A 72089-nucleotide genomic window follows, 5' to 3' on the forward strand; every position below is an offset into this window, starting at 1 on the left:
TTTATTCACTTGTCTTCCTTCCTCCTCTTCTTTTTTCTCCGCTCCTTTTTTCTTTCTTTCCCTTTTTTGGTTCATAAACTCCAACCCGGGGGATCGATCGCTGGCGCGCAGAGATGTAGGTCAAATGTCATCCAACCCTAACAAACGACGGCGGCATATGCACGTGCGCGTGCGTGCATGCACGTACGCGACGCTGCCGACGCCATAGAGTTAACTCTATGGCCGACGCATATATGCGCATATAGCGCGCGACGACGGCCGGCTGGCACGGCGCGGCCAAGCGCAAGCGCATACTTACGCGACGCGACCGGAATTAGTCGTTCCAAAGTTCGACGTCGCTCGAAAAAACGAGTCATTTTTTGCGCTTCTGCACTCTCAGTATTTTCGCAAGAACATTGTTTTTCATTGAAATGTCTTCTCCATGGAAGCAGTTAGAGCGTCGTCTACCTCCATTGCCCGGCAACTCATCACAGTCTGTCTTTGTATTGAATCGAAGTGAAGAAACGTTTGATTCCATTTCCACACGACCACAAACGCAGCCAGGCCCAGGAAGACCTCATTCGACACGGGATCGCTGGGAGACTGATCGCGGAAGGAAGGGTATGGCGTATCAAACCGGTAACAACATTCATAAATTTATCTGATTAAATAAATTAGCTCGTTTGCCAGGCATTGACTCACTAATTTTAGAATACAATACGGTAGGATGGGGGGGGGGGGGTCGAGTGTCCGGACACTTTATCTTTTTGAAGTCTTCTTTTTTTTTTGTCTGGATTACACTAAAAATATGAATTCATTTCTTGTAATACAACTTTGTATTTTGTTCTTTATCATATTTCTTAACATTTTGTACTAAAAATTGATGAAACTTCGCTGGTAAATTTTTCCAAATGAGATTCTAAAATTGATCGTCCGGACACACAACATGTCCGGATACACAACAACTGGGTATAGTCTAGGTAGGCCTAATATTACGTATGATGGGGGACCTAGTAAAGCTACGCACTTTGTTTTCAAACAATAAAAACTGTCCCAATTTTAATATTTCAACAAATTATATTTCACTAATTTGTGGCAAACATTCTAAAGTGAGTAAAGATCATTAACCAAGTAGAAAATATCACAAAACTCACTAATACGAAAATCCCGTCGTGTTTTTCGAACACCTCTTGATTTTGCCGCCCGATGTAGAAGGGGTCCTAGACTCCTAAACTAAGCTACGCACTCGATTTATCATGCAAAAAAATAGTATTTCCTGTGCCTCAATTTCTAAAATATATTCAAATTATTATAGGATAAAATGAAATTAAAGCGAATATAACTCCAAAGTTCCTAACAGTTGTTGGTTTTCTCTGCATTTAGAGATTTACTGCAGCCTCTCTAGAAAAAATTTAATAGGAATTGTTCATCACTCTGCAGTCACAGTTCGACACACAGAGTGCGCATTTGCCATTGAAAAATGCATGCGCGCGCGATGAGTGGTGCGTACGTAGCTTTAGGACCCGCGCAGTTTAGGACCCCCTACCATACCAAGTTGTTGTGTGTCCGGACGATCAATTTTTGAAAGTCACTTGGAAAAATTTCAAGCAAAGTTTCAAACTTTTATTAATTTCATAACAAACAAAATAGAATTATTTTTACAACTATTCATTAAATTCATATTTTTTTAGGGTAATCCAAAGACAAAAAAGAAGGCTTCAAAATATAGTGTCCAGACACCCGACCCCTCATCATATCTACAGTTGGGTAAAACTTTTCAAATTGAAATAGATCTAGATCTATAGGCCTACTATATCTGGATCTAGTCCTAGTAGACTAGATCTAGGCCTAATGTTAGGCCTACGTAGACAGGAATAACCATCGTTTCTGGGGATTTATTAACAATTCCTGGACTGGTTTCCGCTGAATGTTAGATCTCACGAACGTTACTGTTAACATTGATACATTGTATTTACGCAACGTCCCGGGGCTAGAGCCCAGGGGTCCGTTGCAGAAAGAGTTGCGTTTAAACGCAAGTCAAAAATCAAACGCAAGTCCCAAATGCGCGCTGTTGATTGGTTGAAAATCAAGTTGCGCATGATTTTTAGAGTTAAAATTGATTGCAACTCTTTCTGCAACGGGACACTGATCTATTAATTTCTAGTCAGAGCTAGGCCTTGATGATAGATTTACATTAGACTGTGTAGACTAGATCTAGATCTAAGTAAGTGTGGAGCGTTGTGGCCCAGTGTAGTGGATTAGTCTCCGGACTTTGAAACAGTGGGTCGTGGGTTCAGATCCCAGCCATGGCGTAATTTCCTTCAGCAAGAAACTGATCCACAATGTGCTGCACTCAACCCAGATGAGGTAAATTGGTACCGGTTGGAAGTAATTCCTCAAGAAGCCGTGTGCGCTGTGAACACCTAGCGTAGCCGGGTAATATAGGAGCACCTTGAGCACCTAACAAGGTGGATATGTGAACAATATATATACCCCATATTAAATAGGCACAAAGACCAAGTTAGATTCTAGATATACACCTAGATCAAATTCAGAAAGAGTGTCTTCATTGACTAATTTGTTCGAGACTAGAAATAGAATCTAGATATAAGAGCATTTATATTTTGAAAAATGTCTTAGAAATATTCACAGAAAACTGAAGGAACAATAATTTGAGACAACTGGTATACTTTTACTATAGTCTAAATCTAGTCTAGATCCAAATCAAACTCCATGGATGAAATCAAATATTAAGTCTCACTTTTATAATTTATAAGTATTGTATTCTTTCAGGGATTCTTACCACACCCAGAGAAGTAAAACGTTACCTGTCTGAAAACCCCTGGCTTGTTGAAGAGTTTGTAAAGGATAACTACAATCAGGAGGATGTACAGAGATGGTTCCTGAAAGAGGATAGGCCTAAAAATAAAGGTGGGTGATATACATGTAGTCCACTCAAATGAAAACTGATCCCAATTTTTTCCCCAAATGTGGGCAAATAACTAATGGATCTCATAAACATGATCATAAAATTCATTGTGTTGTCCTTATTTTGATACTTAATATGTTATACGGAATTCATGCCTCGAATGAGAATGAAGAGTTTGAAATTTTGATGTCAAAACTAAGTTGCACCACAAATTGGATCAAGATCTGTTAAGGGTACAATGGCCTTGGGTATAAGAGAGAGAGAGAGAGAGACAGACAGACAAAAGGAACACTGAAAGTAGTGAGGAGGGTTCAAGATGTGGAAAAGAAAAATTAAAAAGGATGAATATCTTGATGGGGTCAGAATAATAATGATAAGGATATAATATATTCTTCAATTCCATCCAAATGGTCTTTTCAATTATATCAGAATAAATCTGAAAGATTCATTAATGATGGATAAGGAATGTAATGTAAATATGTATGTGCTGTATTGATGGGTTATACTGCTTATATTCAGACAGATCATGCTTACGTCATGTGTGTCAACACAATACTGCAATCATTCATGGGGCACAGAATGTTATTACCTAGGCCTAAAGCCTTTTCCTATCCTTTCATTTTTTTACCAAAAGGGGAGAAAGAGAGACCGTCCTCAGTGAAAGAAGGAAACTTGCTGGTGAGTAAAGTGTTGATTCTGTAATAAAGTTGAATTTGAGTTGAATGTTAAGGATGAGTTCATATCTAATGAAGATAGGGTCCCTGTTTCATTAATCTTGTTATCAATGTCACAGTGCAGGTTACAGATATAAGCCACTGAATCGGCATTGTTTGATTAGCCAGTTGAGTAAATTGTAGATTATCATTATTTGTTGTGAAATCTCTGCCTTCAGCTTGCTATCTACTGTAGATATCGATTTCTTATTAAGTGATTTAATTTGAAAATTGGGTGTTTTGTTGTTGAGTCACTTAGTGACAGATCTAACCAGGTTCAATAGATATTCCATTTCAAGGGCCATATTGTTTGTGCCCAATGGTGTGACTGCCCTATTAAAGTATAATCTTCAATCTGTTATCAGACCCTGTTGCGTGTCATTACCATGATTACTGATATGCTGGGTTCCTGTTACATGCTAAAGCAATATTTTTTTTGTATCTTAGGTGAAATCGAATTATATGAACTCCTTTAGTTTAATACATTGTGGTTAGCCCAACCAATCTGGATGATGAAATATGAATAGAAGACAAGATGAATCAGAATAATGGGTGATTTTTAAACAATGTGGCGTTTCTGTTTTGGTAATGCTGTAAAGGTTTACAGTAGCCCTTGCATTATTTCATGGATCAGGGAAGCAAGGTATTAAATGACCTTTTCAAATTGTCATTTGGGGAACATCGAGGGCAGCATGGCAGTTGACATCAGACCCATCACCCATAAATGTACATCAGTCGCCTTCATCCCCTTTGTCAACTTGCCAACGCAAGCCAAATACAGAAAAACTAATCATCAAAGTAATTATATTGACAACATTGAAATCTCAGAAGCTGGAAACCATCATGCTCTCTTACTTCTAGAGGCTTTATAAAAAGTTAGTAATGAATAAAAAATGTTAATATTGTAAAATTCATTATCTTGAATCCTTGTAGTGTCCTAGCTCAGGAGATGATATCAAGACATTTCTGGTTGACATTGTTGAGAGAATAGAGGAACAAGATGGCATACCTGATGTTCTATATCAACTGTGCTCAAACATCTCAACGGGTGAATGAAGATCCAGCTTAGCGCAATCAGTTAATCTCATCTATGGAAGGCCAGCAATATAATTGTCTAGTTAGGGGGTTAGAAGGCGTTTCACAAAGAATTAAATCTGATTGAACATGACACTTAGATTCCCTATTGTGTTAATAAATAATGGATCAGTGCATTGGTTAGCTGTATTTAAATGTAACTTGTTTTGCAAAAGGCACTTGAACTAGTAGATAAAGCTAGGGAGTGTTTCATGACATGATTTGTCATCAGTTTTTCATGGAAACTGCTGCTGGATATATTGTTTCTAATAGATATTTCACTATCTACATGTAACTTATTTTTTGGACTGAAATGAAAAAGACAATAGAGCAAGTCTTTGAAAATCAAGGCCCTGTTAATAAAGCATAGTAATATGGCTTATTATTTTATAATAATGTGTATGTACATTCAACAGTAAGTAAAGGGCCTACATGTATAATGTATTGTACTGTTTATTCAACGTACACTGTTTTTAAAAGTATTTTCTTTATTTGTATATTTATAGCTGTGAAAGCTGATGAATTCTTTCTCTTCATGGTTGGTGCACAGGAGAATGTAAGTATATCATACTTTTGGTGGATAAAATGTGTCTTCATTATAATTGTTTGATCTTTTATTTATTTATATAAATTGTTTAAGTATTTATGAATTCATTTATTAAGCTCTTACATATTAATCAATTTGCATTTTATTTCAGTCATTTGGTGGATACTTCATATTGGTACAAAAAACATTGCCTTTGTTTTGATGATTGAAAACCTTCATAATTGAATCTAATCATTTACATATACATTGTGATGATCTTTCTATTTTGTAGAGCCTATATTTGTGCAGTGAGGGGGAAGACTGGTATGTATGAAGCTAACTAAAATTTGTCAGTAAACCCAATGGCCTGTATTCTGAACTCAGGTTTAAATCAAACCCTGGTTTAAAGTTGTGGTTTAACTATGGAAAGCCAATTAGGGCAAAAATCCCTAACAGGACACATCCAATTTATTAACTCATATGACACCCAAATTGTTCATAAATGTCTAGGAATGGTATTTTAAGTATCTTTCCTCATGATAGCAAAAGGAAACAAAATAGAAAACATAAGAAATATACAATATGAACAGATTTTTTTGGGCTTCCCATAATTTAAGCACAGACTTAGACCATGGTCTAAGTAAAAACCTGGCTTCAGAATACGGGCAAATAAAAATTGTGATGCTACTAGTATCATAGGCAGTATTACAAGAGAATATTTGATGTCAATTCAAAGTTCAGCTGCAAATTTACAAGTGATGAGATCAGTGCCAACTTAAGTTGCTTCAAGGAACTGACCAGCAGTCAATGTATTGTAAATTTGCAATTGATTACAAGACTTGTGATTGATTTTAGGACCTAACATTGACTGGCAATCAATTACAAGTTACTTGCAACACCCTATCAGTGTACGATAGACTTGTGCTGAAATGCAGTATCGTAGCAAAAATCATCCAGCAAATTACTATTAAGTAAGAAACAGACAAGTTGATTGATTGAAGCAAGAAAATCGAGATACCCTGCTCATTAACCATTTTATTTCCATAGTCCTATATGGATGGTTAAATGTTTGAAATTTAATATCATGTGAAAGTTTTAATATTTATGCTCAATGAAGTACACAACTTAAAATGCATAATATTCATTCTTTGGTGACACTGAAATTATTGTGCATTTCTTTATTTTAACAGTCAACTGGTCACTGCCAGCAGGCAACATTATTTTTAAAAAATTGTTATGAATCAGCCTCTACGACCTTGCAAAAGTTAGCATGACTTCTCCATAGACTTAATACTTCTGTTGTTTCAGGTTCTGTGATTGTGGGAATTCATTTGAAAGTTCAATCACATAGATTTGGTTAAAACCAACATGAACGTAACCATTGGTTGATTCTTTGTAGCATCCAGTTAATCCCTTTTGCTCCGATTGATCCGGGTACAAACATCGTTGCTCATGTAGCCTACAGCAGACAACCTGTATTTACAGAAGACATCTTAGGGGTGAGTCCTTGTATCTCTCAGCAGTGCATATTTCAATTCTTCATGGGCGTCCGGTAAATATGTAAAAAACGGGAAATATGATTTATAATTATTTTTTTTCAATAATTTTAGTTGTTTTTAACCTCAACAAGTGAAAATAAGTGCTCTGAAATAATTACAATCACAAAACTCATAGTAGAAACAAACAGATAAAATCCATACTGCATACATGTACATACCCAAACACATAGGATCTACATGTAAGTCCACACATAGGTACACAAACTCAAATTAGGTTCCTGGAAACTGAATAATCATATTAAAACATAAACAAATATTTCTCCCGGGGTTTACCTTTTCCCTTTAACCTTAAATCTCCCGGGGTATTTTGATTCTTGTCATTCCCAGGGGGGGCATAAGATCTCAGTCGCGGATTGCGCGATCACAACAAAAATTTGTATGATGGTAGAGAATGACGTAATCTACGCAGTTGCATTGGTAAATTTCACTGAATTCATATATTTTGTTTTTAATTTATTCATGAAATCATACTTTTTGCTCTGATTCACTAAATAAAGCTCCTAGAATGCTATTTTTTGGTGAAAATATTCTTTATAGCATTCCTAACAATTGTGAATGAAGAAAATTCTGGTACCAAGACCGATTTCTTATGTATTTTATTGTTTTTTAAATTTCTTATGTATTTCTTTGTTTTTTGTTTTTTCAATGGAAATCGTTCCAGACTTAATTCTGATCATAAACAAGGCCAAATTAAGTTTAATTATTAAAAAAGTAGAAATAATGATACATTTATGAATTTTGGCTAAATACACAATTTGCATTGGATTTGTACATGAATTCACGTTTTAGCAATTTAGGTCTGACATGCACTTACATAATTTTGCGTAATGAATAAAATGAATATAATAACAACATAATTGGCATACTTTAGCTACTGCATGTTTCATGGGAACAGTTTGTCATTCAAATTGATCAATCTTGGAGCACGCTCCATTGTTTCCCTTTACAATAGCTTCTCTTTTTAATCTGTCACAGTGAGATCAAGAAAATTTCAAAAGAACGTCTGGTGCACATTGAGATAAGGATATCCTCGATATACATGTATGACCTAGGAGATAGCAGAGATAGTGACATCAATGATGACAGAGAAATTGAAGAATCTAAATTAGATGTAGGCCTATATTTGGGATCTTTTAGTATTTTATTGTATTTTTTCCAGCATTTCATTATAACAGACATAGATAACACCCAAACACAAACATAAACACCCAAACAAACAAACACACACACACACACACTCACACACATGGTACACACCAGAGCAACCATGCTCGCCACCTTTCTTTTTATATTCAAAATTTGACAATCCCTATAGAAAACTTAGTGGAAAATTATATTTCCCGGTGAAAAGTGGTAAATACCGCTTATTTCCCGGCGTCCGGGAAATTAGCCTCCGAAGCGGGAAATATGCCAACCCTGGTATAAAATCTCAAATTTGGTATATGCATTTAATATGAATTTACAATTCCTACATGTTTACATCGGCCTTTATCATAGAGTAGAATAAGTCTGGGACAGGTTTTTGAAATTCTTTTCCATGGGCTGTTACTGTACCAGTACAGACATATCCAAACATGCTGCAGACCTAAAGAACATACAATGAAGAAATTGTATCTTTGAAAACATTTATGTATAATGAATGTAGAATGTAGTATTTTTCATGTGATTACATGTAGATGCTCAAGGCATTTCAGAGCAAATTTGAGGAAGAAAACAGGCATAACAGGACTTGTGAACTTAAAAAATTAATACATATCGGATTTCCATCAAAAAAGCAATGTACAGGTATGTTTTCAGTTTTCTCCTTAAGGTGGTCGCTGATGTTTGGGTTGACAAAGTCTGTGGAAAAGAATTCCACAAACTGCTTGTGTAAAGGCTAGTTAACCTATTAATTCCTTTAAAGCCAGAACTTGTAAAACATTAGAGGTTGAGAATCTTAAGGTTTGAAAGGATTGGTAGTTACATGTAGGTCTTCTGTAGGTATCTAGGGGAAAGTTTGAGCTTGAATTTCATGTATGACATTTGAATCTTTGATACATAATTTTTCAGCTTTTTCAAACGCAGATTGAATGAACATTATTCTTTATCACGTCTTATAATTCTTTCTGCCTTAACAAACATTTTAGGATGAGCGTTTTCCGTTGGGTACTGGCAGGGATGGTAGTCTTGCCAAGTCTGTCCTGAGTCTACCTCTAATACAACCTAATGGGGAAACTGTGGGTAAGTCAACCAGGAGCTTATCTTCATTTATTGATTTTATTTTGTTTTGAGATTACATTGTTTCATTTCTATTCAATCTTTATCATACAATTCAATAATAATAGAAATACAATCAGTCAGCAATGACAATAAGCATACAAATTTAGGTGAATCGATAGAAGAAAAGTCACAATAGAAAATTACCAGTTTAGAGACTTCAAAATTTGAATATTATAATTAATCTAGCCTAATAATATCAGGGCCCACTGGGAGAACAGTTTTCGGAACTGAAGTGGCTTCCCTCGGTAAATATACCTATGTTTTTTTTTTAATTAAAATATTAGAACCAGTAAGATTTTGACTAGAGAAATTTCAATGTGTGTAGGCCAGTTTAATATCAATCAATATGAATAACTTGTTCTACTTTCATACAGCTGTGATAGAATTGAGTCGTTATGTAGGTAGCACTCCATTTACACAAGAAGAAAAACAGGTATTTTATATTTTTTCTACATGTGTTTGCTATTTGTGATTGTCCAACCCAATACACCCCAAAATTATCCAAAATGAATTGTGAGATTTTCCTTGGCCTGTATTCTGAAGTCGGTTTAAATTAAACTCAGGTTTAAGGTTGTGGTTTAAGTATGGAAAGCTGATTGTTACATAAATCACTAACAGTAGATATATCATATATCAGCTCATTTGGTTCTCAAATCATTCATAATTGTCTAGGAAGTATAAATAGATGATTGTCTTCACCATTGATGAATCAAGAAAGAGCACAGTAAACGTAAGAAACATACAACGTAACAAAAAATTTGACACTTTTGGCTTCCCATAATTTTAGCACAGAGTTACACCATGGTCTAAGTTAAACCTGACTTCAGAATACGGGCCCATATGTATTGAAAAAGCAATTCCTAGGCTTTAAAATGACAGCTTGTCAAATCGATCAACAATAACACATACAATAACCCTACTAATAATTGAATGTGCAATAATTTCAGGGAGAGTTTCAGAGAATAAAAGTTTAAGGCTTGGAGTTCAGTCAAGCATGACATGCTGTGAATACTGCGCAATCATGGTGAAACTTCCAAAAATTGTTGTCAAAATAGTTGTATAGAAGAAAATTTTATACTCTTGCAAATAATGACGATAGATAGAACCTTGCCTGGCAACTTAATGTTGGTAATTTGAGGCAGAGGATCAGGGATGTATTGTACAATTTTGCCTCAAGGTTTCAATTGAGAGCACTTTTGTTTTTAATACTTGATCTGTGTCATGTTTGTGAGAAAGTGAGCATTTTGATGGCTGTTGAGTCACAATATGCGAAAGTGAATTCAATAAAAATGATAATAGTGATATGCCACATTCATATTGCTGGGATGTTTCTAATCACTGCATATAATAGATAATTTACTTAAGTTATCAATCAATCTATCAAATTGATTTTCTCACCATTAACACCTATGCAGATTGCAGGTACATACTTCACTTGGCTAGGCATAGCTTTGGACAAAGTTCAGGTATGTTTTGATTCTTTGAGTGTTTGCATGCAGCTAAAAAATAAATTCAATCTAGCATTGATAGGTCAACCTTCTTTTTGATATTAAAATGATTCAAAGTAATTCTTCATCCCAGATTATGCACATTGTGGTATATTTATGTCTTCTAGATGTGTTTCATCCCAAGAAGTTTGGCTGCTTCAAATTCACCTGTGTAACATCTAATGAAAATATTAGACAGTCTCTGAAGTTAAGTTTTGTTGAACCATAATTATGAGTGATTATAAGATGTACTACTTTTTTAAACACAGGAGTCAATTCTTACATTTTTACTTTTCAGTCTAGATAAATTTTCTACTTTAAACAAATTTGATTTTTCTCTGAATTTCAAATAGACAATTTCATTGTCTGAAACTGTTGTTAGAAAGTAGGTCCAATAACCTACCTTTCATTAAATAATGATAAAAAATGCACAAAATAACTAGGTAAAATTACACAAATTCATGTATTTTTATAAATACATGGATATTCTTACAATTCAGTTCTTTAAAAAATTAAACTTATCGTTGGTTATTAAATTTAATTGGCAATTTGAATATTGTACAGGTTTGCAATGGCCTCATGAAACAGAGGGAGTTTAATGACTTTCTTCTTGAAGTATCTAGGTAATAGGATGGGAGTTAAACAATCAGTTCAACGAGTTAAAACATTGTTAGTTTTATTTGAACTAGTTAATATTTGAAATTCAAGATGTTTTTATACATATTTTTGCCGTTCAATGTTTTTTTTCGCTTATACCCTTATTGTTCCTTATTTGTTAAGAGTTTGAACTTGTTAACACCATCTTTGTTCAACTTGTTCACTTTTTGATAGGGGAGCATTTCATGAAAGGTCTTGTCGGAATTTTATTTGACAAGCCCTGTTTTATCCAACAGTTACCATGGTAACAATGCCTCCCAGCCAATCAGAGTCAAGGAAAGGTGTCAGATCTGACAACTTATCGGGCAAAAATGTTTATGAAACGCTCCCCTGGTGGTGTTTCATAAAGCTGTTCTTAAGTTATGAATGAACTTACTAACAACTGGTGAACCTTTCTTGAGGTAAATGAGATACACCAGACTTTCAATGGTGTTGAATTAGTTTCTAAGTAAAAAGGATCACCAGTCCTTTGTAAAGTCACTTGTGACTTACAAACAACTTTATGGAACACTCGTCAATTGTGTGTACAAATATTGAAGTATGAACGTCCATTATTTACAGTGTAAGTTATAGTTATATCCTTTATAAAACTGCTGTAAACAAAGAACTAAACTAATGTAGTGTCTGGGTTCATATCCTAGATGCAACATGTTCATTCTGTTTTCTTATAAGTCCATTATTATCATAGATATAATTTTCAGTTATACTGCATTCTTAACACAATTTGTCAAGAAGCATAATATTTACACTATGCTTCAACACATTCTTAAAAGTTTAAGATTTCAGTGGCCATCACATTTTTCAAGACCTACAAATAACATTTTCTGATTTTTCTATGTACATAAAGACAAGCAGGACATTCATTGTGTAAAAGGGAATGCATTAGATTTTGGTTTTAATATTTCATCAACCTCATCAAAAGTCCTCAGTAAAAGTCTTCTTTATATTTTGATGAATTATGTAAATATTACCACAATGGAAATATAAAAAATTAATACTAGTAGGAGTGGGCTATAAATGGGTGATTTTTAGTTTTACTGTGGGAACAGTTTTTCTGTGTTCCTTTTACCTTATCTCAACATGAAATGACAATATTTTTTGTCTCGGGTCCGAGAAAAAAGTGTGCAGGACCAAAATCCAAATTGGCCGCCCAAACCCCCCAAAATCACAGTTTTGGCCACAACTTCTTTATTTGGTGGTCTTTTTCTCTGGTTTTGGTGTCTATTCATATTATTTAGGGGGCAGGCAATTTGTTTTTCCTATAATTAGCACTTTTAAACCATTATTTGTAGAGTTAAATGGCAATTATACCTAAATTTTTCAATTCTTATAGCCTTTTTTCAGCCAAATGTAGGTTTTATCATCCTGGAGTTCTTGGATATTAGATGGTATGAGGTCAACAATAGCAAGCAGCTTCATAGGGCTATATTGCTTTTATTCCTCAACTATGGGTTTTACGGATATTTGTGAAATATATCTTATTTTAAAAAAATGTTAATTATCCATAGGGGCAATACAGTATACAATGTACTGTTACTGTACATGTACATACTACACTGCATATTCCATGCATTGACCACCATGACATATGAAAAGCCTGTACATACATCTAAACTATAGTGTCATAGAAATAAGCTCTTAATGTTTAAAATTAGACTGTGAATTGTGAATTTGATTGCTTGTCAGCTGATGTACATGATGAAACCAGCAACGTTAATTGCACATAAAATATCACATATCATATAACGTACGTACATCACATATCTACATGTAGCCATATCTTCTTCATTTGGAGGCTTTTTTTACTTGGTTGTGGTGTCTAAATGGCCTATGCTTATGGGGTCAGGTAACTATATAATCAGGGTAACATTGATCAACAGCCAATCAGAACCAATGATTCCATGTATTAAAGTTACCATTAAGTTAACATAAAGGTAAATTTTTATGCAACGGGGCCCAGAATATCTACAGTGTAAATACCATGATGTGGGGTTAATGACCTTTCTCCGCCCCCTGAATTAGCATATTTGACATAACTTGTTCTCAGTTTGAGACAAAACATATCTTCAATTTCTGAGGCATCTAATTATAAACCTATGAGCTCATTTCTACATGTATAACACTATAGTTTATTCATGCCTTGTCATGGTGGCCAATGCATTTATGCAGTGCAGTATGTACAATACAATACATTGTATACTGTATAGCCCCTATGGATAATTAACATTTTTTTTTTTATTTAAGATATATTTTACAAATATCCGTAAAATCCATAGTAGAGGAATAAAAGCGATGTAGCTCTATGAAGCAGCTTGCTATTGTTGACCTCATACCATCTAATATCCAAGAACCCCAAGACGATAAAATCTAATTTTTGGCTGAAAAAGGGCTATAAAAGTTGAAAAATTTAGTTATAATTACCTTTTAACTCTACAAATAATGGTTTAAAAGTACTAATTATAGGAAAAACAAATTGCCTGCCCCCAAATACATATGAATAGACACTAAAACCAAAGAAAAAGACCACCAAATAAAGAAGTTGTGGCCAAAACTGTGATTTTGGGTGGTTTTGGCGGCCATTTTGGATTTTGGCTCAGCACACTTTTTTCTCGGACCCAAGAGAAAAATATTGTCATTTCATGCTGAGATACATTACAAGGAATAAAAAAAAACTGTTCCCATATTGAAATTACAAAAAAAGTATTTTTGACCCATGTATAGCCCACTCCTAATTACTAGTGTACTACAGTCTTCTATTTTGTGCATAAATCAGGGTATTATATAACAATAAATCATGAAAGCATTTGAAACATATATTCACATTAATATCTTTTGTTTATACATTTGTTTGCATGCTTGTGTTAGATTGATTTTTGTTAAATTAAGCAATCTTGATTACATACTCCATCTGAGGTGATATTGTGTTCCTACAAGCTTATTGGATTTTTTTTTTTTTTTTACTGTTGTTGGTGATAGTTCTGACCAAGCTAAAAGATTTGATTGCTTGCATGGTATTTCAAGGCACCATGCTTTTTGTTTTTTTCATTGATTTTTTTTCTTCTGCTGTCAAAATGTTGCAGGGTAATCTTTGATGACATTGTAGCAATTGATGACCTCAGCAAGCACATTATGGTGAGTTGGACCTGTTTTACAATTCAAATTATTAAATTAATTACAAATGCACATGTTCAGTTTCTATATTTTATTCTTTGTTGGAACATATTTATCAAAGTTTAAAAACAATACATGATAAAGCAGAACACAAAATTGAATCTTAGATTATATATGAAAAAGTAGAGATCAAAGTTGATGAAAAGAAAACAAAGAAAAACAAAATGATATAAATATTGTTCTATATAAAAAATAGTTAAAAAAAGACGTTATGAAGAATTTATGCATCTTTAATATTCTTTTCTGTTTACATTGTATGAATGACCAATGGCCTCTTGAATATAGGAGCACCTATACAAGGTGGATATGTGCGCAATATAAATACCCTATATTATTAAATTATGTTGTCTGCCCATTTACTATTTGATGTCAGCCCTTAACACGCCAGACAAAACTGAACTCTATGAACTTTTACAATATGTGTGATTATCAAGATTGCAAAGGAGATTCTAAATAGACTTTATCAAGTGGCTCATTGATTCAGGACATTTAACGTGCTGTTACCAAAACCCAGAGGGGGCACACATGCTCCATCTCTTTTTTGACAACTTTCAGAATTGTTTGTTATCCTTTTGTTTCTCAGATTTTTGACAGGAAAGTGCCTTTGATGGTTGTGACATTTCCCACCTTTTTTGCTTGTTAGCAAATTTTGCCCCTCCCCTGCCGATTTTGGTAATTATGGGATCCGTCCCTGCACTCACCTCCATACAGTTTTTGTGGCTTTTTCACTGACGTACAGTGTATTCTACAGGAAATTTTCAGCAGTAAATGACCATTCTTTCCTTGAATTGCTCTTTGTAACAGATGTTTGCTAAGAGTTTGGTGAGTGCAGACAGGTGTGCCCTCTTCTTGGTTGATAACAAGGCAGAAGAGCTGTATGCTGATCTATTTGATGATGGAATTGATAAGGATGGGAAACCAGTCTTCGTCAAGAGGAGCCAGATAAGGTCAGTTTGATATCTAGATCCCATATTTTCTACAATGTCTACTAGGTGATGGTCTAATTCTCAGATCATCTAACACCATTATGTATAAACCCACAGTTCAGCCTCCATTATGTGGTAATCATTTGTCTTGACTCCATTAACATATTGAAGTCTGTAATTCCCATAGGCTTTGTACAGGGATCACCTGGTTTCAGTAGGCAAGTGGTTAACCAGTCATATTTGGTAGTAGTAGTAGTAGTAAAATGGTATTTATTGGCAAAAACAACATATCGCAGCCCAAAGGCTGAATTACATGAAGTTTACAATTGTAATGTTAAAAAATTTGATTACACATCATTTTCACAATTCAATTACATAATATTACATAATTCTGAGCCTTGTGTCTATCTGTTTGTCTACATCACTTGTTTGGTTTTATTTTCATCTTGTTCCTACAAAAGGACTATGCCAGTCATGACCCAACAAGATAAGTGAGATAAGAATTTTTTTTAAAAATCAATTCCTGACATAGAAAGCTCTGCATCTGAGCAATAAAAGATTATGTAGCCTGTCATGCTTATTTACATATATTCATTTCAATTGCTTAGACACTTTTATTGCATTACACTTGGCCAAGGTAAAAAGTTGAATAATATAAAAGCCCAAGCATTTTTCAGACCAGAATAAATGAAAAGTGTTATTTATATTTTCTAAGTCAAATTTTTGCTCGAGTAAAACATATTTCTGTGTGTGTGTATTTGAGTTTTGTCAGATGTCTATCAATCAGATATGCGTCTGGGACTGACCTTTAATGTCACCATCCAAAAGACGTGACCAAGGCTCGAACCTCTGCATTAATCTGTAACTTCCCCACATAGCTTGCATTGCAGGCGTACGCCACAACGCCCAGTTTTCTGTGGCCCTAATGATTCAATGTAAGCAGTTTTACATGTACCTGTATCATTATGTACTTATATTTACAGTTACTATGCACTTTTCTCATGCTAGATTCCCAATAAGCCGAGGCATAGCAGGACATGTTGCTAAGACTGGCGATGTGGTCAATATTGTAGATGCGTACCAAGATCCGAGATTCAACAGGTTAATTACCATAAAATGGGCGATATGTGGCTTGGTGTTTATGAATACGGTTTGGTCAAAACTATCACCAACTACAACAGTAAAACCTGCAGTATTACTGGTGCGAGGTTGCTTTTTAGTTGAGGGTTTGATTGTGTCGTTAGGTAGCTTGTCAAAAGTCCATGCACCGTTCTTCATCGTTCTTCCCGCATCCGGGATTTCGCTTCGGCTTTCCCGCCCAACGTTCCCTTGTCTTCAAAGGAACGGCCGCCATCAAAGGCCCTTTAATGCCACCGTTCTTTTGTTCGTCTTTCCTGCAAGTCTTAATTTCTGTCGAAAGGCCGAAGAATCTATTCTAAATAGCTCCCTCTACGACCAAAACAAATGTGTGCCTTCATCATGTTCATATTGACTGTCGGATCGAGAGTTCGGGTCACTGTTCTGAACTGTGGTTCGCATCTATCGGGTGCATTCATAAAGCCACGGTAGCTTAAAAAAAAATCACGCATGTGTCAAAAATCGTTACTGATCTTTCGAATTTGCTGCAATAACCATGAAAACCTCTTTGTTTGCAATTGGAAGACAGTCAATTCATGTTTTAGGTGGGAAAATAAGATTCCACATATTTTCGTTTCGTAGGCCCAAGCCATTCGTAGAATTCACGTCGACTTGGAATATTAATTATTACTCGCATCTCAAACAGGTGTTGAGAACGCCCCCCCCCCAAAAAAAAACAGAAGGAAATAGAATGATAAAATAAATATGACCGGAACAGCTAGCTTAGCGCTATTAGGCATAGAAATATAAAAGATTTACAAAGATTTATTAGAAACTGTTTTAAATAGTTTTTTTCATATTTTTGACGGGCAACCATTTCCCCAGGATAACATATTGTCTCTTAATTTTCTTTATCTCCATGTTTTAAAGAAACGGGACCAAAAGGGATTGTGAAAAGAGGAAAAAGAAACTAAGAGGTCAAAGGGAGAGAAAAGGAAGGGGAAACAGAGAGAAATAAGAAAATAATATTGGGATGGAATAAGCATGATAAGAGGAAGGGTGAAAAAAATGGAGGAAATACAGTTGAAAGAGTGGACAAAACTCGGAAATTTGAGAGGGGTTCTCCCGATTTCTGCCTCTGCATCGAAATCAATATTCATGAGAAAGCAGAGTTGTGTCCTCGCAGAAACCGTGATCAAGTGGGGGTGAAATTATTTTATGACTTGCGTCTTCGGAATTAGAGTACGCATGCGCGTGGACTGGATATTTACAAAATTGTGGTCGTCTATTTCGAAAATAGTATGCCATGAATGAATCAGCATCCTCAAACTTCCTGTCACCCTTCTATCACTGGGGGATTTAGGGGGGGGGAGCCGCCCTTGCCCCCTTCCATTATGAGAGGCACAATTAGAATTTGTAATGCAAAATGCAGCCAAAACAGAAGAGTGCCCCCCCCTAAAAGCGGAACCTTTTTTCCCCCTGTCATGGATCCTCCCCTGACCTTTAGATATCATGTTGTATAGATCCGATTCTTGGTTGGATTTACATTTACAAAGGGCCCCCCCCCCCATTGGCGGAGCAAAAAAAAAGGAAAGAAAGAAAAAAGAGAGGAGAAAAAAAGAAGAGGAGGAAGGCGAGTGAATAAGATGATGCGAAGACTTATTAAATAACTTTAATAATCATTACGCCACTGGGACAACCAATTCAAAGAAATAATTAAATATCAACCTTGGGCGGCCGATCGGGAAAATATGGGTGAAAAAAAATCCCCCCCCCCTATTGGCGGAGGCTGGATCCGCCCCTGATTTAGATTTACATTTTATTCACCCTATCGATCCCCTCTCGGGGTATGAGAGTACAACATAAAAACAACATATTACAGACTAAAGTATAACTTCATTTAATTGGTTTAACGTATTAAACGTAATGTTCGGAATTGAAGATAAATACCAACTGTGGTAACGATCTGAAAATTTGTTCGATCAGAATCCAATGAAATTTACCAAAGAAGTGTTTGTATAAATGAAAAATATTTGCCAAATAGCCCTGTGAAAGAAAGTCGTAAAAGTGCTGAGAAATGAGCGATATAAGCACAGAATTCCATCAAATGTCAGGTATTTTCGAGGCAATGTTATAATACACTGTCCCACGTATGCTTTTCTGTTTTAGTGATCATCAGAATTATCGATATTGAGCGGCGATTTCATTATTCTACAAAGATAAGTGTATATTAATGTACTAGGTCTAGATTTATGATGAATATTTCGTATCGAAATCGTCATGTAATCATATTTGAAATTACGCCTGATACGTTGTGCTGTACATGGTCTATATCCTCCCATAGTTATCGATATCGTCATCACCGCTGTTACTATCGCAATCATCTTCATTTCTCTATTATAAGTATTATCTTCGTTAACATTTCTATTAATTCATTATAATTTTATCATCATAAATCGATAGGGTGGGAGAAGGAGGAGGAGAAGAATTACCAAGGAGAAGCAGACGTACATGTAGAATGGAGGAGCAGTAAAAAGGGATGAGATTAATAATGAGAGATGAGGAAGGATACGGAGAGGAAAAGGAAGATATAGAAAAAAGGAGACGCAAGAAGAAAAAGAAGAAGGACGAAGGAAAAGCAGTAGGAGACGTATAAGAAGGGCAGGTGGGCAGAAGAACAACAAGAAGAGAGGAGACGTAGAAAAAGGGGAGGAAGGAAAAGAAAGAAGCAGAAAAAAAGGATGAGGTGGAGAAAAAAAAGGATGAGATGGAGAAAAAAGAATAATGAAAGACGACAAAGGATATGAAGAAGAAAAAAGGATTTAAAAAAGGAGGAGTAAGAAGAGTAGATGAAGAAGGGAGTGAAGGATGAGAACAAGAAGAATGATAAGGTGGAAAAGAAGAATAACGACGGAGAAACAGAAGAAGTAGAAGAGGGGGGTGAGTTTGTTCTAAAGTAAAATCAATGTGAGTAGAATTAAATTAATGTTTTTATTCATATTGCACTTGCAGTGATTACATCATTACAATACTAGGATGCCATTATGTTCAATAATTTAAGCTTCAAAATTCGGTAATTCACGGGTGAAGATAAATTATGGGGCCGTAAGCTGCAGGGAGATATGTAGAGTGATATTAGCATTAGGTCTTTGCTCTAAAATAGATGGAATGTGATTATTTATTATTAATATTAGTTAGTACACTTACTGGCCTAAAAGCAAAAGCAAATAGGGCCATGATATAAGCTTCTCCATCAAGAGAATTGAACATTATTGACCTTTCAGGATTGCTTGGCATTGATACTCATCGAACTGTTCTTAGTCATTGCCCTGGCCTATGATCATGAAAAAGCAAGATCAGTCACCCGTATAGTAGAGAATCATTGACAATAGCATGCTCAGCGGGTCGCCACAGAAAACAATGGGAGAGCTAGAAGCTCACAGTCTTGAATTCCCCATATCCGCTGCCGTGATTATTGTCGTAATTTCAATAGATAAACCTACTTCAAAAGACCGTTGGCCCGCCCGATGGGGAATCTTTTGTAATAATGTAGTGTATTAAAGTATGTGTTTGCAGTAACTACCGCCCCGACTTCTGTTGTGCTATTTAAAAGATTTCTTTCACCATCATCGAGTAGCGATTAGCGTGTAAAATCGCATAAATTATCTCACAAAACGGATCTATTGTTCCTGATTACCAACATCACCATAATCATTACCATTATCTTTCATTTTTTTTAATAATAATAATAATAATAGCGGCATATTTACCCAGGGTAGCTACTTCAGTTCCGAAAACTGTTTTCCCAGAGGGCCCTGCTATTATTACCCCGGACTTATCATGTTTGTTATAAAAGGGTTTTCATATCATGATCCTGAAAGACATAGATTATATTTAGATTAAAAAGAAAGAGAATGGATGGTCATCTAATTATGGAAAAGATTTTGCGGGATGTCAAGTCCGATGCAGTATAAAAATGATTGCATATCGAGGTAGATGCGATTTTTATATCAACGATATCATCCCCCAGAGTCTATCAAGTTATGAGTTTGTGTGCATTTTAGCAAAATTGACATTTGTAATACGAGATTATTCTAATTTAGAGTGCTGTAACATCCGAACTGCATGCCATTCCTGCTACGTACGTTTTGAATTCATCAGATATTTCGATTTCTGGATGCATGTTATATCAGTTAAAGCGGTGTACGCCTGAATCATATTGATTGTCATTAACTTTATAAGAACGTCGATATACCAAAACAGAATTCATCAGGTTCTTTATCATTACAACAATGATATGAACTTATACACATATAGGCCTACGTCTTTTGCTTGATAGAACACTGACCCCCCCCCCCCCCCCCCTCCATTAGAGCGAGAACAATATTGTGCTCTCTCATTAATATTGATTTCGATAAGGAGATCGGGAAACGCACGCCATTAATAGTAATTTACATTATTTGTATACCACTTACAAGTGAAGCACAAAAATATGTATCTAAACGCTACGGAACAAATAGAAAGAGAGAATGAATTTCACTAAAATTTAAAGTATTTGCACAATTCACAGTAGGCTGTAAACGATAGGGGGCTTCACATGCGGAGGGAAAGGCTATTTAACCCCCCCCCCAAAAAAAAAAAAAGTTTTAACATTGACTTGAATTTCTCTCTTGAATCTGCTTGTTTAATACTTTCTATTAGATTGTTCCAGAGTTGGATCTATTTGCGGAGCAAAAACAAAACGGGGAAAGAAAGACGAAAAGAGGAAAAGAGTGGAGAAAAAACATAGGAGGAAAACGATTGAATAAATAAGATGAGGGGAAAACAATTAAAAAAAAATTATGTCATGTCATTATATAAAATTTTCGCTCCTGCTTCACGCTCGCATTGCCTTTTAGGTGATTTACACATATGGAACTCAAAATATCAAATTTTGAAATCAATATACATAACATATTTCAACTCGGAAATCGAACTTTGATTTTTAAAAAGTGTTCTGTAAAAATTTATTTTTTTATTGTCTGAATATCAACATTTTCTGCTCCCGCTGCACGCTCACACAATTTGATTTGTCAGGTACCTATTATTTTCCTGTATTCCATTTTAGTTATCAGAATATCCCTATTCATGTCAGATTGTAAAACATATTAGCTAGCGCTGCACGCTCGCATATTGATTGGTGAGTTATGAAAATTTCAATATTAATTATATTACAAACTAATTAAAATCTCCATTTTATGACAGTTTATCAACAATTTTCGGCTGGCGATTTGCGCGCACATTGATTGTTAAAAATATATCAACTCAGGCATCTTATTCATAATTACAAAAGTGCTTTTAATATATAATAATTGACAGATTTCGCGCTCTGATTAGGCTTATTAGATTAATTAATTAATTTATTGATAAATTGTCCCTTTTTCAGAATGGAATATCAAAAAGTTTCATCTCGCGATTTGATAAGAAGAGAAATAGGAAGACAGTCATAATTTTCACATGATGGAATATTGTTCTTAGAATATCCCGGCCCTATGTCAAAACTCAAAGTAATAATAATGAATCATATATGTTCCTTTTTAACTGTGATCCATATCCACTCACAATTCTACAAATCTCAAATTTTCCTCGCGCTCGCTTCGCTTGCTTAGTTATGTATTTACCTTTTTCATGATTACAAAGATTGCTTAGAACTTCTATTCTTCAGGTAGAAAAGTAAATATTTTCAGCTCACGCTTCGCGCTCGCATTATTTGATTGTTGAAATATGTAACGTTTTCATTTACAGATAATTAAAAGTAGCCGTTAACAGATTCTTTTTTATCAGAACGATCAATGCGTACTAAATTCATTCATCTCGTTTAGGATCACAAGCATTGCCAGAATGCTATTTTAGGACAAAATACATGAAATAAAAAATTAAAAATTAGCGCGCGCTTCGTGCTCGCACTATTTAGATTAGGCTTGTGAGCTTATTTTACATATATTTTTACATTTGATTTAAAAGAATAAAGCTTAAAAGTGACACTATTTGGTTTACATATTATGAAGGGCCTTCTCACATTCCAATTTTACCTTAAACGCAAGTATTTTATTTTCAAACGAAATCTATGAAAAGGGTGCAGTTAGGCTTTCATTTTGATTCCAAATAGTCTCATAATTGGGATTAGTAACTGTTGCAAACACGGTTTTCGAATAGAAGGCACATCGGGGAACATCAAAGTATCAAGACAGTCGCCCGCGCTGACAAAGTGATAATCTCCCCTTGACATACCCCTACCAATCAAGAGGTCATCTTTCTATTGAAATCCGCAACCCGTCAGACCACCTCTATGTTCAAGAATATACGTTAATCTCCCCAATCAAGAATGGGGTAATTTAAATCTACCTTGTCAATGCTGGGGTAAGCCGGTAAATACAGCTTGCAATGCGCTGGCCCATGTCATTTTCAACGTCCGGCTTTCGGGGAATTAAAATGAGCATCAACTGGGTAGTTTTCTTGTTCTCGTTTTGTCCCCATACTAGAACCTTGATTTTGTTTCTTTTCGTAATGTGCATTTTGATATGGTTTCCATTATATTTCTTAACATTTCGACATTTAATGTAGTTTAATGCTTGCCTTTATAAAGAGCAATATTACATAAAACCTATTTGGCGAAGCAGATTATAACATAACGTTCGACTGATATTTTATCAACACATTTTTGATTAACCATGTAACTTCCCTCTTTATAGGTCTACTCTTAATGTGAACATTTGAGTTATATTTATTGCCTACCAACTCTCTGTTTACCAGGCTAAAGTGAAGGTCCTCATTTGTGTATGAACGACATGTTCTCATTAAAATACATGTTGTGAGTTTCAAATAAAGGGGGCACACTTGTGTAAAAATGGCATATTTACATTAACAAATTTGATAAAGGCTCTCAAGGGGGGGGGAGGGGCACACGGACCAGATGATCCCCCCCGGGATTCACTACATAACTGTACCCTCTGATGTGCAGAATATAGACCATCGTATAGACCCACTGACTTCTTTTAGTAGAGGTCACAAAATAGACCACAATACTTTTGAGAGCCCAACTATTGTTCAAAATAAATACGGCGCTGATTGGATTGTATTGTGTTACTCCGGCAGGATCCGCACCAGCATGCACTCCATTCTTGTTGATCTAGTATGCTAAATACCTCGGTCACATTTGTTCTAAGGCGAGTCGAAAACAGTCATTTTAACAGTTTTTGGACCTGCTAAATATAGGTTTTAATAAAATTAATAAAACGGCTGTTTTCGACTCGCTGTATGGCCGCCGTAGAGCAAATGTGACCGAGGTATTACCATTTTCTGTACGTTAATTTATTTTTTGGTGCATATTTAAAATTATCAAAAAAATGTGAAAGCGTAACTTTTGAAAATATACACCCCACTGAACTACGCACACCGATACAAGGACACAACGATATCCAGATCAGTGACCAGAGATCGCTCGTTTAATAGTTTGCCTAAGACGTCGATATTGTGGACATAGAGGGCGCTCATGCAGAAACATCTAATCGGAGAGCCAACCGGGGGGTGTCAAAAGAAAAGATAAAAGCGCACGCTTCCGTTTTCGCTGCAAAAGGGAACGCTGTCGTCTTAAATGGCAAGAGCACTGACCCGTAGGAAAGAAAAATGGACAATGGCACGCTGAGCGGGTTCGCCGCAGAATATAAAGGTAAAAACGCACGCACACCTTTGACAAGCCGCCTTAGTGTTGGTCCTAAACTAGCACCAACTACAACACCAATCCTGCAGTAATGCTGGTGCTGGGGTAGATGTCATGTTTGGTGTTTAAAGGTAGTGTTGGGTCAAATCTTTATAGCAGTAGCCGCATCACCACAATTGAAGTAAAACTGGTGATTTTCATGTTTAAAGTTTGTGTTAGTGTTAGGTCAAAACTGTATAGCACCAGCCACAGCACCACAATTGCATCAATGCTTGTGCTGGAGTTTAATCATGTTTGGTGTTTAAACTTGATGTTGGTATTGGACTGACACAAATACTAGCCACAAAACGAAACATGCAATGAGACTGCTTCTGGGAAGATTATCACAAAGCATTGAACTGTGTTGTATTACACTCACACAGAGTGTAATAGATAGGTTGCTGGTTAACACCATTTCAAACACCGAAGCTTGAAGTCTCTCCACCCATGTAGTGAGGGCAGAATGGAGAGGATTTCATTGCAGTGATTTCTCTGAAGTAAAATCTTTGAAGAAACTGGGGTTCCGGTTATGAAATGTTTTGGGGATTGCACAACAATGGAAAAAGTTTATCAGTGGATTCTGGTTGGCATTGAGGGCTAATGTTAGACTATGTGTATGAAAGTTTAATGTTTATAGAAGATTGTCAAGGCTCATTGATACTATTACAAACAAAGTTAAATCAATTTTTGTGTACTGTATGAACTACATAGTCAATATGAATGAGACAAAAATAAACCAGACAAATAGTGGAAAAAAAAGTTTGTCACTCGGCTGCAAGATTCTGTCAATTTCATTCTTACGGAGTAATAGCAATATATGTTGCAGGTTGGCTGTAAAACTCCCCCCCAAAAGCTTCCATATGAGACGTGGCTTACCAGTAGATCATCTCTTTTTACATAAGTGGGCGAGATCTGTCACTATGTGTGACCACTAAAAATTGGATTAGAACTTAGAGTGACCTTCACCAATATTACTATATTTTTACTGTTATCCAGGGATGTGGATGTGCAGACCGGCTATGCCACTCGGTCCATCCTATGCATGCCTATCATCAGCCATGGTCTCGTCATTGGCGTCGTCCAGATGATCAACAAGATGGGTCAAGATGGCCAAACTGCTGCCTTTGATCAGACCGATGAGAGTAACTTCAAGATGTTTGCCATGTACTGTGCTCTAGCTCTACACTATTCTAGGGTAGGTTCACTATAGGGATTCTTGAAGACATTACAGAATGGGGTCAGGGTGGAGGGAGAGATTAGTCTGGACGGTCAGATCACTGCCTTTGATCAAACCGATGAGAGTAACTTCAAGATGTTTGCCATGTACTGTGCTCTAGCTCTACACTATTCTAGGGTAGGTTCACTATAGGGATTCTTGAAGACATTACGGAATGGGGTCAGGGTGGAGGGAGAGATTAGTCTGGACGGTCAGATCACTGCCTTTGATCAAACCGATGAGAGTAACTTCAAGATGTTTGCCATGTACTGTGCTCTAGCTCTACACTATTCTAGGGTAGGTTCACTATAGGGATTCTTGAAGACATTACGGAATGGGGTCAGGGTGGAGGGAGAGATTAGTCTGGGCGGTCAGATCACTGCCTTTGATCAAACCGATGAGAGTAACTTCAAGATGTTTGCCATGTACTGTGCTCTAGCTCTACACTATTCTAGGGTAGATTCACTATAGGGATTCTTGAAGACATTACGGAATGGGGTCAGGGTGGAGGGAGAGATTAGTCTGGGCGGTCAGATCACTGCCTTTGATCAGACCGATGAGAGTAACTTCAAGATGTTTGCCATGTACTGTGCTCTAGCTCTACACTATTCTAGGGTAGGTTCACTATAGGGATTCTTGAAGACATTACGGAATGGGGTCAGGGTGGAGGGAGAGATTAGTCTGGGCGGTCAGATCACTGCCTTTGATCAAACCGATGAGAGTAACTTCAAGATGTTTGTCATGTACTGTGCCCTAGCTCTACACTACTCTAGGGTAGGTTCACTATAGGGATTCTTGAAGACATTACGGAATGGGGTCAGGGTGGAGGGAGAGATTAGTCTGGACGGTCAGATCACTGCCTTTGATCAAACCGATGAGAGTAACTTCAAGATGTTTGTCATGTACTGTGCCCTAGCTCTACACTATTCTAGGGTAGGTTCACTATAGGGATTCTTGAAGACATTACAGAATGGGGTCAGGGTGGAGGGAGAGATCGGTCTGGACAGTTCGACCACTGCCTTTGATCAGACTAATGAGATGAATATTTTACAATTTAGTATTTCCTGTATGCTACAGCCCTATTACATATTTTTTGTTGTAAAATACATCCTTACTTTGTTGCAAGCAAATGGGAGCCTGAATGTCTAACATTTGTCCTGTTGCACATGTACCATCCAAAATGTAACGTTCCAGGGTTTGATAGGTGATGTCCTAATACTTCATTTATAATGACATTTCACTTTACTGATCGTTCTTTTCTTGGAGAGTTTTCCTTCCATCCAATTTTTGCCAATGAACATATTATCTATACACATCTTAAGTAGATAGCACCTATACTAGTTATGATTTGGAGTGGCGTTTTCATGTCCGTATATTTACGTTGGCTTTTTTTATCATGACAGTTCATTTACTGATCGTTCTTTTGTTGGAAAGATTATATTCCATCATATTTTCTATGAACATATTCTCTATCCACATCTTAGGTAGATAGCACATATACAAGTTATTATTTGGAGTGCTTTTTTATGTCTGTATGAATATTTATTTTGACTTCATTACAAAGTTTTAATTTACTGACCATTCTTTTCTTGGAGAGTTTTCCTTCCATCCAATTTTTGTCAATGAACATATTATCTATCCTCATCTTAAGTAGATAGCACCTATACTGGTTATGATTTGGAGTGGCGTTTTCATGTCCGTATATATATAGATATATATTAAGTGGACTTTATTTATTATGACTGTTTATTTTATTGATCATTCTTTTCTTGGAGAGTTTTCATTCTATCAAATTTTTGCCACATGTTAGGTAGATAGCACCAATACTGGTTATAATTTGGAGTGTTTTTTTTTTTATCTCTGTCTGAATAATTCTGTTGATTTTATTACATAAATTCATTTACTGATTGCCCTTTTCTTGAAGAATTTCCATTCCAACAAATTTTTGCCAATGAACGTATTCTATATCTACATCTTAAGTAGATAGCACCTGTAGTAGTTATAAATTGGAGTTTTTTTTTACTTTAAAATATTACAATGACTTTATTTATTATAGCAGTTCATTTACTGATGGTTCTATTCTTTTCTTTTAGAGTTGTCATTCCATCAAATTTTCAATGAAAATATTCTCTATCCACATCTTAAGAAGATAGCACCTATAATAGTTTTGATTTGGAGAGTTTTTTTCATGTCCGTCTAAATATTTAGGTTGCCCTTGTTCATTACAACAGTACATTTACTGATCTTTCTTTTCTTGGAGAATTTTAATTTCATCAAGTTTTCTATGAACATATTCTCTATGCACATCTTAAGTAGATAGCACCTATATTGATTTTGATTTGGAGTGTTTTTTATGTCCATCTAAATAATTATGTCAACTATTTTTGTTGTTGACTTTATTACAGCATTTCATTTAGCCTACTGATAGTTTTTTTCTTGAAGAGTTTTCATTCCTTCAAGTTTTCTATGAACATATTCTCTATCTACATCTTAGGTAGATAGCACCTATACTTGGTATTATTTGGAGCATTTTTATGTCCGTCTATTTATGCTGACTTTATTTATTACAGCAGTTCATTTGCTGATACTTCTTTTCTTGAAGAGCTTTCATTCCTTCACGTTTTCTATGAACATAATCTCTATCTACATCTTCGGTGGATAGCACACATATTAGTTATGATTTGGAGTGGTTTTTTTATGTTTGTCTTTAATGATTACTGTATTTATTATGACATTTCATTTGCTGATCATTCTTTTCTTGAGAGCTCTTATTCCACCAAATTTTTGCAAATGAACATATTCTTTATCTACATCTGAAGTAGATAGCCCCTATAGTTAAGATTTTCAGTGTTTCTGTCAATTGATCGTTTGCATGAAATCTCACATCTTATATTAGTGCTTCTCCCCCCCCTTAACCCCATCCTTTTTTTTGCTGCAGGAGTGTTTAACCTAACTTTGATCTAAGATTTTTTACTCTTTAATTTTGTTATTTGTAATGTATTAATGTATCGTGGTGACCCCTTTTATAAGCATCGCTTCCCCGGGGTCTCCGAACCATCTATTTGTTTGTTTGTTTGTTTTTTCTGATACTTTGTTAATACTGTATATTGTACTGTTTTTATCCTTTTGATGGTTCAAGAAATGAATGGATTGAAATGAATTGAATTGTATGACAAATTTTAAAGTATGTGGAATATATCAATAGCTATATATGCATGTATTGATGGAGGTGACTTCCAAACTGATAATATAGATATGTGTTTAATTCAGCTCTGATTCGAGTCCGTATAACCAATGTAGCATGATGATGTATGCAGTGAAAATGATTATAATAATATTGGACAATGGGTGATTTCAAGTTAAGTGTTGACCTTTTGGTGTTGGGTATTTGCTTACATGAGTACAACACTAAACATAAAAAATGGCCCTTAGGTTTACAAACTCAATAAGTTTTGGAGCTAGGAGAAGCAATCCAAATTGTGCTTCCAACACTAACCAGTAACGCCAACACCGCACATGAAATCACCCATTACCCACATCTGTCTTGTAGATCTACAGTGAAAACCAGCAATCGGAAAGACACCTAGCTGTCATCCAAGAGCAGCTTGTCTACTTTACAACCTGTAGTGAGCAACAGGTTGATAGACTCCTCAATAGCTGGAATAAACAGAGCTTCATTGTTCCACCAGAGATTGAGGGGTAAGAGCGCAATATGTGTGGCATCTATGCCTTGAATATGGAAGAAGTATGAAACACAGTATTACATAAACGAGTGTGGTGTAAAAATTCGAGTTTAGAGGGTTAATCCTAAGCATATTTATTAGAATATCACCCAATGTGTAAACATGGTCTTGTCAATTAATTGACAAAATTAAAGTTAAAAGCTATTTAATATCTATTTGACTTTAATAAACCTGAGCTGATAGGTCCCACTTTTCACATGTGTCTGTGATTTGTTACAAATATGAATTCCAGAAAAAGTATCATTTGAAAATCATGATTCATTGCGTCAAAAACGTGAAATATAAAGTGAGCGGAAACACCATCTTAATTTCCACATATGCTCTATATATGTTCTGTTCATGACTCAAAGATACAATTATATAATCATGGTTTGCATTGTACTTATAAATTTTCAATCTCAATGATATTTTTTCAGGGATTTTTTTAGTTCTAATACATGCACTCGTACACATGTTTCATCTTGGTTTGAGAATTTTTTAAATTGGCAAATCGTAAAGCTAGCCAATGCCTTTAATTAGCTCTGGGCCCTGTCTTACAAAGAGTTACCATTGATCCAATTAACCTGAACTATGTGGCAATCCAATGACATATTTCTTTCTCCAGGAAATTTGCACAATGTCCTCTGTAACCAAAAAGAAACACACTGAATTTTCAAGAAAACAATGCATGAAAATATATCATAGTTACGTGTAGAAAGTATTTTGAACAAACCTATAATTTGATTGTTAACGTTGTTTGCTTTTCTTGGTTGTGGTTTATCAATGGTAACTGTTTGCAAGATGGTGCTCTGGACTTCATATTCACTTTCTCTTCTAGGTTTGAGTTCCACAGCAGACCTTATGTGAGTTCATTGAATGAGCTGTTCATCTACATGGTGCAGAGACTTTTTGGCCCATCAAGGCAAGTACTAAATTTAGGAAATGTTCTTTACTGCCTCATTTTCACTTTTATTTTACTTATTTAAATTTGGTGCTGTTAACTGTTTTTTAGCATGTCCTTATTGGAGATGCATGTAAGTAAATACATTTTATTTTCACACAGTAAAAAACCAAAACAGATACAAAGTCTGATTGCAGTGGGGTCGTGCCATAAATTAGTATAAATTGAACATTCAAATATACATGTAAACAAACAAACATCCCGTGTGGATATTTAAGAAAGCTCTTCATAAGTGTCAAGTGACTTTATGAATGACTGTTGATGCTTTCTTGTGCTAAATGATGTACACCAAATTTTCTTTGATGTTGATTTGTCACCTAAAACAGATCACCTGTCATTCGTAAAGTCGCTTGTAACTTCCGAAGAGCTTTATAAAACTCTCATCTGTTCTGAAGTCAAAAGATAGGGACCATATTCCCTATGGATGATCTTTGAAGGTTTGCATGGTGGTACAAATAACAGCTATGAGGTTTAGAGTTCACTGTTTGGTTGATCTTGAAAAGGACTTTTACATGAGGGAGTGATGGAGATGAAAATTGAAAGGCAAGAGAGAGAAAGATGAGAATGAGAAGAATATTTTGTGATGCAAGGTAGAGTCCTTGAAAGGACTGTAAACCAAATGATATCAATGATCAATTTGGATCAGCATAGATGGGTTGAGAAGTCTTGAGTAGCGATGAGTAGATGAGCAGTGTAGAGTCAACAAGTTGAATAGTCTTGGTGTTCAGGACATCTTGACTGTCCGTCATGAAATTAATAAAGTCTGTATTAAAACTCTATTAATTCATTTGCCATCTACTGCAAGCTTTCAAAGCCATCATAATTACAACATACATTTTTAAATTGGGCGTTGTTGCGTACGCCTGCAATTCAAGCTTTATTTAGAAAATTTACAAGTCGGTGCAGAGGGTAGAGGTTCAAGCCCTGCTCATGTCTTTTTGATGATGACGATATAGGTTTGCCCCTGACATAAATAATCATTTACGATTGATACATGTCTGCTAAAACCCATTTTACTGGGCTTTGAAGAAAACAATAAGCCTGGATAGTTTGATCCTTTGGTCGCCTTGAGGTTAACGTTTTGCTCTAAATGTTCTTATCATTTAATCATTGATTGATGTCATTTCAGCTTTGATCTGACGACTCTAGCTCGGTTTATCCTAACTGTGAGAAAGAACTACAGACTGGTTCCATTCCATAACTTCTGCCATGCGTTTGATGTCTGTCACTGTATGTTCATGCTTCTCTTGCACAGTGAAGGAAGATTCACAGATGAGGAGGTAGGCTGGTTACACAAACAACACTAGTTAACCTGGGCCCCGTCTTACAATTGATCCGATCAATCTCAAGTATATAGAAATCCATCAATGTCATAATTTTTGTTTAGATTTGCTCAATGTCCTTTGAAAAGAGAAAGGCATACTGAATGGTCAAGAAAACAGTGAATATATGAATATACATCATTTCTAGAAAATATTTAGAACAAACGTACTAGTAATTTAAGACGTTGACGTAGCTGGCTTTCCATATTTGCAATTGATGGAAACAATTGTAATTCTTTGTAAGATGGGTTCCTGATGAATATTAAAATGTGTGATTCCCATTACAGGGGAACAAACACTATTTAGATTTAGAAAGAACAGGGGAGCATATTTCATGATATAAAACGCAAGTGTTTTTTTTTTGCCGATTGTTTGTTGTATACTGAAATCCATGCAAATGATTGGCTTAGAGAAAATTTGTAGGTGAAAATTACTGACGAGATGCTTGATGAAACATTACCCTGTTGTCAATCATGGAACCCCCTCCCCCCCTAGCTGTCCTTTGCATTGTACAACATGAATTATACTGACAGGGTCTATGTTATATAAACTTTAATCTTAAGTTGTAGTTTAACTATGGATAGCCAATTGTGACACAAATCTCTCAACGTTGCAGGTTCATCAACTTGTCAACTCATTTGACACTTTACCATTTACAATTTATTAATTAAACCTTTTTGAAAAAACAAGATCATTGTACAGTAATATTTAAAGGACAAGTCCACCCCGACAAAAACTTGATTTGAATAAAAAGAGAAAAATTCAACAAGCATAACACTGAAAATTTCATCAAAATCGGATGTAAAATAAGAAAGTTATGGCATTTTAAAGTCTCGCTTATTTTCAACAAAATAGTTATATGAACGAGCCAGTTACATCCAAATGAGAGTGTTGATGACATCACTCACTATTTCTTTTGTATTTTATTATATGAAATATTTTTATTTTCTCATTGTCATGTGAAATGAAGTTTCATTCCTCCCTGAACATGTGGAATTCCATTATTTTAACATTTTGTGCTTCAGGCAAGGAGGTCCTAATCGTCAAATTCGTAAAAATTGAAATATTGTATAATTCAAACAATAAAAAAAAAAGAAATAGTGAGTGACATCATCTCTCTCATTTGGATGTAACTGGCTCGTTCATATAACTATTTTGTTGAAAATAAGCGAAACTTTGAAATGTCATAACTTTCTTATTTTACATCCGATTTTGATGAAATTTTCAGCATTGTGCTTGTCTGATTTTTCTCTATTGATTCAAATCAACATTTTTCTGAGGTGGACTTGACCTTTAAAGTTAATATATCAAAGCAATACAAAATAAAAAACAAAATGGTTAGGGATTCCAAAGAAGCAAAGCTTGTAGTTAGGGCTTCATACACACAATAAAGCTACAAACTCAAGTTTGTAACTTTCTGGGCATAATTTCTTTTCATGATAGAAGCATGCAGAAACAATATTAGTATTTGTTTTCAGCACAGAGTCTCCTTTTAAGGTATCTTGAACTTTAGTAAAGTCACATTTTTCTTCATTCTATTCTATTGAAACACAGATGTATGGCATGTTCTTTGGGAGTATCTGCCATGATATAGATCATCGTGGTCTGACCAACAGCTTCCATGCAAAGTTTGCAACCCCACTTGGTAAACTCTACACCTCCTCCATTATGGAAAGACACCACTTTGCCATGACGGTATCCATCTTGCACCGGGAAGGACACAACATCTTCTCACACCTTCCTTTGAATGTATTCAAGAAGGTAAAGTCATTGGCCCGTATTCTGATAGCAGGTTTAACTTAAACTCAGGTTTAAAGTTTTTTTACCGTGTTGCTCGCTGACTTTTTACCTGCAAGTCTCACGCAACTTTTCAGACCAAAATTGCAACCCCTGGGTACGCGATTCTGAAATAACCAAACATTTCGAAAGTGCATGCAGACCCCAAAGATGTGAAATCGTGTACAAATCCAATGCAAATAGTGTTTATGACAAAATTCATTAATGTGTCATTATTTTTCTTTCTACTGATTAAAATCAATTTCAACTTGTTTTGGGCCAAAATAAAGTCACCAACAATTTCCTTTGAAAACATTAAAAAACAAAAAGTAAAAGCACTATGACTTCTCTCATCTTCCATTGAGCATATGTTCAAAAAGGTAAGGTCTTGATGTCTGATCAATAACTGATTGATTTATTAGTGTCTGAAGTTTGCAAGACATAGCAAAAAGTAAGGTACGCAAATTAGATTCAAGTATTGTAACTTTACAGATTAATATTAAGACTCTGCATTACATACTGTGTTGGTAGTTTTGTTCAATCAATCAATCAAATGAAATCAATTTACTTATCCCTTCATTAAATCAAATATTGGTCACAATCATTAAATTCTCCATCTGCGTCATGATGGCACTCGGGGTCTCCCTGTTCAAGACCTTTCAGTCTTTTGCAGTCTTTTTCATTTTGTCTCTGTCTCACCTGCATAGCAGAGTGAGACTATAGGCGCCGCTTTTCCGACGGCGGCGGTGGCGTCAACATCAAATCTTAACCTGAGGTTAAGTTTTTGAAATGACATCATAACTTAGAAAGTATATGGACCTAGTTCATGAAACTTGGCCATAAGGTCAATCAAGTATTAGTTTCACGTCACATGACCAAGGTCAAAGGTCATTTAGGGTCAATGAACTTAGACCATGTTGGAGGAATCAACATCAAAATCTTAACCTGAGGTTAAGTTTTTGAAATGTCATCATAACTTAGAAAATATATGGACCTAGTTCATGAAACTTGGACATAAGGTTAATCAAGTATCACTGAACATCCTGCATGAGTTTCACGTCACATGACCAAGGTCAAAGGTCATTTAGGGTCAATGAACTTTGGCCAAATTGGGGGTATCTGTTGAATTCCCATCATAACTTTGAAAGTTTATGGATCTGATTCATGAAACTTGGACATATTAGTAATCAAGCATCACTGAACATTTTGTGCTAGTTTCAGGTCTCATGATTAAGGTCAAAGGTCATTTAGGGTCAATGAACTTTGGCCGAATCGGGGGTATCTGTTGAATTACCATCATAACTTTGAAAGTTTATTGGTCTAGTTCATTAAACTTGGACACTAGAGTAATCAAGTATCACTGAACATCCTGTGTGCATTTCAGGTCACATGACCAAGGTCAAAGGTCAATGAACTTTGGCCGAATTGGGTGTATCTGTTGAATTACCATCATAACTTTGAAAGTTTATGGATCTAATTCATGAAACTTGTACATAAGAGTAATCAAGTATCACTGAACATCCTGTGCAAGTTTCAGGTCACATGATCAAGGTCAAAGGTCATGTAAGGTCAATGAACTTTGGCCATGTTGGGTTTTTTTGTTGAATAACCATCATATCTCTGTAAGTTTATTGGTCTAATTCATAAAAGTGGACATAAGAGTAACCATGTATCACTGAACATCTTGTGCGAGTTAGAGTAGTTTTCAAAGTCAGCACTGCTGCTATATTGAACCGCGTGATGCAGGTGAGACGGCCAGAGGCATTCCACTTGTTATGTATATTTAATTGGTTTGTTACCAATTATAAATTTCTCTGATATTGTATCTTTTGTTTTTATTGAAAGGAATTTGGTTAGATTGAATTGAATTGGAATAAAATTGAATCTGTGGCCAACTTCATAAAGACTTCAGCTAATGTAACTTTGTTATACTGCTTGTAATTGGCTAGAGTCCTGTTGACATGATGACAAAGTTACAATGTATATTACTCTTTATGAAATGTGGCTAAGGTCATTGATTTATCTCTTGTCAGTTCATTATTTTGTTTGAATATGATTTTGTTACAAATCTTTTATTTTTTTTGCAGGTTATGGATCTGATGCAAGAGATTGTTATGTCAACAGACCTGACGACCTTCTTCCCAAACCACAAAGAGCTGTCCAAACTCATCGTTGCTCAGTCCCTGGACTGGACCATTGATCGTCACAGGTTAGTATCCCAAGTTATAGGATGTTAAAATTTTAGTTGCTTTTTCGTTACAATTTACATGTAGGGTCCTAAAAGTATTGCAAGTTACAGAATACAGGTGGGGTTGATATACATTGTTTATCTTGCAAAATTGTTGATAATCAATGCAGTTATCCCTCTTTTTTTCTTGTTCTTACTATCTTCTAAAATGTTCTTGCTCCCATGCTTCAACATTCTTTTGTTTAATTTCATACGTCTAGTGTATTTCAATGACATAGGTCCATGTATTTTTATTAATTTAATGGATATAAGTGTTTGTAAACCACTGTGATAATAGGAGCTTTACTAAGAAAAACTTTCCTTTTGGCTATCCCTGGTTGGTCGATAGGTCTTTCAGTTTGCATTAATCTTTATTTGTATTCTTTGTAGTCAGAAATAAAGTAACTGAAAAAAATTGACCAAGACATGAGGTCTAAATTTCTGCACACTGATTCATCTCTCCACTATGGTCTTTGGTTATACATGATCGTTTTTTTAAACTGGATATCACCTAATAAACACTGGTGATACACTTAGACGTTACCTGAATATGATTATATACAACGTACTATTCTTAATCACTAGCACTTAATTGTCCTCAAGTCTTTCTTTGTTTTCTTGATATTAGGTATTTTGTCTTTTCCTTTCTCTTTGCATTATGAATTATATTTAGGATCATTTTTATTTTTCCATGTGATAAGTTCTATCCATTTCATTTATTATTTTAGTTACTGGTCAAATTTAACAATTGCCAATGTGTGGCTATACCTTTAAAGCTCATTTGAAGTAGATCAAATGCTTGTCATCAAATATGCATTTTTCTGTTTTAAAAAAATCCATGGTATGGTTTATATAGAGTACCAAAGTGATGTCAAGGCAAATAATACATTGACTTCAAATGGGGATAATCATGCATTCATGCATGAGGTCATATCGCAGGCCCCCATGGACCACTTCCCACCAAATTTGGATTGTGGAAGTATGTTACCATGCGGTACCAAAATATGGTATCAAAAAGGGAAAATTGATGATGCCATGCACACTTTGAGCCAATTGTGCTTTAAAATGCGTGTTTTACCTGGTCCAATCATTGAAATGAATTAGTACAATAGACTGACTTATTCCCGATCTTCTAATAAATGTAGATGGAGTATCCGCTGCATGTGTATGACAGCCTGTGACCTCTGTGCAACTTCAAAGATGTGGCCAATCCAACAACACATAGTAGATTGTCTCTATGAGGAGTTCTACCATCAGGTAAAAACACTATTACCAGCAGTGATAAAGTCTATGCAGTGTCTTTTGGCAAGAATCAAACAGGTCTTCCTGATTTTTAGGAAGACTCACTGAAAACTGACAAATTTTTAAGTGAAAAGCTGCAGATTTTCAACATCTCCCCTGATTCCGCATACATTGATTTCTTTTATTGACCTCCCTGCTCCTCAGTAAATTCTCCCCGAGTGAATATTAAAGTTGGCAGCTTTGCATAAATATACTGTATGTGGTTTTCTGAGTAACTATCCTAAATTCCCATTGTGATGTCTATGCTCAAAAGTAAAGATTGGCAATACGTTGATTCTGACTTTGTTAAAGTGTCTTAATAATGGTATATTGGGCTTTTCTGCAGCTTTCCTTGGGTACTTGTTTTCAAGTAGCACCTATTTCATTCCCATTCTGATACACTTTGACTTTGTGAACTGTCCCGGACAAATGAAATGCAATGTAGATACACAGCACAGCATTTATCTACAGTATGGTTTTTATTTAATGTCCTCATTCTTTGGAAACCCTGAAATAACAAGATTGTCCACCCTTTCTTTAGGATATGCATGTAGTTGAAGCTGCAAATCAGACCTGGCTTCCACTTACATCATGTAAATACTGCTTCTTATTATGTGACTTTCCATTCATCTCACTGTCCCTGAAAGTGCAAATCTTGCATTGCTCTTTAAAACAAAAACAAATCTTATAATTTCTACATGGGTGGGTATTGTACAGATATGCTGTTAAAAGATATTTCAATATTTAGAATATCATCATGATTAAGACTGTCATATATTGTATTATTCTGATTATTTCTATATTGTATAGAAATAATTGTACATAGAAATGTAATAATGATGTACCATTCATATTCTTAATTGTTTACTTCAATATATTCCTATTTGTATCTTTCTTCCCCTTTATCTGTGCTTTGAAGCTTTTGTATAGAGTATCAATTCAGGTCGTTCTTTTAATCATTCATCTATACCTAATAGGGTGATCTTGAAAAGCTACGAGGGGAAAGTCCTATCCAGATGCTAGACAGAGATAATCTACCAAATCTAGCACAAGAACAGGTAGTCATCAGTTGTTTTAATATACATTATTGAAAATATTCTTCAAACAATAAAGGAATTCTCAAATATATTTTCTGTGTAGTTTACTTTGACTCAATCTTTACATGTAGGTTATATATCCGAATATTTAGGATTTATTTAAGAGTCCTTAAAAAAATTATTACTGAAGAAACCTTTTGAATGTGAATGTTGCACATTCATGCAGTTAATATCAAAATTGTAGTTATTAGATATCTCCTTCATCTTTGTTCTTGTGAAGCTTAGTGAAAGCTAAAAAATCTTCATTAACATCAAAACCATCAGTATAAATATAAGAATAAGTGAAGCAAAATTAGTCACCCCTTCAGAATTAATTCAGCATGTTAGGGTTAAGGATTTGAACACGTTTTTAGAAAATAATTATTAATCAAATTAAATTAATTTTCTTTATGACAATCTATTACTCCAGAGACCACATTCAGATGTTGCTTTAGGACTTGTAATGGTTGTAAAGTAAAAAAAAAGGTCATTGAGTGTGTATAGGTCAACAATTAATTTCATGATTGGCAAGTAACTTTTATAATTTCAGCCTTGCAAATGCTGAGACACAATCAAGTTCTTAAAAAGATTTGCCAAAATACCTGTGGCATGTCTATCTACATGGATTTACAAAATCATTTTTAGCTGCACAAAGTAACAGGTGTAATTTAAGCATGAATATATTATAACACTAAATTGACACAGGGATATTATGTGTCTTCAACAGAGTATATTCTATTATGGTAAAGCTAAACAATATAGTGTCCATACTTTGTCTGTGATCAAGTGATGAAATGGATAATTAATAGAAAATTAGGAGCATCATTTCATTTCCTATTCTGTACCAGGTTCAATTCCTGACAAACGTTTGTCTACCATGCTTCAGTGACATTGTGGATATGCTACCTGCAGCACAACCCCTCCTGGCAGGATGCAAGTAAGTATGCTGTCATTCAGTAAATCTACATATGGGGTTCCACAAGGGTAACTCTTGGGACCAGCATTATTTTTCTCTTAAAAACTGCTTAGTTTGCCAAGCTCAAGTAATAATTTTCAATATTCTAGTGACTTTTGCTGTATAGATATTTTAATAAACTAAATTAACTACCATTCCCTTTCTTTTGCATTCTCTTCTCTTTCACCCCTTCATTTTAGTCCTGCTCGTTTTATCTTCTCCAGAGCTGCCAAGTTTTAAGGTTTTTCCGTATTTTGTACTGACAAATGAGAAGAATACTTCAAAAAAATACTGATAAACTTTCAGTTGCATGTGTTCTCCTATGGCATTTCTTTGAAAATACTGACTTCCTCACCGAAATACTGATCTTCAGCTTTAAAAATATTGGAAATTTTCTTGTTCAGGTTTGCATTTCTGCTCCTCCCCTTAACGAATTTCACCTTATTTTCTCTCTTTAAAAACAATGGTAAGTAATTAAAAAATCCCTCCAGCTTGTGCAAGTCTCCAATTGTTAATAGACAATACAAATATATCCCGGACAGTTTACTTCTCAAGTTAGTAAGAGTTATTTTAATTCTTTAAAATATTTTCTCCAGGGATAACCTCCTTCAGTGGCAGCTAGTACAGGAAGGCAAATCAGCAGCCATGTGGAACGTTGAAGCATCAAGAGTAAAAGATCCACAATGATATCTCATCCATCTGTTCACACCACTTCATCTAATTCTCTTCAAGCAAGCAAGACCTTTATAAGGCTAACGCACAGGCCCGTATTTTGAGCCGGGGTTGAATTTGACTTTGGTCTAAATCTCTTGTTGAACTATGGATAACTAATTGTGATATTTTAATTTTTCAGCACTTTTCATACTCAATTGAAAATTGTCTTGGTAATTGATTACTATATACATGTACCTTTTCTTCACCACTAAAGCATGAAGTATGACTATTAATATACATATGAAATATTCAGTGTAAACAGACATATTGGTTACCCATAATTTAAGCCCAGTCTTGTAGGGCATTGCATGAGACTTGCATTCAATACCAAATCAAATTTACGTATGTATAAACACCCAATGCAAATCCTTTCATTAAATGCACATTTTTGGTTGACTTGCATTTAATCCAATGTGGCATTATTTATGTTTGAATTTGGATTTACACTTGGCTTGCAGTTTTCTTGCACCATGCCTTTCATTGAAAGCAGTCCAGAATATGGGCCATACCCTCGGCTACCAGAATAGCAACAAAAAAACTTAGGAAAAAAGAAGATATTTAAAACAAGTGGGGGGGGGGGGGTGCAGTACATGACAAGTTCTAGTGAAAATGAGCTCATCTATTGACTATGTGTACAGCACAGAAAATACTTAATTGGACTATACAATGTTTAGACGCTTGGAGACCCATGGTTGGGATTAGAACATATCCTTTGTGAATTTGGGTAAATTAGTCATATTTGTCTCATGCCAAATTAGGCTGAGTTCCAATGATTCAATTGCCTTTATTTTACCATCTTTCTTGTCCTGTCCTCTAATTTTATTTTTTAGGGGGGGGGGGACAGGTGGGGGTTTCATGTTAGAAAGTGGACACTTTGCTTGTACATGAAAATCATCCATCTCAGAGTAGTGTGAGAGTACCCTAAATAATTCTCTTTCACAATTTCCCTACCCTATTCAATGCTTCAAATAATGTATTTCATGATTGGGTGAAATATCTGCCCTTTTTCATGAAATCTAGTTTTGAATGGTATCAAAAGTTTTCCTGATATGAGCAATTTTGATACCCTTTTTACTATACATTCTTACATTGCCCTTCCATGTCAAACATACTTTTTTACATGTTTTGTGTACGAGAATGTAGTCCACCTTGTAATGGTAATTCCCCCACCCCCATTCTTCTGACAACTTTGGAAACTTTTCATATAAATGCAAAGTTTGACTTATTAGACCAAGTGGCTTAACTGGAAATCCCAAATTTAGACCAAATGGATGTTAGATAAGTTGTAAAGTTGAATAAAAGACAAGATACAAGAGTTTCTTTGCCACCATTTTTGATGGATTGGTAGTTTCACCAAGATTCCTTAGTGTGCACATCTCATTTTTAGTGAACCCTGAACTTCAAACCTTTACTTCTTATTTTTGTTAAGCTCTCCCTGAATTTCTTCTGCATTCAATCAAGTACTTGTGAGGGTTATTGGTCATTTTTGACAAGTTATCATTTTCCCTTTTTTAAGCTCAATGAAAATCTGGCAATTCATTTTGAGTGACGTTTTGTTGGTTTTGGGGTGGCTAGTCTCATAAAGAAATTTTCAATTTACTCTAAATTAGTTGAATTCCTTATTTTGAATTTCACATATTGTCTAATCTCTTTTGTGTGCCTCAAGTGTTATTAAAACACCTGTATGTGCCCTTCATAAATATTGGATTATTATTTTGATAAGAACAAACGAGCATTAGAAGTGATTATAGACCTTAGGGCCCGATAAAGAAAGAGTTAGATTAAATACAACTTCCAAAATTAAATGCAACTTCATTTTTGACCAATCAAAAGGGTATATTTGGGACTTCTGCACAACCCTTTTTCCATTGGCCCCAGGAAGCAATTTACAGGTCTCTCAATGACAATTTCTGTATATGGCAAATACTTAGTTTATGAATTATTGTCCCGTTTATGAATTTTATATTGAAAATCTAATCGTATATTGATGAACTTGGAATAACATTGATATTTGTTCCTAAGAATATTGTAGAAACTATTCAAAGTATGATGCATCCATTTTGGTGATTAAGATGTAATTTTAATCAACTTTTTGAGACTGGTATAATGCATACAGGGCTATTCAAATTTCCCTCCATAAAACTTCTTTCTGGGTTCATGGTGTTAAAATATCAGTTTCATACCATTCATGTGTAAAGATATGTCTTTATTGTGTTCAAGAATTAAATAAACTTTAAACCCATTATAATGGCCTTGAATGTGTATGTTTCTATGAATACTTGTGGACATTAGGGTTTGTACACTGCATATAATGTAAAAACTGAATTTCAAGCAGAAAAAACAATGGAGGGGAGGTTTTACAAGAGGGATTATTATGGCATTGTGTGTGAGATATTGGCTTGAATTCACAAAGATAGTTTTGAATGTTAAGTGTAAACCAACAGTTTATGCAGATTTCCTGCAATAATCATGCTCATCTTAGCACATGAAGCATCCCATAATGAGTGCAAATTTTGTTCTCTGCCTGCTAAATTGATATTTGTTTCTAGCTTGCTGCATTAATGAGGCCACCATTATGAATTAATGAATCCTCTGTTTACATTTATTAGTGAACATAGACAATGTGATCATTAATGCAGTACCTTGGTGAAAAGCATGAACCTACCATCATGGCAAAAGCATGCATTCATTAATGAATGATTGCATAAAATGTGTTAATTTAAAATCTGCATCATGATTTCAAAATCACAGATTGTGATAGTTGTGAGTTTGACCCAATTGACTATTGTGTCGCCCATCTCCCTAACACCTGCCGAGATCTTTCACAAAACAACAAACCTCAGTAAAAAGGGCCAAAACAAAAAATGATTATTTTGAAGCAAGTAATGTTTGATCATGCAAATCTACATGTACTTGCATGTATTACTCAAAATGTAATGTATTATTATTTTTCATTTATCTAGATGAAACCTTCAGGGGAGTGTTTAAAGGTGTAATCCGGGCTGATGATATTTATATCTTAATAATTAGAGTAAAATTCATAGAGAAAAATGCTGAAAATTTCATGAATAAGTGAAATGACAAAGTTAATGAATTTTGAAGTTTAGCAATATTTTGAGAAAAGTTATATGCACATCGTCATGAATATTAATTAGATGATGTCTCATTCCCACTTTCCTTTTTCTTACATGTATGTTATTACATGAAATCATAATCGTTACATTATTTCATACATGTATATGTGTGAATGATATATCTCCCTTATAATGAATTAAGTTGCTGCTATGAATATTTAACGCACTAAATCAGTTGTCAATCCAACCTTTTAAGCTCTTGAAGGAAAAAAAATGAATAAACCTTATTTCATAAGAAAATTTAAGAACAAGTGGGGATATGACATCAATTTGCTCATTAATAAGTGGAATGCCTCTGGCAGTCTCGCCTGCATTACGCGATTTAATATAGCAGCAGTGCTAACTTTGAAATCTACTCATTCACAAAAACACCATTCATATAATGACATAATACCACGCTCATCGACTATAAATCACATTTAAACGGTGACTTAAGACTTGTCAACTACACACATGTCCACATTTCACTTACATTTACACTGTCAAAGTTATGATAGCAATTCAACAATTACCTCAACGTGGCCTAAGTTTATTGACCTTAACTGACCTTTGACCTTGGTTTTGTGACCTGAAACTCACAGTGGATGTTCAGTGATACTTGATTACTCTTATGCCCAAGTTTTATGAACTACATCCATAAACTTTCAGAGTTAGGATGGCAATATACCCCCAAAACTGCCAAAGTTCATTGACCTTAAATGACCACTGACCATGGTCATGTGACTTAAAACTCGCACAGAATATTCAGTGGTACTTGATTAATGTCTAAGTTTCATGAACTAGATCCATAAATTTTCAAAGTTATAATGGTAATTCAACAAATACCCCCAACTTGGCCAAAGTTCATTGACCCTATTTTTGACCTTGGTCATGTGACCTGAAACTCGAGCAGGATGTTCACTAATACTTGATTAACCTTATTTCTAAGTTTCATGAACTTGTACTAGGTCCATATACTTTCTAAGTTATGTCATTTCAAAAACTTAACCTTCGGTCAAGATTTTGAAAATGATTCTCCCAACATGGTCTAAGTTCATTGACCCTAAATGACCTTTGACCTTGGTCATGTGACCTGAAACTCAAAAAGGATGTTCAGTAATACTTGATTAAGCTTATGTCCAAGTTTTATAAACTAGGTCCATATACTTTCTAAGTTATGATGTCATTTAAAAAACTACCTTTGAGGTTAAGATTTGATGTTGACGCCGTCGCCGTGGGAAAAGCGGCGCCTGTAGTCTCGCTCTGCTCTGCAGGCGAGACAAAAATGAAGACAGGCCTATAACTGTTTCACCAGAATAATGAAAAACTTTAAGATGTCATAATAATGTTATTCCTTGTCCCATTTTGATGAAATTTCCAGTATTTTGTCTGATTTTTCTTTATCTGTTCAAATCATATTATCTCCAGCCTGGAGCATCCCTTTAACGCATAACCTAATACAAACAGCATTATAAAACACCTGCCAGGATCTTTCGTATACATACACCATGGAGCTAGCTCTATGCATACACCAAACCTTGGAAAAAAGGGCCAATGATCATATTGAAATAAGTAATGTTTGATATGTTCTATCATGCAAATCTACTTACATGTACACTACATTTAATACTCAAAATGTAATGTATTATTATTATCATATTTTTAGATGAGGCTTTCAGGTGTGTGTTTAATGAAATAAATTGTGATTTTCACGGTCAAATTTGCTATGAACAAATCAGAAGCAAGGATGATGGTAGCTCGTAATAATAGAGAAAATCACTATGTGTTTCATGAAAATGCAGACCTGTTTCTTACACATTTCGAGACATTTATCTGCCATTTCCTACTAATAACCCCTTCTCTTCAAATTCAGTAAATAATAAATGCTGATTGTAATTTAAATTTCTTGATGGGAAACACTCTTCAAAATGTTTTATTATAGAAAAGGATTCAAACAAAATATGAATTTGTTCTTTAGATGGACAATAACTACAAAGACAAAAAACAAAACAAATAATGATAGATGAAGATTGCAAATGAATACTGGAAAGGATAGTCTACACATCTACCTACATAAAACAACATGAAAATTACCACTTAAGCTGCTAACTCAGAATATGATAATGAAATTATGAGGACTAATGTATTCAGTCTCACATAAAAACAATTATTTCAGGCTCCATTTGTAGACATACAAAGAAATCCTATTCTTTAATGAATGGAATCCCACATCTAGAATCTTAAAGACAGATTACGTAAGATCTGATATGCAGATCTTAAAAACATACTATCTTCTGCATGCCTAAGATCTAATATGCAAATATGGCAGTATATTTTGAAAAACCAAAACTTTCAAACATTTACCCCACATTTTTAATTTCACATAGTTTACGCAAAATATGTTGTTTCAATAAATTTACCTACATGAACAGAACACTTCACCATTTGACTACATTTCATAAGATAAGATGAAACATAATGATCAGTACCTTCAAAATTACAAGTGTTTTCTATGGATGGAAAATTTTGACTGTACATGTATGAATTCCTACTTTCATTTTAAAAGTGGCATTGCTCAATATTATGCCGATGAAGTTGATATACATGTACCAATCAAAGAATTTGTCATGGTATTCTACATAAAACAAATGTAAGGAAAATCATCTACTATACAGTTTTCTATGGATGAACACACAATGAAAAGCATGAATTCCTTCCTTCTATAGTTTAAAAAGCAGCATCACTGTGTACTATTATTGTATGAGATACATTGTAGGAACACAAGCACCATTGAATGAAAGACGACTGAACTAAAGCCCATTTTACCTTATGTACATTAGAATACTACACTCTGTTCACAAGATGAAAGATAATTTCTGAATGAGACAATGTGAATAATAGTCAAGATTCGATCAAAGGTACCTGTATGTACCTTCAAGTTTATATACACTTGGGCCCCGTCTTACAAAGAGTTAAGACTGATCCAATCAATCTCAAGAATATGGAAATCCATCAATGTCATCTTTTCTTTAGGAAATTTGCACAATGTCCTTTAAAAAACAAAGAGAAGCATACTGAATTGACAACAAAACAGTGCATGTATGAATATACATCATTTCTAGAATATATTTTGAACGAAGATTATTTTAGATTTTGATGTTGCTGGCTTTCCATAGTTGCGATTGATTGGATCAGTTGCAACTCTTTGAAAGACGGGCCCCTGGTCTACAAGCGATTGTTCTACTTCTCTGATAGTCTTATAATCTTATACCACATAGACTATCAATCTCGTCTACTACCAAATTACTCTAATGCCCAGATGGTCTTATTAAATTTCCACTTCGTCTGCAAATTATTTTGCAATTTGTCCAAGATTGAAAGCCAATATGATCAAGTCCAATACATGAATAAACCATGGTTTATTGCTCTTTGCTTAAATCATAGAAAGCAATTAAAATATCAAATGTCTATTTTGTTCTTTCCTAATGCTGTAATGGGGAAGAAAAAACTATTCCCAGAAAGTTATGAATGACTCGAGTGTCGATTGATCTGATAACTTGATCTTGCCCTGTCAGGAGAATTGTGTTACAATCGGCCATCCATAGCTAAACCACAACTTTAACCCAGATTTTAAATTAAACCCGGATTAAAAACAACCCCTGAATGGTCTTGGGCCAAATAGTAGACCAACTAGTTGGGAGATAAAGTAGGATTAGACTACACATGTATGTTGGATGACAGCGGACGGAAAATCGACAAAGCATTGTATAGACCAAGGGCCCATATAACACAAAGCTTAGCAAAGATTGTAGAACATTTTTCTACGGTCGATTGCATTGACTTCAATGTACAATCAATCGTGAAAATCAAGCATACGATTAATCGCTAACCTTTGTGTTACGGGACCCAAGTGACAATTTACCTGTATGTACCTAGATATACCATGAGGGGGAACAAATAAGGAATTGACATGAACTGGGGAGCATTTCATGAAAGGACATGTCAGACGTTTTATCCGACAAGTCCCATTTTATCTGACAGTTACCATAGTTATCATGTTTCTCAGCCAATCAGAATCAAGGAAAGATGTCAGATCTGACAACTTGTCGGACAAAAATGTTGGTGAAACGCCCCCCTGATGTAACAGAGTGCAAAAGATATATTTGGTTTGAAATTTTCAGAGAATCACAGTTGAAAAAAAAAGATAAAACGTTAATACAAATTTATAAGATTGGAATATTAGATAATAGTTCAGTATGATGCACATTATTGACCCTTTATCAAAGCTAAAGACATGCTCTATTACAATTTATGTACAGAACACAAATGTAGTAAGAATGATCTATCATAAACAAGAGGTCATATTGTTCTTAATAGCAAATATGCTGTAACACATTTGTCATAAAGAGCAAGGTAAGTTTGTAGAGCACACTTTATGAAGTTAGAACACCTGTTGTAATGTACTTTGAATGAGACCTATTAATCTAAAAAATCTGCTTGGAATATAGGAAATCTTTCAGTATGAAATGGAATACTAAGTCTTTCAAAGATTATACAATGTCACGATCAACTTTCATTGCTTTTGATGTTAGTGTAGGCCTATATTTTGATCAATCACACATTCATGTCAAGAGTAGCTGCAAGGGTAACAGGAACACTTGATCGGTAAGGAATCTTATTCTTGCGGATCACTCGGCAGCATAGATTCAAGAGTGGTGGCAAGGATAGGTCTATCAGGAGTTGTTTGGTTTCCGGGTTGGTACAGTCCTCTATAACACTTCGACCTGTTTCAGAGTTCCTCTTGAGAATCGGGCAACCCCATTCTGTTAACGGGACCACAATGTTGTTCCGGAATGTTTCTGTCTGTTTAGAAGCTGGACATCTCTTTACCAGGAAGTGAAGAGCGTTGTACCCATCGATATCAACAAGACATGGGTCTGCACCAGACTTGAGCAGCATGATCACCATGCGCTCCTTGATGTTTTCTTCCTCTGTTGGCCTTCGACGGGCTACTACTGGGTAGTATAAATGAAAGACAGACATTCCTGTATTCTGATTGGTGTTTCTCACAGCAGCAACATCCTCCATTCCCTCTTGAGCAGAAGCCGCATGAAGTTTGTGCACAACATCTATTGTCATTTGATATGCAAAGACGAACTGTTGCACCAAGGTGAAGAGAAGTTCCTTGTCTTCGCTACTCAGCTGAGGGTAGTTTGCATAGACACCTAGCAGTAGTAAGATATTAGTCGACTTGAACCTGTGGTACTGCACAGCTTCTCTTCGTTTTTCAAGTGTCATTTCACTTACATCTGGGGATAAATTAATTGCTGCTAACTTTAGAAGAACCACAATCTCCTCCAGGTTACTGTCTGCAAGATTGACTTGAGTAGGATCCAGCAGCCTAATCATACTTTCAACAGCAAATCCACAGAAGAACCCAGACTCCATCTCAAGATTTGTTTCATGTCGCAGTGCCAGAAGAGCCAAGCTTTTACCTTCTGGGGTGGGTCTACAGCGGTCTACAAAATCCCTTATGGCCTGCCAAAGATAATACTTCTGAGCTTCCTTAGACAGAATTCTTTCACGTATCATCAGTGAGATCACTTGAAGGTAGGTTTCATTGGATCTAATCCTGTCTAGATCCTTTAGTGTCACAGGCTCGCAGAAGTCACCATATGGAGATTCTCCTTCAGGTACATGTAGACCATTGGGTTTCTTACAGGGTGAAGCAAGAGCCTTGGCCAGGGTCTCCAATCCTATCTGGTGTCTCTCCCTAAGGAAGAAGTGCGATGCCATCAGTTCAAGGGCTTCCTTTGTTTCCTCATGTGAAAGATTACTCATGATTCCTGTACTGTCTAAGACCACTAGAAGGTTTCCAGTCAATGCTCCGATCATGACAGGAGTCAATTCCATTTCATTTTGAACCTGCCTTGCCCCTTGCTGGACGAGCATCTTGATGATTCTTTCACCGTCTTTAACACAACCCCCTCTGCATCTCTGCTCCGAATGCTGATGCCACATGGCATTGAACGCGGAATGCATCGGCCGATTCCCTTGCTTGTCCGGGATATTCGGGTCAGCTCCATTCTGTAAAAGATACTCCACAATGTTAGTGCACATATGTTCACTTGCAACGGCAAGAGGCGTGCTCCCATCCATCATTTCCCCATCTTCCTGACTGCCTACATACTTCCTGTTCACATCAGCCCCATGTGCCATGAGTAGCTTGACACATTTCAGATTCCCAGCGGAACTTGCAAAACAAGCTCTGTGCAAAGGAAAAGCATGGTCCACCCTTGCACGGTTCTTCAAGAGAACTTCGACCGTCTTGTGGTGCCCAACGTTGGCAGCATACACCAAAGGAGTAAGCTCCTCATTGGCATAGTTATTGAATTTAGACTCTTCAATATTTGTTCCGTATTCTTCTACAAGGACTCGCACCATATCAGTTTGGCCAGCAGCAGCAGCAGCTAAAAGAGGTGTGCGGTTGAACGGATCTCTCCATGACAAAGAATCCTTTACCCTGGTAGCTCTCTTGAAACGCAACAGCGACCGCAGCCTTTGAACATCACCTGAAGCGGCTGAATCAAACACTGCTGGCCCAAGTTCATCATCATTTCCACTTGCCATCTTCCTACAAAGTGAAATAAAAAAAAGAGTTTGAGAAAAATGTACTTTGAGAAACGGCTTCAAGGCAAATTTATCTTTTAAGGACAATGAACAATGTTTGTTATGTGAAGAGTACATACATGTATGGGAATTAATGAGAGTTATTTGTCCGATCACTCAGATGGGCAATCAAAACACTTCAAGATTTCAATCGTATGGCTGACGATTGACCCTAAGATTGCACAAATTTTGTTTCCCATGACAAAAGCAATGATGGTTGTTTTTTTATTTTTTTTAATTTTTTTTTCTAAATGGTCAGATTTGAGCTCTCAAAAACTTGAATATGGGGCATATTTTTGTGTATACCCTCTATTGTTGGAAAGTAATATAGAAAGAAAATTTTCATTTTTCAATCTCTATTTTTAATTCAGAAAAAATAATTTAAAGATTTAAATTTACATAAGAGCCAAGTTATATGAAGAATAGCTGTAATGAAAACTGACAGTGTAAAAAAATCAAGCATTTGTCCCATGGCATAGAAAAATAGAAAATAAGCCAAACATTGACATTGCCACCCTTAACTGAGAACAAGGTTATATCATACCTTGTTCATTGAATGAGTGTTAGCGCCCAACTAGACCTCTAACAATATACCTAGACCTAAAGCTTCGGTCTCCGTTTATGTTGGTTGTTCCGCTGAACTCCGTTGGCTCCACTCAATACAGACATGACAGAGAAAGAAATTCTAGCTAGCCTGGAGGCGTCTGGGGAGTAAAAAACATTTACTTCGTGGGCTTACTCCCCAATGACGCCTGGAATTGGATCCCATTTATCTCTGTGTAGGGATGAGATTCCCACAATTAAAGTTAGGCTAAATCAACACTTGTCTGTTACGTTTGGAGCCCAAATTCACGTAAATGGGCCCAAACCATATTAACCCCCCGTTAGTACTAAATTTCCTTATATTTATTAAATAAATAGTACTAAATTTGAAAAAAACAAGAGCACAAGCGTAACTGACCCAGTCTGTTTATGTCGCCATTTAAGAATCTTTTGTTATCGATACCAAGATACCACACGTGTGTAGAGCTGCAGTCTAAGATTTGAAAAATACTTGCATCGGCTAATAAATATTACGAATCGTAAAATATTTGTTTCAGTCAAAAAATATCATAAGTGCTATGCTAAATGATATTTTTTGACCGAAAAAAGTATTTTACGATTCATGATATTTATTGGCCGATTCAAGTATTTTTCAAAATCTAAGTTGGCAGCTCTACACTAATATGGTATCTTGTTATCGATAACAAAAGATTCTAAAATGGCGACGTAAACAGACTGGGTAAGTTACGCTCGTGCTCTTTTGTTTTTTTCAAATTTAGTACTATTTATTTAAGGCCAAATCGTGGTTTTGGGAACCACTCGTAGATTTGTGTACGCGCACTTGTGTACAAAGTGAATGGAGGTGGAAATAGGAAACCGTGCGTGAGACTGAATAAAGCGCTGCTGACTGTATGAAGTGAACGGTGGTTCCCAATATCACAATGTTTTATTTAATAAATATAAGGAAATTTAGTACTAACGGGGGGGTAAATATGGTTTGGGCCCATTTACGTGAATTTGGGCTCCAAAGCCTCCAAACGTAACGGACAAGTGTTGATTTTGCCTAACTTTGATCGTGGGAATTTCATCCCTACACAGAGATAAATGGGATCCAATTCCAGGCGTCATTGGGGAGTAAGCCCACAAAGTAAATTATGTTTTTTACTCCCGAGACGCTCCAGGCTAGTTAGCTTGATCAGGGACTCAATCAGTCAATGGCCATATGTTTATGTATTATTTTTGTTCGCATAAAACAGGGAAGTGGAGTTGCGTGACAGCCGACAAAAGTAAAGTCTTTTCCCCCCTTTTCCCTTTTTGTCTCACCTGCATAGCAGAGTGAGACTATAGGCGCCACTTTTCCAACGGCGGCGGCGTCAACATCAAATCTTAACCTAAGGTTAAGTTTTTTTAAATAACATAACTTAGAAAGTATATGGACCTAGTTCATGAAACTTAACCATAAGGTTAATCAAGTATTACTGAACATCCTATTAGAGTTTCATGTCACATGACCAAGGTCAAAGGTCATTTAGGCTCAATGAACTTAGACCATGTTGGGGGAATCAACATCAAAATCTTAACCTGAGGTTAAGTTTTTGAAATGTCATCATAACTTAGAAAATATATGGACCTGGTTCATTAAACTTGGACATAAGGTTAATCAAGTATCACAAAACATCCTGCATGAGTTTCACGTCACATGACCAAGGTCAAAGGTCATTTAGGGTCAGTGAACTTTGGCCGATTTGGGGGCATCTGTTGAATTACAATCAAAACTTTAAAAGTTTTTGGATCTGATTCATGAAACTTGGACATAACAGTAATCAAGTATCACTGAACATCCTGTGCAAGTTTCAGGTCACACGATCAAGGTCAAAGGTCAATGAACTTTGGCAATAATGGGGGTATCTATTGAATTACCATCATAACTTTGCAAGTTTATTGATCTGACTTTTGAAACTTGGACATAAGAGTAATCAAGTATCACTGAATATCCTGGGCAAGTTTCAGGTCACATGATCAAGGTCAGAGGTCATGTGAGGTCAATGAACTTTGGCCACATTGGGGGTATTTGTTGAATTACCATCCTATCTCTGTAAAGTGTATTGGTCTAGTTCATAAAATGTGGAAATAAGAGTAACCAAGACTATCACCATGATCACTGAACATCTTGACTTGTGCGAGTTATAGTAGTTTTCAAAGTCAGCACTGCTGCTATGTTGAATTGCGTGATGCAGGTTAGACAGCCAGAGGCATTCCACTTGTTTAGTTTATTTTCCATGTGTGTGTGTATTTGAGTTTTGTCAGACGTGTTATCAATCAGATACGATTATTTACGTCTGGGACCGACCTTTAATGTCGCCATCCGAAAGACGTGACCAGGGCTCGAACCTCTGCATCAATTTGTAACTTCCCCACATAGCTTGGATTACAAGCGCACACCACAACGCCCAGTTCCCCTCTTTCTTTATTTAGGTGCATTTCAGGCCAAAACATTATTTTGCATTTTGGTAGGCCTCTTTTTTAATGAAATAAAGACAAAAATCAATGAGCCCCGTCAGGGTGATTCTGCACTGTTACCCCCCATAATGGTGGCTGCACGATAGCGAGCCGTCTGTGTACAAGGAGAAATTTTTTTAAAAAATGAAAATGTTAAAAAACTCGAAAAAGACGGGTGCCACCTGTCTAACCTTGACCCTACTGCAAAATAAACATACGGGACTAGACATTCACCAGATCAAGCTAATTCACAAAAATAAAACGGTTAATTCAAAACAATCAATTGAAGTTACTTACTCACCCCTTTTAGAAATAATTCAACTGAAAATGAATAAATTATCAGCATGTACAAACAATGAAGTTAGCTCACTGCCGCTTCGATTCAGGCAAAAATCACGCAACTTAGTTAGGGGATCTCAACCAGACAAAATGGGTATTGTGCAAAAGTGCAAATCGCAAATAAACAAGAAAGAGAAACGCCCTCTACGTCTCTACGAAAATGAAGTACTCGACGTAGTTTCAAGCAAAAGACTTCAAGAGGCTGGGGCAAAAATGTTAGCCATATTAATATGAAAGGAATACACAATACAAAAAGTAAATATGATAATTATATTAATCAATAATGATAAATGATAGATTGCTGAGGGCGCTCAGCAAACTGTTGCACGCGACTGATTTCTCGCACCCGAAATTGATCTTATTTGTGATTTTCAACCTGATCGAAGGGACTGAACATATTCAATTGTGAAACTTATCTACATTGATGTAAATAATCATCAGTAAACAGTATATTGACTTATTTCGAGATACAAAATTTCTCCTCAACTGGCCTATAATGTAGAGTTGGAGGTATAATATGCGGCAAGTGTGATGTACAGAAAACGGTTGATAAATATAAAATAATTTTATCATATTCATAATCTTCATAATATTTGGAATAGCTAGTGCGATTTTTTTTCTTGATTGTATTTCCTCTAGTTTTTAGTCATTTTTAAAGCACTGAAATAAAGCAGTCCGGCAATAGGATACACTGCCATACACGGAGTTTCAAGCAAAAACACTCCAATTAAGGGGCAATAGAAACTGTTAGCCAAGGTTATGAAAGGAATACATAATAAAATACAAAAGAAATAAGTAAATATGATAATCGTAATTAATCAATAATGATATGTAGACAATTTCTATATCGATAAAACATTTTGCAAATGGTCTTTCCCTCCTTTTTTACTATTATTTATCAGAAAGCTTTGGATGGTTTTTTACACTTTAGCCGAGTAGCAAACTAGAATTATTTCATTAAAAAATAATTAGAGAAAATAAAAGTTTCATTTTTTGTCATGTATTGTTTTCTTTTCAGTCGTTCGTATCAGTACTTTTTATATTTTTTTCGTATCAGGACAACTACCCCCTAAACAATTACCCCCCGGACAACTACCCCCGGAAAACCACCCCCGGACATTTACCCCCGAGGATTACACCCGAGCAATAGTACCCTCAAGGACAATTAGCCCCGGACAATTAGCCCCCGGACAATTACCCCCGAAGACAGTTACCACCGGGAACAATTACCCCCCCGAAGACAATAACCCCCTAGAGTAACTTATAACTCCTTACACTGATAGTTCAACACACATTCACCGTTTTGAACAGACAATTTCATTTTAGCAGAGTTGCTCTGTCTGAATGAAGACCAAACGCCCTCCGTTTTTGAGAAATGCCCCCCTTTATTTTTTTTGGGGGGATGTCAAATATTTTGGGGAAAATCCTGGATGCTCGCCTGTGACTCTGTTGATCCACATAGGCAGGAAGCGGTGTATTTATTCATTCATTCATTTATTTATTTATTCATCAATATATCTATTAATTTACAAATTTATTCATTGATTTATTTATCTATTTATCAATTTATTTATTCATTCATTTCTGATATTTATACAGGGAGGCACATATCACCAATGTGGTGGTCGTCTTCCATGTGGCCTTTTTAACAAAAATAACAACAAATAATATCAATAATGAAAATATTAGGCAAGTAATGAACAAGATATGATACAGAAATAAATATTATGTACAGGCACAAAATATATGTAAACATGTTATTAAAAAATTATTGGTATCCTTGGGAATTTTGTTCATTTGATAATAAATTTGTTATTTGAATTAAATTTGTGAATTGAGATTTTGATGGTAAAATAACATCATAAACTAGAACGAATAAGAAATTACCAATTATAAAAAGCAGGAGAATGAATACCAGATAACACTGATACCAACGATAATAAAGAAAGAAAGAAAGGAAGGAAGGAAGGAAGGAGAAAGGAAGGAAGGAAGGAAGAAAGAAAAAAGAAAGAAGAAAAAAGAAAGAAAGAAAAAAGAAAGAAAAAAGAAAGAAAGAAAAAAGAAAGAAAAAAAAGAAAGAAAGAGAAAAGAAAGAAAAGAAGAAAGGATAAGTAAACTGAAACAGCTGAAACAAGAAATATCAAAAGGTTTTTTTTCGCACCAAAATGAAGGAAATTTAAATCAAATCTCTCCATTATAATCAGAACCCAATTTCAATAAACATCTTGGCGGTGACACGACAACTATAATGCTTCCTAGGGCGAACGGGATTAATTTATTACCTTTCATAATGCAATAATGCAGTTATTCAAGTGGTACCGTTTCAATTCTGTATATCACTTACTTTCACCTCGATCGCATCGATTGTTTAGTTAAATGACCGTCCTGTTCATCGTTTCAAAAAGTGCTTAGAATCCAAGCTTTTGGGCCAGAGTATCATTTTTTTTGCTCGCGCTTCGCGCTCGCATCAATTATTATTTAGATAGATACCCATCCTGTTCATGGTCACAAAAAGTCCTTTAGAATCTTAAGATTTGTGTCGGAATATCAAAAATTTTCAGCTCGCGTTCGCATGAAATGTTTAGACAGATAACCATCTCGTTAAAATAATGGTCACAAAAGTGCTTAGAATGTCCAAATATTAGGTCAGAATACCAAAAATTTTCAGCTTGCGCTTCGCGCTAGCATCAATCGTTTTTATAGATAACCATCCTTCTCGTGGTCACTAAATTGCTTAGAATGTTCAGGTTTGTTTTGGAATAACAAAAATGTTTAGCTCCCACTACGCGCTCTCATAAAATATTTAGTTGGATACCCCTTATGTTCATGATTACCAAAAGTGCTTACCATGTCTACATTTTAGGAAAGAATATCAAGAATTTTCAGCTTGCGCTCGCATCAATAATTGTGTAGATAGATAGGCCTACTAATCCTGCTTGATGACCAGTGCTTAGAATGTCAAAATTTTAGGTCAGAATATCACTTCGCGCTCGCATAAAGTGTTTCTTTAGATACCAATCCTGTTTATCATTCATTTTCATGGGGGCGCCATTTTCCGAAAAGTACACAAGGGCGCCAAAATCAGGTATATAGGGCCCACAGGGTGCAAATCCCGTAATGCGTCTGCCTTATTAGATAGGCCTATCTCGTGTAAGGAAAACTAAGATGTAGTTAAAACTTCAGACTCTAGTCATGTTAGTGTGGACTACCTCGTAAACAAAAAATTTATACAAAATCAGCTTTTAGTAGCCGACTGGGAAAATGTAGGTGAAAATATTCTTTCTGCCCCCCCCCAAAAAAATGTTATGCTTCCGCCGAGAAATGGATACATTGACAAGGACCATGTCTATAAATAAGATATGCATAGTATAGTTTCTTTAGAATATAAACATGCTTAAATCCTTGGAATTAATTTTTACCTCATCTGCAGAAAACACCGATTTCAGATTGTATTTAAAACTTTGCAAAGTAGATGACATTTTGATAGAACTTTCAAGTTGGTTCCATACTGTAGGCCTAATGTTTATACGTATCTGTCGTATATTTAGGTTTTCGCAATGTATCCTTTACAGCATGTCTTGTACAGTGATCACGAACTGACATGTTGTAAACTATTGGTGCCATGTCATGCATTGATTTTTACATCATCACTGCACGTCCAAACTTGGAAACGTGTCTGAATAGGCCTCCAACACTAAACATGTCTTTTGAAGGAACATCAAATCCTTCTCCCAACACTATACATGCAGCGCTCGTTTTCAAACTTTTTGTAATTTGATAGCTTTTGTCTTTGAAATATCTCCGACCAAACGGAGGAACAGTAATCAAAATATGGAAGAACGATGGCATTGTAGGAGTTTCAGAGATCTTGTTGGAACATAACTCCTTGCTCCCTTTATTACACTAATTTTTTTGAGCAGTTATGATAACCTTTTCCACATGTTCTGTCCATCGCAACTCCTCATCAATAAACACCAAGGCACTTGACCTCCTTAACTCATTTCAGACAACTACCGTCCAGCATGTATAGTGTGGAGGGGCGCCCTTTCACGGTATATTGATAGTCACGACTTAAAAAACCGGAGAAAAAAAATCCCTCGATATCTCATCAATCGGACTACGAATACTCTTTATAAGGACTACATAATTTTCAGAAACACTTTGTCGACCTGTGATCTTATCGTTTTGGAGGATTTAGATTGCCTAAATTTTTGAACTTTTCTACAACCAACTTGGTAGTAAGATGGCGGCTAGTGGGCTTTCCCGAGGTTCATCCTACGCTAGCGCCACGAAAGCAGGCGCACACGAACATGAACGTCACGCTATGAACACGAAATAAAGCACAGTGATATTGTCCAAGGACAATGCCGTAACAAGCCAGGAAATGTATAAGGTCCTGACTAAAACACTTTCCTTCACGAAATTACGTGGCATTCAGAAGATAGGAGGACTTTGGAGGTTATACTTGTCGGATCAGAAAAGTAGAATTGACCTCATATCGAAAGGTCTAGACTTACGAAACTCATGTGTCAGGGGCGGATCCAGGATTTTGAAATAGGGGGGGCGCCAGCGGCGAGGGAGCGAAGCGACCGAGCGGGGGGAGGGTGTGGGAGGGGGATACCCCCCTCCCACGGCAAGGACTTTTTCAAAAAATCATGTCCAAAAGTCGTATTTTGAGAGCACCTTTAGAAGAAAAATGCACACTTAAATCACTGTAACTTCATGACTAAAAGACACATACTGACTCATTTAGGAGCTGGTTTCCAGTCAAACACCGTATAAGCGGTCATTCAAAACATACATTTGGCAAAGGCTCTTCACTTGCTTGCACGAAAGTATTTTTATTCTCCCCCCCCCCCCCCCACACATAAAATCTTCGCTCCTTACGCTGACATATAGCTGCGGAGTGGGGTCGACTGGTGATTGAGAATATACAATTTTGCTCCTTGATAATTCGTTGGAATGATTGCTTCGGCGAAACTTAGTTGGGGGCAGGGGAGGATCCAGCCTTCGCCAATAGGGGGGCCCGGAATTTTTTTTCAGCCATATTTTCCCCGATCGGCCACTCGAATATGATATTTGCCGGGATTTTTGGTATCTTTAAAGGGGTAGTCATATATTAGTCACTTCTTAGCTTTATTCTTATGAATAAACATAAATATATAATACCATAATCATTATTTATATAATGCGAGCGCGAAGCGCGAGCTATTTTTTTGGGGTGAATCTTATTTACTTTTTTCTAAAAGTTTTGAACATTCTGGGCAATCCTGAAAAAAGATGTGTATGCAAGTGAATGATTATTACGAACGTGATGCGCGAGCAAAAATGAACTGATGGAAAAGGTACTGTTAAGGACTTGCTTGCAGTTAGCCATGAAGACTTTACATATTTTTAAAAATCAAATAATGCGAGCGCGAAGCGCGAGCTGAAATTTTTTTACATTTTTACCTAAGGAATGGAAATTCTAAGCACTTTTTGTAACTTAACAGAATAGGTATATAACTAAACGATTAGTGCGAGCGCGAAGCGTGAGCAAAAAATTTCGTGATTTAGACCTACTGAACGAGACACTCTTTTTCAAGTTTTGTAAATCATGAAAAGGATGAGGAAGTGGGGATCTTCCTTACATTAATAACTGAAAAACTGAACATTATTGATGCGAGCGCGAAGCGCGAGCGGAAAAATTCTGGACACTCTATTCATGTTTTGTAAATCATGAAAAGGTTAAGCTATTGGAAATTTTCATACATTAATAATGCGAGCACAAAGCGCGAGCAGACAATTTTTTATATTGTTATCTGAAACTGGATAATTATTTAAATAGAGAACAAGGTGCGTATCTGAATAAACGTGTGTTTGAGATATCGACCTAGAATTTGGGTATTCTAAATACCTTTTTTTACCATGAAAATCAATAAGCGAGCGCAAAGCGCGAGCTAAAAATATATGATATTAAGATCTGAAAAGGGGTCACTTTAAGCTCTTTATACGCATCCACAAATGCCCGGATGTGAGACCAGGGAAAATACAAAGGTATATTTTGCGTCGTCTCTGCATGCAAAGTAAATGCGCACATTGAGACCGAGGAAAATACAAACAATATACCTACCCTTCCCGATATTAAGAAAATGTAGGGCAATACGGTGACCAGCTCAGATGTCTGATACGGGTGATAATAATGAGCAAGATATCACCTAAAAGGCAATGCGAGCGCAAAGCGCGAGCAAAAATTTTATATCCCGACATGAAAGATTAAAAAAAAAATAATTTCCCCTTATCTTATTTTATTCACTCATCTTCCTCCTCTTATGCTTGCCTTCCTTCTTTTCTCCTCTCTTTTCCTTTTTTCATTTTTCCTTCCTTTTCCCCTTTTTTTCTTTTTTTTGCTCCGCCAATAGGGGGGGAGGGCCGGGCCCCTCGGGCCCCCCCCTGGATCCGCCTATGGTTGGGGCGCCCTGGATAATATGCCTCTGAATCTACCAGAAAGTGTAAAAGTTAGTTTACATTAGATACAAATATGTCTGACCTATACATTTCAGTGAAAACGTACATGACCAAAGCAGAATGATAATGCTGCGCACGTGGCGCCCGATACAGGGCTTCATCTTTGAGTGAAGAATAATCTCGGGGATAGACATCATTCGCATCGTTGACACTTTCTCTCGCGATCTGTTACTTACAATTTACATGTATTTGCCATAAAGACGGACAAACGCATGTTACAAAAAACACAAAATTTCGGGAAAAAATGATATCCAATCCAACATCTTCACACTGGTCACTGCACTGCAACTCCCGATTACAAGTGGTGCAACTTTCCAACCAATCGACTTGCGCGCCCTGGAATTCCGGAATTTACATATTGCAATACAGTATGACAGAGGTGCATTTGTGCGAACACAAAGGCCATGAGCGTAAGTTAAAATATAGTTTTGACTAGATCTAGCCCTTGAAATTGACTACATTGTACCAATCCAGTAAATATAACCATCAAAAAAAAAAAAAAAAAAAAAAATCCGGCGAAAATAGGGGGGGCGCGCGCCCGGGGCGCCCCCTCTGGATCCGCCACTGTGTGTCACTGTCTTTGAGCTAAACCCATACCTACCTGCTCGCCAGGGCAATCTAACCAGAGTACTGATCAAGAATTTGCCATTATCTATTCATGATGATGTTATCTTGAATGAATTCCAAGCTAGGAAATTGAAAATAGTGGGAAAGATCATACTGCAAAGACTTCCTGTCGATGGTAAACTGACAGAATGTCTAACCGGGGACAGAGTGTTATACATCGAAAACCCCTCCCAATCCCTGCCAAGGTTTGTCAATTTTGGCGCCTTCAAAGCGAGGGTGTTCCACCCAAATCAGATCACCGACGACAATACGACCACGGTTTGTTCGAATTGTCTGGAAAGGGGCCATCACCGTTCCAAGTGCAAGAATGAAGTGATCTGTGGCTTTTGTCAAAAACCTGGCCTCCATCAGAGAGACTGCACGACTACAGACCCAGACCCTTCCCCCGCTTCTCGTGACGACACCGCTCAACCCGGAATACAGGATGCCTCATCACCATCTACCAAACCAAGGAGCTTCAAACAGAGTTTGAAGCTCCTTGACCAAACGAAATCAACCGCCAAATAGCACAACAAAGCATGATCACGACATTCTTGCAGAAAGAACGAGAGGCAGTTAGCAAGGTCACGGAAAATGTGGTTCCCATCTTCGAGTCGCAATCTTCGAACGACGATTCTAGCAACGACGGGGATGAGAGCGAACCGTCAAGACCCAACCGTAATCGCGATCGAGCGTCAAGCGATACAACATCACAATCGAAGATAACACGTTTCGTCTCCGCTACACGCAACCCGCAACAAGATCTTTTCAGCAACAACTCGCCTCCTCTACAAGACCAAGCGTCTGGAGTTTCCTACAGCGATACACCAGTGCAAAGTCAACATCACGCTAATGGTCATGTTGATTCTCGTTTCTCTGATGTCTCAGCTGAGTCACCAGAGTGTTCGACCTCGTTTAAGATCTGGAAGCGTCAACAGTCAAAAAAGGAAGCAGAAAGGAATCAAAAGACAATCAAAAAAGAAATAAGCATATTTGAATACGATTTAACACATCCACATCCATTTTCCTGATGTCAGTCTGTCATTTGATCAGTCTTAATGTCCACGGACTTAGAAATAAAGAAAAGAGAAGACAGATATTTCGATGGTTCCAACGACAAAAAGCTGATATAAACTTTATACAAGAAACATATTGGACAACTGATATAGAGAATTTAATCAGAAATGAATGGCATGGACCATGTTACTTTCCACATGGATCGAATCATTCATCAGGAATTGCAGTTCTTTTTAATCAAAAAATTGATGTTGATGTCATTTCTGTAAAACAGAATAATTTTGGGAGAATGTTGCTTCTGAAAATTGTTATTGATACTATGCACTATTCTCTTGTTAATATATATGAACCTACATAAAAAAATAATGAGAGATTTTTTTTAGAAATTTACAACTTTTTCTTACTAGGAATGGTGTGAATTATTCAGATTCTAATCTCATCTTAGGTGGAGATTGGAATTGTGTATTAAATGCTCGTGATGTTCAGGTACCTACAGTAAATTTTATAAAAAAAACCACGGAATTTTTGTAAACTGTTAAAACAATATTCCCTTTGTGATATCTGGAGAAGAATGAACCCATTATGCAGGCAATTTACATGGAGAAACCAATCTCTACGAATCGCATCAAGACTAGATTATTGGCTTGTAAACAAAAATGTACAGCCCAGAGTAATAAAATCAGATATTAGACCGGCAATAAGAGCCGACCATAACGCAATATCGCTTAAGATTAAAATTAAAAACAACAATAAAGGTCCTGGTTATTGGAAAATGAACACTAGTATTTTGAAAAATGAAAACTTTCAAGACAACGTTCGTAATATTATATGTAAGATTCAAACTAAAGATTTTACTTCTTCCGAAAAGTGGGAACTATTGAAAATAATGGTTCGTGAATTCACACAAAAATTTTGCAGTAAAAATAAGGAAAGGAAAAAGGAGAGAAAAGATTTTTTACAGGAAAGAATGGATTTTCTTGGAAAACAGATTGATGAAAAAAAAGAATGATATTGAAACAGAAATGAATTATAAATCAGTAAAAGAAGAACTCGAAAATATTTATAAATCTGAATCAAAAGGTGCAGGTATTCGAGCAAGAGTAAAATGGATGGATGAAGGAGAAAGAAGCTCAAAGTATTTCTTAAGTTTGGAAAAAAGAAACGTTTCTCGAAAAGGTATAAACCAAATAAGATCAGTAAATGGGAAAAGAAAACTCAATAAAGAAAATGATATTTTAAAAGAAACAATGAAAATTTATAGTATTTTATATACTGATGAAAATACAAATGACGATAGTTTTGAAGAATATGTGCAATCACAAAATATACTGTATCTGAATGATAATGATAAAAATTCCTGTGAAGGTTTGTTGACAATTACGGAATGTAAGCGTGAGATTTCCTCCATGCAAAAGAATAAAGCTCCCGGTTGTGACGGAATTCCCGTCGACTGAATTTTATCAGGTGTTTTGGTCCGACATTATATGCTTGTCGAAGCACTGAATGAATGTTATAGTTATGGAACTATGTCAAACACTCAGAGGAAAGGTCTCATTACACTTTTATATAAAAAAAGGAGACGGACTGAATTTAAAGAATTGGAGACCCATAACACTTTTAAATTGTGATTACAAAGTCATAGCAGCTGTGTTAGCCCGCAGATTACAAAAAATTATATCTCGGATTGTTAACCCAAATCAAACTGGTTATGTTAAAGGTCGACTGGCGGCCCATAATGTACGACTCGTAAAAGATGTGATTCACTATACAATAAAGAATAAGAAAACTGGAGCGATCATGTTGGTAGACTTCAGTAAAGCGTTTGATGTTATTAATATGCAGTTTGTAAACAGTTGTCTAGAAAAAATGAATTTTGGACCTTACTTCCAGAAGTGGGTAAGGGTTCTTTATGCTAATATCACAAGTTCGGTTATTGTAAATGGTTGGATCTCGGAAACATTCTCTGTCAAAAGAGGGATACGTCAAGGCTGCCCCCTCTCGGCACTCTTGTTTATATTAGCAGCTGAATTTATGGCAAATAGAATAAGGCAAAATGATGGAATTAAAAGTATTGAATTTAAAGGATGCACTTCCGTCTTAAAACTTTTACAGTACGCCGATGACACTCTTTTCTTCGTTAAAGATAAACCGTCGTTACTTAATATATTAAGTGAATTAGATTTATTTGGAAACATTGCAGGTCCAAAATTAAATAAAGACAAGACTGTTGTTTTTTGGATTGGGGATACCAGTAAAAGATGGCATCTTTCTGATTTGGATCTTAGTTGGACAACAGAGCCTGTTAAATATTTAGGGTATTTTATATCCACGAACCTCTACTACTCAATCAAAATAATAATGAGGAGCAGATGTTTAACTTTTTTCGGAAGAATTACCGTTGTAAAATCGCTTGCTTTGAGTCAAGTAATTCATCTTATGACAGTAGATGTGACTCCGCAAATATATATCAAGAAACTAAATAGATCAATTTTTAATTTCATTTGGAATTCTAAGGTTGAAAAAGTAAAAAGATGTACACTCTCACAAGACTATAGCCAAGGTGGATTACGAATGATTGATATCACCAAACAAATACTCAGTTTTCGTTTAAGATGGCTTGGAAGACTGTTAGATGATAGTGAAGGTCCATGGAAAGATATGTCTCATTACTTTTATAATTGTATCGGTGGCTTAAATCTTCTGTTGCACTGTAATTATGATTGTAATTTATTAGACTTTCGAAGTGTTCATATACCTGATTTTTATCTGGAAATCTTAAAAGCATGGAGTTATGTAAACAATAATACTACATGTGAAACTGGTTCTGTTAAAAACATGTATATTCACAAACAAGTGATATGGCATAATAAGAACATTGTTTGGAATAATAAGTCTTTGTTTTATGAAGATTGGTTCAATAGTGGGATTATTTATGTACAGGATCTTTTTGAGGAAGGACAGTTTGTTTCTATGGAAAAAAATTCTAGTTCGCCTTACAACAAAGAAAGGCAAGCAGAATATGTTATTTGATTATGCAAAGTTAAAGAAAGCTATTCCAAAAGTGTGGTCAAAACAGTTTTATACAAATATACAGACAGCGAATGATTTAAATTACTTTCTTGAAACCCCTACTTTTTTAATTGGAGAAAGGCTCGTCGCAGCGAGTGACATAAGTAGTAAACGTTTTTATAATCTGATTTGTTTAACACCGAATTATACGAATAGATGTTGTATCTTTTGGGAAAATATACTGCAGACTGATATTTACTGGTCTTCTGTGTTTAAAAGAAACTTGACATGTATAGGTGAGCTTCGTTTACGAGAATTTAATTTTAAACTTTTATACAATTTATTACCCGTTAGAAGTAATCTTTTTAAATGGGGTCTTGCTGACGATAACTATTGTCCGCACTGTCATGTCAAAGAAGACTTAGTACACGCTTTTATTGAATGTGATTTGAACAAACAGTTCTTTTCTTATGTTAAGAGTGTTGTTATGTATACTTTTAAAGTCGAAATTCATGTGAATACTTTTTGTTTACTAAAAATCAATACTGATATAAATACAGATATAACAATGACAGTCGCCTATTGGTGCATACATAAAATGTTGCATAATAGAAATAGATATGGTATAGACAGAAGAGATTCAAGTTTGAAATACCTTTTTGTAAGAGAAATGGAAAATAGAATAATTACAAACAAAGAATTGAAGAAGTCAGATAAGAGATAGATTGCCGGAGAAAATGTTAAATATATTGTGATGTTCAGTTTATTATGACATGTGTGATGAATTATGAATAAATCCCTCGTTTAGAGGTACAAAAAAAATAATGTCTAGTGTGACAGAAAATCTTCCACTCCGTTGAGAATCGACCTTGGTCCAATAAGAATCACATTCGTCTTATCAGCATTACTACGGTTTTTAGTTAGCCATAAGAATACACTTTTCATACTTTGGGTTAGCTTTTGATCTACTTATATAGCATTAGTTCCACTGACTGTTAGAGTTGTGTCGTCAGCATATTATCCACAATGCCATCATGAATACATTTTGGTAAACTATTGATATAGATAGAAAAAAGTGGTCCAAGGATGGAGCCTTGTGGGAATTCCATTCTCACTTTTGACGAATTTGAAGTAGTCCCTTTAAAACAAACCGTCTGCTCTCGATGAGCTAAATATAATACAAACTATTGGACACTGCTATCAGAACAGCCAATACTTAAAATTTTTGAAAAAAATAATAGTCAACAGTATCGAATGCTTTTCTCATATCGATAAAAGCGACACCTGATAATTTGTCGTTATCGATATTCAAAGTGATGTGAAGATTATAAAGTATCAGGGTTTTTAATCCCATCATGATATCCCGTTTTTCTAAACCGCATAAATAATTAAAACATAATCAAACCATGATGGTAATTAATACGCTGATAAAAACGCTGACTCATTATTGAGAATTCATATTATGCTGATTCATTCTGTATATAACGTGTGGTGAGCACAATTAATGGATAGGAGAAGAGAGGTACAAAGTTCTTGTTTATTTTTTATCTGCACGACCGTTTTACGCACACTGCAGAAACGGACGAGCACCTTTCAATACAAACTTACAAAATCAATACCATCTTCAATTAAGCTTGCGCGAAAGGTGGAGTTTCGTTATAATATACCCCACAATATCAATAGGATAGCCTCATCTTGTTATTGCTTAGGAAAACGCCTGATTATACAAACAATGACTGAAAACGTTACGAGTAAGTAAAAAGAACTCTTTTTTTCAATTGTTGGTATATAAAATTTGATAATGACTTGTGTTTCTTTCCACCCGGGGGGCCACTTACATTGACGAGTGGATACATGCGCGACCCCCAAAACACATAAAAAGGATGTCTTTTTCACGATAGGGCACGTTCCTTATGTAACGCGATAAGGGTATCAAAAACACCAAAATTATTAAAAATAGGAGCCTATTTCGCTAGGAAAGCTACGTGTTTAGGGTCAAATTTTCGGGGATGATAAAACAAAATTAAAAAGTTTGATAAAGGATGTCCTATTTGCCCCAACACTACGTGTTTAGAGTCAGATTTGCGCGAGTTGTGGAAGGTGGGGCCCTACAAAACCAAATGGTGTGTAAAGGTAAAAACCGACGACCGACGGACCTGGTACGTGACAATATCGCTGTTCTTGTTTAGGGGTATTTCAGGGAAAGGTCAGGCAGCATATGTCATGATTTACCGAATACTTCGACAAATTGGCTAAGTCTGATTTTTCACTTTTATGTGATTTAACTTGGTGACAAATTTCTAATGGTCATCTTGACCAGGTTTAATAAGGTCAATAGCGGTCAATCTTTTAAATTGCCCCAATTCTGTCGAATGACACATCAAATTGTTTGTCTTGTTGTACTGAACAAAGAAGTGTACACAACCATATACTCTTGACCTTTTGTTAAAAAGTTATGACCGGAAATGTCAAAGGTCAACGAACTTTCGTTATTTAATGGCAAATTACACTGAAGGTGTTAAAGAAGCTCATTTTGTCCGTGTTTTTATGCATGTGTGTACTTCTTTATTTCCGATTTTGATAAGTCCATCGTCAGAAGTCCTTATCCAGAAGATAATAAAGGGTGAAGACCAGGTCAGGGAAAGGTCAAAAGGTCAACAAACTTTCATTGGAAGCCAAAATACATGCACGTCTAAAAACGGTTAGAAGTTTAGAAGTTTTATTTTTCGTGGGTTCATAATTTTGAAAAGTTTCTATCTAAGAAGACATTATAAAGGGGTCAAATGTGCTTATTTAGGAACAAAATAGATAAACAGAGATAGACGTCGAATACATTCAGCGGGTATCATGGTATTGCAGGAATATACCTTGAAACGACTTGACAAACCCTTATGCCCTTAAAATCTTATCATATTCATGATGTGATAATTAGTGCAACCAGGGAGTTACTTTTATTTAGGAAGTCAATTCAAGTTCAATTCATTTTCAATTTTGGTATGTAAAGAAGTATTTGCTTCATTTGCTTTGTACAGAATATTCAAATTAACAGACACTATTGTAATGTATTGGGGTATAAGTATAACACTACACTCTAAAAAATGAAGTGCTAATTTAGCTCTTAAAGAGCGTGTATAGTGACTGCACTTCGGAGTGCTGATTTTTCTCGTTCAAATTTGAACTAGACAAATCAGCACTCCGAAGTGCAGTCACTATACACGCTCTTAAAGAGCTAAATTAGCACTTAATTTTTTAGGGTATAAGTATATGTTAACAGAATAAACACATCGATTGATCAGTGCTCCTATGCAGCTCCTAAGAAAGTTGCCTAATATTTCATTTAGATAATCGTGCGAATAAGATGCTCGATCCCTGGAGCCAAGAAGGACTACACATTTCTGATGCATGTGCTGTTATGAGCTTACCATTGGGGCCCTTTTGCATTTTGTAAAATGAAATCTAAGGATTTCGTGCAAACTTTTGGTCAATTTTATCTATGTTTTCAGTAAAAATGCAAGTCTTCACAATTTCTGGGGGCAACATGCCCCCCGGCCCCTTCCCGCTGCGGTATGACCGTGGTTTACTTCAATGGCCTATGTAATTATCATTTCCAGTAACATCCAGGTAGTTCAGCAAGTAGGAAAAAACAAGAACAACAAAATAACAAAAATGAAATCTGCATCTAGCATATGCACATCACGATCGTGAGAGCTGGTATTAAGTTTAGTTTCACGTTGTCTGCTCTGGAAAAACACACTTGATAAAATAGTACAAGCTGTGTTAATGTCAGCACATAATCAGGAATGTGTCGTCCTTATTGGCTCCAGAGATCGATTTCAAATTCTGATATGCCTGAAAATTGATTTCTTAATCTCCATGCTCTAACGGTTACCTAAGCTGTTGGTCTGCAGACAAGATACGAAAAACATATTTATTAATGTGAAATAATTTCTAAAGCGTGTTCTTTTTTGTTGGACGTACTGTACGTGTATAGTGCATACACATCGTGGCAATGACGTGCTCTGAAAGACACGACCAATATGTAACGGCACATTAAACAAAAGATTTGGAATCTTATCAGGACAAAACCGAAAATCTACTACCATCTACCGAGTCAATATTTAACATCTCATCGTGGACCCAAAATGACCTTGTAAATTTCAAACATTCCTTACTTGGTAAACACAAGTCCTATTTGCATGATTTGCAATTATCAAAAAACACACTTTCATATTTATTGACTTTACGACTTAACAATTAGGGCCTACGTTGTTAGAAATATTCCCGATCATAAATATCGGTCAAGTTTGACCCCCCCCCAAAAAAAACCGAAAAGTAAACCGTAAAATTTTGATTGATTTCGACATATTCTTGGCCAACAGTTATATCGACCAACACACCGGTATTATGACCAACCCATTGTACCTGTGTGAATTATCTATAAAAAAAGCTATTACACTAAACCCTTTCTTCATTGAAAATGCTTTGATAATATTTCACCTAGTCCAAGCATGGAGGAAGAAGATCCAACTTACATTTCGCTTACACGAGTCAGTTTTTATCAAACTAATTATTATCATCATGGTATCTTTGCCATCTAACTCGACAGTCATTCAAAATCATGCAAGTTATTGCATGGCAAATTTACGATAATGGTAACTTTCATGCAACGGGCCCCCTGCAGATTTCACAAGCAACATATTCCAAGATCAGTCTTCAGCTATTGTGCAGCTTACCTTACTATTGTGAATTCAATTACAAATGCATCACGTAGTTCGAATTAAGGTTTGTTCATCTTGACGTTTATACTGTGAGACGTCAAAGAAGTTTTGTGATTTTTATAGCTTTTTTTCACTTTGAGCCACAACAACATAGAAAAGGGCGATTCCATACGTGGCGTACGGGACATTTTGACAAAAATTTCTAGTTTCCTAGCCGAATGCTTGAGCAATAAGATATTTTTTTCTATAGTGGGTAGTCATGTGAAAAACTAATAACCAACACACAAAAAAGATTATGGGTAAATTATAGAAGAAAATGTTGTGTGTCGTACGGGACGCAGAAATGTCCCATACGACACGCAACATTTTAAGCTCTAATTCACCTATGAATAACATATTTTGTTTGTTGTCAGTTTTTTTGCATGTCTCCCGAGTAATACTTTTATATTACCACAAAGCAAATTGATGTTCTTCGTTCATTTGGACAGCAGGTTGAAAAATGTGAAAATGGCTGATTTTTCTATCATGGAATCGAACTAACTGGTGGAATAAATTGCCACAGAGGTCTCAGGGCAACTCCTGGAAGCTGGCTACATGGTCAGAGAAAACGTTCGAATTGTTACTAACCCAAGGCACAAGCGTTATCTCTATTATTCTTACATGCACATGTAGGGGTGTGTCGGGTGCGTCACTTCTTATAGCAATCCCAAGAAGCCGGATACATTGTCAGAAGAAATATTCGAATCTCACTAACCCAAGTCACATGATAATAATGTTGTCCTTCTATTCATTCATTACAGGAGTTTTGGTGACGGGTGCATCTGGTTACATAGCAACCCACATCGTGAAGCAACTCCAGGAAGCTGGTTACAAGGTCAGAGGAACGGTCAGGAGTCTTACCAACCCCAAGAAAGTAGGTCCTCTCAAGGAACTCTGTCAGAACCCTGCCCATGAACTGGAACTGGTAGAAGCTGACTTGAATAAAGATGAAGGATGGAAAGAGTAAGGGACATTCACTGTCTCCTCCCTTCTTCTCTCTCTACTCTTTGGTCAGAATATTTATAGTAGATATTCTACTTCTTCTTATTAATAAAGGACAAGTCCACCCCAGAAAAATGCTGACTTGAATAAATAGAGAAAATCAAACTAGTATAGTATAGTACATTTTAAAGTTTCGCTTATTTTTAAAAAAACAGTGATATGCACAACTAGGTGAGTCAGTCAGTGATGTCCATCACGCACTATTTCTTTTGTTATTGTTTGAATTATACAATATTTCATTTTTTTTAATATTTGGCAATAAGGACCAACTTGACTGAAACATATAGTATGAAACAATGCTATTGCCACATGTTCAGGGAGGAATTAATCGTTGTATCACTTGAAAATAAGGAGAAAATTAGAATATTTCATGTAATAAAATACAAAATAAATAGTGAGTGGATGGCATCATAGTCTCCTCATTTGCATACCATCCAAGATGTGTTACTGTTTTGTGAAATTAAGCGAAACTTTAAAATGTCATTACTTTCTTATTTTACATCCGATTTTGATGACATTTTCAGTGTTATGCTTGTTGGATTTTTCTCTTTTTATTCAAATCAACTTTTTGTTGGGGTGGACTTGTCCTTTAAGTGAAGCAGAGGCGGTCCTTGACCCCGGAGGAGACAAAGCATTGGAGGGGCACAGCATTGTTCACATACAATACAGTGCCCCTCCAATCAATTGTCTCCTCCGGGTCACGGACCGCCACTGAAGCGAAGTAAGGTTTCTTTTTTTCTGTGTATATGTGGAATCGTCATTTTTTTTCACCTATCGTGATAATTTTCAGATCTGCAACAATGAAAGTGTGAGTGATGATCCATGGCCGCACACAACGGATTTTTTTTCACCTGAATTGTGCACAAAATATTCTTCGATTTATATAGATAATGCAAAAGCGCCCCATGACACGTTGGTTTCGGTCCGTTCGCTCTTTGAAAATGTTTATGCGTCTTGTCCCCGAGAAAAGTTGTCTCCGACTCTTATTTTTGCATATCATTGTGATAATTGTTTTGTGAAAAATAAACGAAATATTATCATATCTTTATATTTTATCTATTTTGCATCCGATATCGATGAAATTTCCAGCGTTATGTTTTTTCATTGTTATCTATTGTATTCTCTTTATGTATAGGGAAGACTCTTTCAGTGATTGTTACAGATGTACATGTATGGAAATCCGGGAATGTTTATAGGCCTACACGGTTGTAATGTCGACAGCGGATAAAGATAAAAATACTAACCCAATACAAGGGGTGGGGAGCGATCACCCTTATTCTATTTAGATTAGTGAGGGAAGAGGGAAATAGAAAATAATAATAAAAAAAGTGGTTTTATGAGGAAAATCAGTGGCGGACCATCATTGGAGGAGCACTGCATTGTAACTGAACAATGCTGTGCCCCTCCAATGATTTGTCTCCTCGGGTCACGGTCCGCCACTGGAGGAGAGGATGAAAGGGATGTGTAATTTCATTGAGAAAGATGGGTGGCGTCTTGCATCCTCACCTCCTCCATCAATATACACTGGAGCCACCTTCGGCTAAAATGTACGAGTTGGGTGCATTCGCTATTTACTGAAGAAACTCACACACACCCCGAATCAATAAAAAAAAATCATATTTCAGTTTCACTTTTATTGATTTTTTTCTCATTTCCAAGAAAATAATAAAAAAATATGTATCATGAGTACACAAACAATTGAAAGAGATATGTATGCAATAAGACAAATCAGAATCTTAAAACCAAAGGCCTGAATTTCTCAAGTCAGGTTTATTTTAAACTCTGGTTTATAGTTGTGGTTTAACTATTGAAAGCCAATCGTTACATAAATATTTAACAGTATAGATACAATGAATTATGCAGCTCATTTGACTCTCAAATAATTCTTAACTGTCTGGCAAGGATAAATAAGATAGTTGTCTTCGCAAGTAAAGAATTAGGAAAAGGACAGAGTTAACATGAGAAGCGTATAACTCTGACATTTTGGCTTCCCATAAATTTAACAAAGAGTGAGGACATGGTCTCAGTTAAACCTGACTTAAGAATACGGGCCACAATGTACATACTACAATGTACTAGAAAATAAATCAGTATTCTGAAGAAAGATGTATAACTTATAGTGCTTGTAGCTGGAAATAAAAGTAATCATTCATTTCTTGTTGTTCTTGTTGTTGTTATAAAGAGCCGTGCAGGGGTGCAGTCATGTTCTCCATACAGCTAGTCCTTTCCCTATGGCTGCTCCGAAGCATGAAGATGAACTCATCAAGCCTGCTGTAGAGGGTACAACAAGAGTTCTCCAGGCATGTAAGGAGGTGGGCGGGGTCAAAAGAGTTGTGGTAACCAGTTCATGTGCAGCTATCAGTGGTAAGAAGGACTTATTTTTTTTCTCTATATTAAAGGGGGTACTCCCGGCTAAAATATCTAACCATCCACCGAGCAATAAGAGGAAAATTTCATCAAAATCTGATGGTAAATATCTAAATTATTGAATTTCAAATTGATCAATGTTTTATTCTAAAATATAGTTGTATGCACGCCGTATTTCATGTTCTCCCTTAAAAATTTCGTATGTTTTTACATGAAATCATATATTTTGAAATTCATTCATTTAATAACATTGGTTCCCGCTTTAACAAATAAGTCGTAATCGTATTATAATATTTTATGCATTAAATGATTTGTC

The 72089-nt window shown here is 35.8% G+C and overlaps 3 protein-coding genes across 3 annotated transcripts in view; 2 read left to right on the plus strand and 1 right to left on the minus strand.

Moving 5' to 3' along the window:
* Window positions 1-286: 286 nt before the first annotated feature.
* Window positions 287-39877, plus strand: LOC121413056 (cAMP and cAMP-inhibited cGMP 3',5'-cyclic phosphodiesterase 10A-like). The gene is made up of 25 exons (XM_041605818.1): window positions 287-618; window positions 2773-2910; window positions 3543-3586; window positions 4555-4669; window positions 5202-5251; window positions 5514-5545; window positions 6621-6720; window positions 8907-9000; window positions 9414-9472; window positions 10455-10505; window positions 11091-11149; window positions 14264-14315; window positions 15159-15301; window positions 16289-16381; window positions 25092-25290; window positions 26101-26244; window positions 28862-29010; window positions 29872-29955; window positions 31124-31274; window positions 32871-33077; window positions 35180-35301; window positions 36465-36576; window positions 37578-37658; window positions 38525-38613; window positions 39228-39877. The coding sequence occupies exons 1-25, from the start codon at window positions 411-413 to the stop codon at window positions 39316-39318; spliced, it is 2667 nt and encodes an 888-aa protein (XP_041461752.1). The 5' UTR covers window positions 287-410; the 3' UTR covers window positions 39319-39877.
* A 6643-nt stretch (window positions 39878-46520) lies between these two features.
* LOC121414280 lies at window positions 46521-52619 on the minus strand. The gene is made up of 2 exons (XM_041607404.1): window positions 52471-52619; window positions 46521-49092 (listed from the first exon to the last, which is right to left on the minus strand). The coding sequence occupies exon 2, from the start codon at window positions 49086-49088 to the stop codon at window positions 47073-47075; it is 2016 nt and encodes a 671-aa protein (XP_041463338.1). The 5' UTR covers window positions 49089-49092; window positions 52471-52619; the 3' UTR covers window positions 46521-47072.
* A 12672-nt stretch (window positions 52620-65291) lies between these two features.
* LOC121414281 (phenylacetaldehyde reductase-like) overlaps window positions 65292-72089 on the plus strand; it is a 15893-nt gene continuing 9095 nt past the window's right edge. Inside the window, exons 1-3 of the mRNA XM_041607405.1 lie at window positions 65292-65398; window positions 69166-69367; window positions 71589-71770. Coding sequence (XP_041463339.1) covers window positions 65380-65398; window positions 69166-69367; window positions 71589-71770 — 403 coding nt within the window. The 5' untranslated portion in view covers window positions 65292-65379. The remainder of the gene's footprint in view (window positions 65399-69165; window positions 69368-71588; window positions 71771-72089) is intronic.

The sequence above is a fragment of the Lytechinus variegatus genome, chromosome 4, assembly GCF_018143015.1.
Source record: "Lytechinus variegatus isolate NC3 chromosome 4, Lvar_3.0, whole genome shotgun sequence".
Classification (NCBI taxonomy): domain Eukaryota; kingdom Metazoa; phylum Echinodermata; class Echinoidea; order Temnopleuroida; family Toxopneustidae; genus Lytechinus; species Lytechinus variegatus.

Bases quoted from the DNA above. Each gene is read 5' to 3' on its own strand.
- LOC121413056 (XM_041605818.1), top strand. From the start codon at position 411: ATGTCTTCTCCATGGAAGCAGTTAGAGCGTCGTCTACCTCCATTGCCC. The intron at 29,011-29,871 runs GTAAGAGCGCAA...TTTCTCTTCTAG, and splicing joins GTTCCACCAGAGATTGAGGG to GTTTGAGTTCCACAGCAGAC. The intron at 35,302-36,464 runs GTTAGTATCCCA...TAATAAATGTAG, and splicing joins TGGACCATTGATCGTCACAG to ATGGAGTATCCGCTGCATGT.
- LOC121414280 (XM_041607404.1), bottom strand. From the start codon at position 49,088: ATGGCAAGTGGAAATGATGATGAACTTGGGCCAGCAGTGTTTGATTCA.